General features: G+C 43.1%; 1 protein-coding gene across 1 annotated transcript; it reads right to left on the bottom strand.

Moving 5' to 3' along the window:
* Positions 1-14,852: 14,852 nt before the first annotated feature.
* Positions 14,853-70,665, bottom strand: LOC138645093 (uromodulin-like). The gene is made up of 18 exons (XM_069734148.1): positions 70,521-70,665; positions 60,560-60,628; positions 53,072-53,227; positions 50,415-50,653; positions 50,065-50,181; positions 49,460-49,634; positions 45,839-45,973; positions 44,196-44,210; positions 42,980-43,000; positions 26,947-27,759; positions 25,622-25,726; positions 23,370-23,578; positions 21,877-22,034; positions 21,334-21,573; positions 20,069-20,222; positions 17,687-17,771; positions 17,254-17,280; positions 14,853-15,124 (listed from the first exon to the last, which is right to left on the bottom strand). The coding sequence occupies exons 1-18, from the start codon at positions 70,645-70,647 to the stop codon at positions 15,051-15,053; spliced, it is 2,919 nt and encodes a 972-aa protein (XP_069590249.1). The 5' UTR covers positions 70,648-70,665; the 3' UTR covers positions 14,853-15,050.
* Between the last annotated feature and the right edge of the window lie 1,424 nt (positions 70,666-72,089).

Here is a 72,089-nt window from a genome sequence, read left to right as displayed (position 1 = left end):
ACCCTGTGTTAGCGGTGACCGGAGGGGACTATGCGGGCGACAGGCACTGACTCCGGGGAGTAAGGAGCGGCCATTTTCTTCCGGACTGTGCCCATCGCTAATTGGTCGCGGCAGCCATGACAGGCAGCTGCCGAGACCAATCAGCGAATGAATAACCGTGACAGACAGAAGGACAGACAGACGGAAGTGACCCTTAGACAATTATATAGTAGATGATGTCCGTTAATACATTTTTTTTTAAATTCACCCCCCATGGGGAAATGTTTCACAGCCCATGCACGTAGTCTATGGGCATTACAAGTGTAGGAGACCCGCTCCTTTACATTGGGAATAGGTTTTAATGAGGCCTTCCTCCACCTCTCATCATTCTCCACGACTACATCACCAACTCTGTCTCCTGCAATGTGTCCTTTAAGTGGCACTAGATCACCAGGGTGAACGTGCTCAGTACTGTTATAGGCCGGTGAATTTTGGGTAAGGGGTCTTGATAGCACTAGCATATTTTTTAAAAAAAGGTTCCCCACATTGGGGAAAACACATCCTTGTTGGCAGAGACTTTATAACCTTTGTGTACCTTAAATAGCTCCCTTTAAAAGCTCCTTTTTGTCTTGCCTGGTTGCTAACATTGGACACAATACACCATATAAATTTGATAAAGCAATGCTGTTAGTTTGGCTCAGTAGTTCATTAAAAAAATTTCTTTGTCGACTACATTAGTTTATCTCCTTGAGAGCCATAATTTTGGCTGCCTCAAATGTACAAATGGCAAATATACAAATGGCGATTTGTAACCAAGATGTCAAGACTCTATACCAAATGCATTCAGACAATCACATAGCTGCATTTCTTGTAAAACCTTTACAGATGTGACATACAATGCTTATAGTGACACAATCTTGATAAATGTTTGTTTATTCTCTTCACAAACAGTTCTAAGCCTCTATATCTTTGCTGTTTGTCATTGTAAAACATTAAGGTTTACTGAAACTATGCCTGTGGTGGTTTGATCTATATCCTTATGGCTTTTATTTTCTACGGGTTTATGACCCCTCATCTGATGACTCCATGATACCTCAGTTTAATTCAACCTTGAAAAGTGGCCACTTGAAGGTTTGGGTGAAACTAGAGTTACTACATAGTGTAAATCACTATATAAGACCAGAGAAACCTGACTAAGACAGATGCCAAAACTGTCATGATCCCAATGGCAGGGGATCACAAAAGGACAAGCACAAAAAACAAAACAAGCTCTAGGGTGATGGAAACTGAGCTGACGGCGATCCTGAACCTAAACACACAACTAGCTGTAGCCGGGGAACGTGCCTACGATGATCCTAGACGTCTCGCTCCAGCCGAAGGACTAACTTCCCCTATTAGAAGAAACACAGACCTCTCTTGCCTCCAGAGAACCCCCCACAGAAATAGCAGCCCCCCACATGTAATGATGGTGAAATTAGAGGAAAGCACATACGTAGTTATGAAAACAGATTCAGCAAAATGAGGCCCGCTAAAGCTAGATAGCAGAGGATACAAAAGTGAACTGCGCGGTCAGCGAAAAACCCTACAAAAAACCATCCTGAAATTACTTGAACTCATGTGCCAACTCATGGAACATGAGGAGTAATATCAGCTCACTAGAGCAACCAGCAAAATGGAATCACATATCTGCAAGCTGGACTAAGACAAAAATTAAGCAAAACGTGTGTTAGAGGTCGAGTTCCCGCTTCTGCACCGGGGGAATCTCGAGCCATCTCCACTGCGGTCTCCCATTCTGTTCCAGCCGCAGTGGAGTCTGCTCAGCAAAGACGTCGGTCCCAGCATCTTGCTCAATCTCACTCTGTTCTAAGAGTTACTGCTGCTTCTCCAGCTCCTGCCATTAAAGCCAGTACTGGTCAGCAGCAAGCGGACTTCTCTGGGACTAAGTCCTTGTCTGCACATACTGAGCATGCCCAGGGCAAGATCTCCCGTTGGAGATCGAGGGTCAGGTGCTCAGGCTCTGCGGCACATTCCATTGGTCCTCTTGGCAGGTCTTGGAAGGGCAAAAGTTCTGTAGCCACTTCCTGTGCTGCAACTATATAAACTGCGCATGACCGCACGGCCATGCGCTAGTATTGTCTCATAATGATATATGTGTGTGTGTAGATGGATGTATGTCGATGGATGAAAGCTCCTAAATATCCCTCCCTAGAGTTGTTGTCTGCTCGCGGATGTTGGTAGCTATCTAGCGCCCGACTAACCATCTGCACGATACACACATTACAGCGTCCTCTTGCTGTGTTCGCCTGTACGGCGCCGTGCGCTTGCCTTGCGCTTTCCATACACAAGCCTGTGTGGTTGATGGCGTCCGACAGTGCGGCATTGCTCGCACTCCTGTGCATTTATATATTTCTAATTAGTTTCCTTACACACCCAGTTGTGGTGTAGTGCCAGCAAGGGTCTAATCGGACTTCAATCCCTGTTGGGGTTAAGTACGCTGACTGCTTGCTCGCACTTTAGGTGCGGTACCGCGGTCCTGTGACACAACAGGATTGCTTCCTTCACGCTGGGTGAGGTTGAACCCACGTGTGTTTACTTTAGTGTACCGCCAGATAGTCTGCAATTTACTAGCAGCGGGTTTTCACCTGCACGGTGGACCTCGGACTGCGAACGCATCTAAATCATCTTTCTGGGTGCGTTCCGCCAGTCCTAACAACGTGGAACAGGAAAATCAAAAACTTAGCTTGTCCTGAAGATTTACAGAAGCGGGAAGCAGAGGTAACAAGACACACTGATTACATTGATAGCCGGCGAGGAAATGACAAGAAAGCCAGGTTAAATAGGAAACTCCCATATCCTGATAGAACAGGTGGACACCAGAGACCGCAGAAAACACAAGTCACCCAGTACCATCAGTAACCACCAGAGGGAGCCCAAAAACAGAATCCACAACAGTACCCCCCCCTTGAGGAGGGGTCACCGAACCCTCACGAGAACCACCAGGGCGACCAGGATGAGCCCTATGAAATGCACGAACCAAATCAGCAGCATGAACATCAGAGGCAACCACCCAAGAATTATCCTCCTGACCATAACCCTTCCACTTGACCAAATATTGGAGTTTCTGTCTGGAAACACGAGAATCCAAGATCTTCTCCACAACATACTCCAATTCTCCCTCCACCAGCACCGGAGCAGGAGGTTCAAGTGAAGGAACAACAGGTACCTCATACCTCCGCAACAACGACCGATGGAACACATTATGAATAGCAAACGATGCCGGGAGATCCAAACGAAACGACACAGGGTTAAGAATTTCCAAGATCCTATAGGGACCGATGAACCGAGGCTTGAACTTAGGAGAAGAGACCTTCATAGGAACAAAACGAGAAGACAACCACACCAAGTCCCCAACACGAAGTCGAGGACCCACGCGGCGACGGCGATTAGCAAACTGCTGAGCCCTCTCCTGGGACAACTTCAAATTGTCCACCACATGACTCCAAATCTGATGCAACCTATCCACCACCATGTCCACTCCAGGACAATCAGAAGGCTCCACCTGACCAGAGGAAAAACGAGGATGAAACCCCGAATTACAAAAGAAAGGAGAAACCAAGGTAGCAGAACTAGCCCGATTATTAAGGGCAAATTCGGCAAGCGGCAAAAAGGTAACCCAGTCATCCTGATCAGCAGAAACAAAACACCTTAAATAAGTTTCCAAGGTCTGATTAGTTCGTTCCGTCTGGCCATTCGTCTGAGGATGGAATGCAGATGAAAAGGACAAATCAATGCCCATCTTAGCACAGAACGTACGCCAAAATCTAGACACAAACTGGGATCCCCTGTCAGAAACGATGTTCTCCGGAATCCCATGCAAACGAACCACGTTCTGAAAAAACAGAGGGACCAACTCAGAGGAGGAAGGCAACTTAGGCAAGGGTACCAGATGAACCATCTTAGAAAAGCGGTCACACACAACCCAGATGACGGACATTTTTTGAGAGACAGGGAGATCCGAAATAAAGTCCATGGAAATGTGCGTCCAAGGCCTCTTCGGGATAGGCAAAGGTGACAACAATCCACTGGCCCGAGAACAGCAAGGCTTAGCCCGAGCGCAAACTTCACAAGACTGCACAAAAGAACGCACATCCCTCGACAAGGAAGGCCACCAAAAAGACCTGGCCACCAAGTCTCTAGTACCAAATATTCCAGGATGACCTGCCAACGCAGAAGAATGGACCTCGGAGATGACTCTACTGGTCCAATTATCCGGAACAAACAGTCTTTCAGGCGGACAACGATCAGGTTTATCCGCCTGAAACTCCTGCAAAGCACGTCGCAAGTCTGGGGAGACAGCCGACAAAATCACCCCATCCCTAAGGATACCAGTGGGCTCAGAATTTCCAGGGGAGTCAGGCACCAAACTCCTAGAAAGAGCATCCGCCTTCACATTCTTTGAACCTGGGAGGTATGAAACCACAAAATCGAAACGGGAGAAAAACAGTGACCAACGAGCCTGTCTAGGATTCAGACGCTTGGCAGACTCAAGGTAAATCAGATTTTTGTGATCAGTCAAGACCACCACACGATGTCTAGCACCCTCAAGCCAATGACGCCACTCCTCAAATGCCCACTTCATGGCCAAAAGCTCCCGATTACCAACATCATAATTCCGCTCAGTGGGCGAAAACTTTCTAGAAAAGAACGCACATGGCTTCATCACTGAGCAATCGGAGCTTCTCTGCGACAAAACCGCCCCCGCTCCAATCTCGGAAGCATCAACCTCAACCTGAAAAGGAAGCGAAACATCTGGCTGACGCAACACAGGAGCAGAAGAAAACCGGCGCTTAAGTTCCTGAAAGGCCTCCACAGCCGCAGGAGACCAATCAGCAACATCAGCACCCTTCTTAGTCAAATCCGTCAAAGGCTTAACAACACTAGAAAAATTAGTTATGAAACGACGATAAAAATTAGCAAAGCCCAAGAACTTCTGTAGACTCTTAAGAGATGTAGGCTGCGTCCAGTCACAAATAGCCTGAACCTTGACGGGATCCATCTCAATAGTAGAAGGGGAAAAAATATACCCCAAAAAAGAGATCTTCTGGACTCCAAAGAGACACTTTGAACCTTTTACAAACAAAGAATTGGCCCGCAGGACCTGAAACACCTTCCTGACCTGCTGAACATGGGACTCCCAGTCATCAGAAAAAACCAAAACATCATCCAAATACACAATCATAAATTTATCCAGATATTCACGGAAAATATCGTGCATAAAGGACTGGAAGACAGAAGGAGCATTAGAAAGTCCAAAAGGCATAACCAAATACTCAAAATGGCCCTCAGGCGTATTAAATGCGGTTTTCCACTCATCACCCTGCTTTATCCGCACAAGATTATACGCACCCCGAAGATCAATCTTAGTGAACCATTTAGCCCCCTTAATGCGAGCGAACAAATCAGTCAACAATGGCAAAGGATACTGATATTTGACTGTAATCTTATTCAAAAGACGGTAATCTATACAAGGCCTCAAGGAACCATCTTTTTTGGCCACGAAAAAAAAACCTGCTCCCAAAGGGGACGAAGATGGACGGATATGTCCCTTTTCCAAGGACTCCTTAACATAATCCCGCATAGCAGTATACTCTGGCACTGACAGATTGAACAAACGTCCTTTAGGAAATTTACTGCCAGGAATCAAATCTATAGCACAATCGCAATCCCTGTGAGGAGGAAGCGAATTGAGCTTAGACTCCTCAAAAACATCCCGATAATCAGACAAAAATACAGGAACCTCAGAAGGAGTAGATGAAGCGATAGAAATCGGAGGTGCATCATCATGAACCCCCTGACATCCCCAGCTTAACACAGACATCGTTTTCCAGTCCAAGACTTATAACCATGAGTTTGTAACCATGGCAGACCAAGCACTAAGACATCATGTAAATTATACAGTACCAGGAAGCGAATCACCTCCTGATGAACGGGAGTCATACGCATGGTCACTTGTGTCCAGTACTGAGGTTTGTTCATAGCCAAAGGTGTAGAGTCAATTCCTTTCAAAGGAATAGGGACTTCCAGAGGCTCCAGACTAAACCCACAGCGGTTGGCAAATGACCAATCCATAAGACTCAGGGCAGCGCCTGAATCCACATAGGCATCGACGGAAATAGCTGATAATGAACAAATCAGAGTCACAGACAGAATGAACTTAGACTGTAAAGTACTAATGGCAACAGACTTATCAACCTTTTTTGTGCTTTTAGAGCATGCTGATATAACATGAGCTGAATCACCACAATAAAAACACAACCCATTTTTCCGCCTATAGTTTTGCCGTTCACTTCTGGACTGAATTCTATCACATTGCATTGTCTCAGGTGCCTGTTCAGAAGACACCGCCAAATGGTGCACAGGTTTGCGCTCCCGTAAACGCCGATCAGTCTGAATAGCCATAGTCATAGACTCATTCAGACCTGTAGGCGCAGGGAACCCCACCATAACATCTTTAATGGCCTCAGAAAGGCCATCTCTGAATCTTGCAGCCAGGGCGCACTCATTCCACTGAGTAAGCACCGACCATTTCCGAAATTTCTGACAATATATTTCTGCTTCATCTTGCCCCTGAGAGAGAGCCAATAAAGCTTTTTCAGCCTGAATCTCTAGGTTAGGTTCCTCATAGAGCAAACCCAATGCCAGAAAAAACGCATCCACATTGAGCAACGCAGGATCCCCTGGTGCCAATGCAAATGCCCAATTCTGAGGGTCACCCCGCAGGAAAGATATAACAATTTTGACTTGCTGAGCAGGGTCTCCAGAGGAGCGAGATTTCAAAGAAATAAGTAACTTGCAATTGTTCCTAAAATTCAGAAAACTAGATCTATCTCCAGAAAAAAACTCTGGGATAGGAATTCTAGGTTCAGACATAGGAGCATGTACAACAAAATCTTGTATATTTTGAACCTTAGCAGCAAGATTATTCAGGCTGGAAGCCAAACTCTGGATGTCCATGATAAACAGCTGAGGTCAGAGCCATTCAAGGATTAAGAGGAGGTAAGACGCAGCCAGGCTGCAATTAATGCTAGGCAGCAAACTCTGAGGGAAAAAAAAAAAAAAAAAACGTCCTCAGACTACTTTTCCTCCTACTTCAGCCAATACGATACACTTTTTGGCTGGCTATACTGTCTTGATCCCAATGGCAGGGGATCACAAAAGGACAAGCACAAAAAACAAAACAAGCTCAAGGGTGATGGAAACTGAGCTGACCGCGATCCTGAACCTAAACACACAACTAGCTGTAGCCGGGGAACGTGCCTACGATGATCCTAGACGTCTCGCTCCAGCCGAAGGACTAACTTCCCCTATTAGAAGAAACACAGACCTCTCTTGCCTCCAGAGAACCCCCCACAGAAATAGCAGCCCCCCACATGTAATGACGGTGAAATGAGAGGAAAGCACATACGTAGTTATGAAAACAGATTCAGCAAAATGAGGCCCGCTAAAGCTAGATAGCAGAGGATACAAAAGTGAACTGCGCGGTCAGCGAAAAACCCTACAAAAAACCATCCTGAAATTACTTGAACTCATGTGCCAACTCATGGAACATGAGGAGTAATATCAGCCCACTAGAGCAACCAGCAAAAAGGAATCACATATCTGCAAGCTGGACTAAGACAAAAATTAAGCAAAACGTGGAACAGGAAAATCAAAAACTTAGCTTGTCCTGAAGATTTACAGAAGCGGGAAGCAGAGGTAACAAGACACACTGATTACATTGATAGCCGGCGAGGAAATGACAAGAAAGCCAGGTTAAATAGGAAACTCCCATATCCTGATAGAACAGGTGGACACCAGAGACCGCAGAAAACACAAGTCACCCAGTACCATCAGTAACCACCAGAGGGAGCCCAAAAACAGAATCCACAACACAAAACTGGGGTACCTGTACATGTACAGTGTGCTGATACCTGTATAATTGGGGATGCCCATGCAGTGTAGGTAATCTCCAAGGGGCTCTCTGTCTTGGTGATGCTTCTCTAATATTCTAGACGATTTTAAAAGCCTCTTGATGATGATCTAACTATACTGTATGTAGTTAATCTTCATATATATACGTAATCACTATATTTATTTAATCCTTTTATGTACTTATTAACCTTTGTATATTAATATATTCAAAAGTGTACATACTCACACTATTCAATCATACTGTTCCTTGAACTTTGTTGTTAGCAATAAAATTGAGTTATATTGCAAGTATTAGCCTTTTTTAAAGCCGTATCTGAAACTTAGTGTTAACAACATAGCAAATAAAATTGCCAAATTCTCCTGTAAATAATTGTGCAAAGACGGAACCATCATACCATTACAAAATACGAGTGGATTTTCATGGGCCCATCCACTATGTGGATTCCAAGGCCTAATGGGTGCATATGACTATGCAGCAGGGCTGGCCTTGCCACCAATGTGTAAAACCAAGGAGTACGGGAGTACAAAATGCATATTGTGAAGTGGATTTTCATGGGCCCATCCAGTATGTGGGTTCCAAGGCCTAATGGGGTTCATATGACTATGCAGCAGGGCTGACCTTGCTGCCAATGTCCAAAACCAAGGAGTACGGGAGTACAAAATGCATATTGTGAAGTGGATTTTCATGGGCATATCTACTATGTGGGTTCCAAGGGCTAATGGGTGCATATGACTATGCAGCAGGGCTGGCTTTGTCGCCAATGTGTAAAACCAATGAGTAAGTGAGTATAAAATGCCTATTGTGAAGTGGATTTTCATGGGCCCATCCAGTATGTGGGTTCCAAAGCCTAATGGGTGCATATAACTGACTATGCAGCAGGGAGTGCCTTCCTGCCAATGTGTAAAACAAAGGAGTACGGAGTACAAAATGTATATTGTGAAGATGATTTTCATGGGCCCATCCACTATGTGGGTTCAAAGGCTTATTGGGGTGCATATGAATTGGTAGCAGGGCAGGCCTTTAATTCAATGCAACACTTTTTCAGGAGTCCCCCCTGGACATCTTATGACAGGGATATTGTGGTACTTCGTAATTCTTGGCAGCCCATCCTCTCACAGCATAGGCTACAACAGCTTAGGAGACCCACAGTTTCATTATGGCCGTTTAAGAAGATTAATGCAACCAGATGCATCAGTAAAAATAGGCTCTGTGACTTTAAGAGTCCCTCCTTCGTACATAAAACAAGATGGGTCTGCTTATGTGTCACACACCACATGGCCAGCTAGGGGTGTTAAATGTTACAATGACATTTCCCAGTGAATGCATTTGTAGTGGTTGAAAGCAATGCTAATGCGGCACCTCAGGGTCCTGGTCGTCGCAGTGGTATTGCTTTCCTCTCGGGGAGAGTGATGCTACGTCTGGAGGCAAAGAAGGATAACTGCATCCAGGTATCACAAACATGAAACACATTCACACTCAAGGCCACCAGGGGGAGCTCTTGCTCCTATTTATTAGGTCACTCCCCACATTGGTAAAACTGTTTGCCTGTAGGGAATGTGAGTCAGTTGCTGGCTGAGCTCTGCTCAGTTAGTTGGTCCCTTACAGGTGTGGGATCCTGTCAGAGAGCAAAGGAGAAGGACACAGAGCTGAGTATGTCCTCAGAGCTGCAGCTCCTGGAAAGAGACATCGAAGGCAGAATTGTATTGCAGCGAGAGTGCAAAATAAGTCGTAGCAAAGGAGTGGATAGCAGAAGGGTATCAGCCCTACACAGGCTGCCTCCTTCTGAGGTGCAGAATCCCGGTAGCCGGAACAACGAGGGAGTAATGTTCTTTATGCCTTGCTCCAGAGACCGGCAGGACAGCTAATTTCACGTAACCTGTCCGCCCTACACCCAGGAGGCACGGTGGCACCCCTTAGAGGCTATGGCATGATAGAGTCCCTATAAACCGCATCAAGCCTCCAGTCATACGGATTTGTCCTATCCGGGGGACAGAGAGAGAGACATAACATCTACAACAGTTGTGAGGACCTTATGAGAAACTTAGCAGTAAGGGACTACAACATTGCAGCGCTAGAGGAAGGCTACTGATTTCCACCTGGACAACGGAACTCTGGACTTGCCTCCAAACCGGCCGGACTTTGCCAGCCCTGTGATCAGGTACCCTGGACTATGGATGCTGAAGTCTACAGTAAAGGTAACGGACTGCAAACTTGTGTCCTCGTTCTTCTCTGCTCCTCTCACCATCCACCATCTACACACTGGGTAGCCCTGGGGATACACTTCACCTGTGGGAAGGTATACCATCTAGCTGCCATAACATCACCCCAACGGACCCCAGAAAGAAGCACCGGTCACCCTGACCGAATACCACAGGTGGCGTCATGAACACTTACCCTTTAAAGACTTTTCCCTTTTACATGGATGTCCCAGGGCCACGGACCGGGTCAGCCACGTGACATCCCACCTGTGAACAGAAGGACCCGGTACCGAGTACCCCGCTGCCCTGACGGGGCGACCCATTAAAGTTGAAAAACGCTTCAAAATTGCTGCGTCTGAACTAAGCCTAAGTGGGAGAGGAAATTTTCAGTCTGGGGTTAAATATTTGGCCTTACAGGCAATTCAATAACCTGCAAATTATGTACCTTGACATATTTCCAGGCAAAACCCGTTTTGGTTTCGTTTTAATGTGTTTTTTGAGGCATTGGGAAAAATGGCATGAATATCAGAAAAGAATGAATAAAGCTGTCAACTAGGAGTCAGGAATGCTTCCAGGGGCGATCCCCATGAGGTTCCAGTCTCATTTGAGCAGTGTTTCCATCATTGTCAGACGTTTTTATACCTTAAAAGGACCCCGGGGGGGGGGGGGGGGGGGGGAGATCGCAGTAAAAATACTCGGGTCTCCCATAGACTTACATTAGTGGGGCCCACTAAGTAGCTACATAGAAATAAATACAAGACCACCAATTATGTGGTAAAACATGCTAATATCAGGTTATAATATAAGGTATTATGCACACGTGTTAATTATGTAGCAGGGTTTGGGGTTGCCCCCTCATAGAATATAATGTAGCCCCCTCATAGAATATAATGCAGCTTCCCTCATGGAATATAATGTAGACCCCATCATAGAATATAATGCAGCCCCCCTCATAAAATAATGTAGCCCCTTCATATAATATAATGCAGTCCACTCTCATAGAATATAATGCAGCCTCCCTCATAGAATATAATGCAGCCTACTCTCAGCTTTATAGAAATATATGCAGTTGTCAAGCTCTGGTCTGGAGAGCCGATGCATAGAATCATAGAATATTAGAGTTGGAAGGGACCTCCAGGGTCATCGTGTCCAACCCCCTACTCAATGGAGGATTCACTAAACCATCTCAGGCAGATGTCTGTCCAGCCTCTGTTTGAAGACTTCCATTGAAGGAGAACTCACCACCTCTCGTGGCAGCCTGTTCCACTCACTGATCACCCTCACTGTCAAAAAGATTTTTCTAATATCTAATCTGTATCTTCTCCCTTTCAGTTACATCCCATTGCTTCTCGTGTTTCCATCTGCAAATGAGAATAATGATGACCCCTCTACACTGTGACATCCCATCATATATTTGTAGACAGCTATTAGGTCTCCTCTCAGTCTTCTCTTTTGCAAGCTAAATATTCCCAAATACTCTACCCGTTCCTCATGGGACACTGTTGGCAGGTCACCATTCTGGTCGCCCTTCTCTGAACTTGCTCCAGTTTGGTCATGCCTTTTTTCGGTCTGAGATCGTATCGAATTTGCACAACATCTGCCCTTATAGTTGAACTATGTGTGCATAAATGTTCTGCATCTTTTTCTTTTCTTCCATCTAATGTGGGATATACTTTACTATACTGTGGCCTAATCTGTAAAATGTGCTATATTATTTTCTCTGCTGTACATGTTGTGACTAACATTCTTTTCTTCCATAAGTAGACGAGAGACATACACAGCCATATGCCTATCCCTCCTGTCACTAGACAGTAATATGACCTTATGGTAATCCCAGACCTGTAACCATATCTGTGTAATTATAGGATAATTCCACTATGTATTTATCGTAAGACAAACAATCACAGAGCTTTTGCTTGTTGTTTTGAGAGAACTCAGTATAGAAAACATAAAATGTGATATTTCGTGTTTTTCACGCTTAGAGATTGTTTAGGAATATAATAAAAAGGCTCGGCTTTTTTTCTCCCCAGGAACAACACTACTAATATCGGTGGACTTTACCTGATATTACTTCTCATCCTTATTCAAGTAATGACGTTAGGCTGCAATACCAGGTACAGCCAATTGTCAAGAGTGGTGCTATTTTTGAAACAAAAAGAATGTCTTTGTAAATAGTAGACGACATCTTGAAAAGCTTTATCTGGCATTGCAGCTGAATTCAAATGAAGACTTAGAAATCCAATAAGTGAGATTTTCTCCATAAGAGAAATTATTCCCCTATTCATGGGATATGAGATGACTTGCTAATAGATGGGGATACGAATGATGAGACACTTAGAGGTCTCGAATATGTGACTCCTGTGTTCTGTCTCGAATTGAGGTGCACACACTTGATCTCCATTCCTATTTTCGGCATTTCCATTGACAATGAATGGAGTGGAAGAAGCGCAAGTTCACCTATGCACCTTTTCATGGTTCCCCTTCTCCTTCCATGCAGGGGCACCAACATACTCACTTCCCTTGGCCATTAAGCGTGGTCGCCGGCCTGCTCTCTGCCCCCTGTCTCCTGCCTCTGTGTACTTTCGGTGGAGCCCACCAAGTGCACGAGCGCACTCCCTTGCTGTTAAAGGGGCAGCGTGCACACCTGCAAGATGGCCCCCAGCCAATAGCTGGGAGGCATCTTGTATAAAATGCACTCTCCCCAATAGGGAGGTGCCTAATCAACATTGATTTATTAGTGAGTTAGAGTGGAACTAGTAATTTGTTGGGTCCCCTAATCCTTGTGTGACAAGGTTTGAACCTTCTCCATTGGTCCTTGTCTGGCCAGTGCCTGAACATTCTTCCCTGGTCATTTTGTGGCCAGTGGCCGAGCCTGTTTCCTTTGTCCATGTGTGACCAGTGCCTGAACCTGCCTCCCCTGGTCCTTGTGCGTCCAGATCCTGAACTGGAACCTCTGGTCCTTGTATGGCAAGAGCTTGAACCAGAACTCCTGGTCCTTGCATGACCAGAGCCTGAACCCAAACCCCCAGTCCTTGTACTCCCAGGCCCTGAACTCTGTGAAGCTGCACAAGCAGTTCCCAAACCCCGATCAGCACCTGCGATATCTGAATTTAAAACCATTCTGTCAGTACTAGAACCTGCATCTGTGTTATCCCTGGTTAGTGTTCGAGAGTCTGTACTGTCAGAGTCTGTTCCAGGATCTGAATCCAGCCCTATCTGTGACTCCTTGTCATTATCCATTCTGCCCAAGAATCCAGAACCTGTGGAGTCTGAACTGAATCCATATCCTGTCCTGCCAAGTGACTCAGATCCCAGTTCGTGTCAGCGTACCTGACCCTTGGGGTCCACAGCTGCAGTACAAGGAACTGCCTAGAAGTGGTACCTGGTGGCTACTTGCAACCCAAGCCTGACTCCATCATCAGGAGCTCCAGTGAACACCAGGTAGCCACTTAGCTACGCTCCTTCCTAGGTAAGAACAGCCCTGTGGCATAGTGGGTCCAAGAACCACATGCACCACCTGCAAGTGTTACAGGTTCTACAAAGCCCAAATCTCAGATACAGAGCCCTGTTCTTGGGATCAATGGGGATCCCATAGCATCCGGTAGAATAACAGATCCCTCAATACTCATGAAGGGCTCAGGTGATGATCCAGAGCACCAGTCAGTGAAGAGGAACCTTGTTTGTAGGATGCTGAGCAGGATGGCACCGCATGGCACCACAGACGCGGAGGGCTCAATTCAGGGCTAATTCTAGCTTTTCTACTGCTTAAAGCAAAAATGTAAATGGCGGTCCTCCACACAGTGTAATATGCACCTGCAGTGTATAAACACAATTCCGCCATCGTTTTCTGTGATTTGATCCTTACAATGTTCTTTATATTGTAAAAAATAAACTGTCAACATAAAATAAGATCTTGGGGGGTTTAAAAAGAGATATAAAATTCTGTGATCAGAATGTGATATTACCCTTCTCTAAATCACGTGAAAGGCCACATCTGGAATATGGGATCCAGTTTGGAGCTACAGATTTTAGTGATGCAGGTCAGTCCCCTTACGGGATCTTTAGCTCTGTTTTCCTGATCATATGGATAATGATTATTATGACCCCCTCACATTGTGTCACACTCTATTAGAAGAGAGGGTTAATGTTACACAACTTCTATCAGAATATGATCATTATTTTGGCTGTGAAGTAATGAATGCCTATGAGAACAATGGATGAAGTTAGAGCCGGAAACATGTAGAGAAAGGCCTCATTCACATGTCAGAGATTTTTCTCATATGCAAAAAGAAGAGTATTTTTTTAATCAAAGTTTCATCAGAATTCGCTCAGTGTGTCAGTTTTTATTACCATTATTTCATCAAGAATTTTTGAAAAAAGATAAAAGATTTAGATTTCTCATGTTTTCCTTATCAAACAGTCCGGGAAAAGCGGAGATCACACAGACAACATTTTTGTGCTGTCCAATTTTTTTCACGGATCCATGGACTTGCATTAGTGAATGCGGGTAGAATAAGGAGTCAGAAAAAAACAAAAAGGCACAAAACTAGACTTCAACAAAAAAAACAGAGGCACAGACAAAGACGAATTGGGGAAATCGTGGCCAAACATAATTGTGACAAAACCTTTGCAATCATAATGTTGCCACAAACATTATAAGACCTGTGGCGTGTCAACTACGGAAAAAAAGCTGATCAAAGGCAGAACTTTTTCTATCATTTATTTTGTTTTTATCTGTAATCAGGGTATAGGTTTTATACACAGTTATAGAATTTTAGTGTTTTGTTTTATTAATAATTGCAAGATGACATTGAATGTTTCATACGTAAGTAGTCTAGTTACATCTTACATCAAACAGTACAGTATAACAATACACTCCTGCTCGGAGGTAAGTGAGCAACTTAAAAGGTAAAAAGCAATGTTCCAGATAGGAATAAAAGAACAGTTGCCAAGCTTGCCACCATGGGGTATGCGCCTGAAAAAGAACACATAATGCTATAAGGCACTGAGAAGATTATAAAAATACTTCACAAAATAAATAAATATATACATCACTATATCTGAGTAGATTTTCACATGGAAATCTTAATAGGCTACACCAATTAAGTGTGAATAGGCCACCGTGTGTCAATAACTGCCTTCTGGACATCTGTCAAATCAGCAGTCTTCCCCATGATTGTGGAGCCTACTGAAACAGACTAAGGGACCTTTATAAATGCTTAGGAAGCCTTTGCATCACAAACACCTAGCGACAGATTCCCTTTAATATATTTGTGTTCAATAAATTCATTTATCTATGCTGTTACCATATTATTATATAGCAGTGCTCAAGCTGAAGTGTCTGTACTATAGGAACATGGGAAGTAACAATAGTACAATGTTGCTGTGTTACATAGTTATAGCTACTGCATCTCACATTAGGTGATGTCTCTGCACTGAAACTATACATTCTTTGACACTGCAAAGACACGGTGTTGCTGATTGAATTGTCTATACATTAGTGGACAATTTGCAAAAATGGCAAATTTTCTTCAGCTGAAGACTTTGAAATTTCCAAAGAGCATGCAAACTACAGGATCATGTGCAGTCCAGGTGATGTGTTGCAGTACAGTGCTGAATGCAGAGAATAGGAAGAATCTGCTGGAAGCACCAGAACACAATACATATGAGGACCTTTGTTGCATCACAAGGATTCTCATGACAAAATCAAGAAAGGATTACCGTAATTCCCCACGTCCTTTTAATGTTGCGATCAATATTGATCATGGTGTTCAAAAGGCCAAATGGCTGAGATCAGAGATTTCTCTGATCTTCACCATTGGAGCAGGCCTAAGACTGTGTATTACAGTCATTGGTCGTGGTTGTGATGGCATAGGCAGACTACTGGAGTCCATGTGATCAACATGATGAGTATGCATCTCATGGCGTGGCAACTGCCTCCTATTTCTGATGAGTACTAGGCTAGGTTCACACTTATACTGTGCTCTTTGCTGAGCACTATGTTGGGGTTTCTTTTGGTGTTCCCAAAAAACAGGATTCTGATGGTAACCATGACCACTGTTCCCTTTTATGAAGCCTCCGAAGTCACTATCGACACCATTTCATCTTGGCAGTATTTGTCTTTTTCAGACGTGCACAAAAATGTGGCCTGACACTTTTTTGTTCATGTCTGAAAAAGAAGAATACTGCCAGGACGGAGTCCAGTGTCCAAAGTGACTTTAATGGCTTCATTTAAATTAATAGCTCGGTCGGTGTTCCCATAGGAATCCTATTTTTTGGGAATTCGAACAGAAACCATGACATAGTGCTCAGCAGGGTGCGCTGCGGGAATGTGAATAGATAAAGAAGTGGGCTGTCAAAATATGATTCACAACCCATTGATGAGTCCTTGTGTCAAATGTCAGTCCAAGTCACACAAAGGAGCTACAGGTGATCACCCAGGGAAAATTTGAAAAGAGGTAATGTAGCAGAATGGAAAGAAAAGGGTCGTACTCACCGGTCCATGAAATTCTTCTTTATTTCATTGACTTAACAGGATAGAACACATCCAGGACGATGGCTATTTCTCGCCAAACGGAGCTTCAACGAGTCCTTACAAGTGAATGTGACCCATTCCTTTCTATTCTGCTGCATTATCGGTAGGAATGTGAACCCTGCCTTGCAGTAGGACAGTGTTCCCCAACTCCGGTCCCCAAGAGCCACCAAATGGTTATGTTTTCAGGATTTCCTTAGTATTGCGGAAGTGATTGAGTTCTTGCCTTTCCAGGTAATGCAATTATCACCTGGGCAATACTAAGGAGAGCCTGAAGACATGACCTGTTGGTGGCTCTTGAGGACCTGAATTGGGCAGCACTGCCTTAGGACATATTGGAACCATAAATATCGAACCATGGTAAATTTTTAGTATCAATGTTCTAATATGATTGTTGATCTTTATCTTTGTGGTTAGTAAAAAAAGTGATGTTAATGTTGATAGCGCTGCCTAGAACGTCACTTTTTATGAAGGATACCAGCAGTACCACCACCATTGTTTATTGCTATATGCCTTTCGAGGGTGAGTATTTTCCCAATAGACAAGTTGACAAATTAATGCTCAATGCTTACCTGCCCCACTGTTGGGAGTGGTAACATCTGCCAAAGCAAGGAAACATTTGTTATAGAAAATAAAATGGGGTCACCGTCAATCTAGAACAGACATCTGAGACCACCGGACTGATTTTAGGAACATTTTCCGTGTAAGCCCCACTAGTCCTTAAGCACTTGTATCGGCCCACCAATGAAAAGAAAAGGCAGACCCCAGTAATGCGTGTAACATTCAAGGTGTCGTGGAAAACAGGTCCTACTAAGACCAAAGCGTAAGGAGTCTCCCACTTCGAAGGAAATTAGAGATGACTGTATGCAACAGGAGAGGAGAGTTGAAACAATGGAAACGGAATTGATGATGTTTGATATTGCCCAAGTCAAGTTTTGAATGTTGCTAATAACTTTTGTCTGTCACCTAAATTAAAAATACTATCTGCTAATGAAATATACAAACCTTGTCTAATTATAGGGCCCACAACCAAACGGGCATCAGAGGTAACGCTTTCAGAGGTGCTCACAGCTTTCGCACCAGCGCAAACCTAAAAAACAAAAACATTTGATGCAAGTGTAAAAGCTGCAACAATCACTCATTTTATTCACAGATCAAGTTGTTTTTTTAGTATTCCATCAGTATTTGTTTGCCAAAGCAATGAAGAACCCCAATAGAGAAGAAAAAAAGAAAAAAATATAATCAACTTGTGCCACTACTAGTTTTGGCTTAGAAATAATTTTAAAATATTCACAAAAATAATGATGTGTGTATATGGCCTAACTTAAAGGGATGATCTCATTAAAGGGTTTCTCCAGGCAGTATTCCACCTAATCTTACATTGGGCATGGAGTAAAGTTAGTGCACCCTGGGCTATATGGTTTCGAGGACAAAAGTTTGACCACTGTCGGACTTGTGCATTTTTCCATAAAATTTGAATAAGGTCCAAGTGCAATACTCATTGAGCAGTGCATGGTTGGATAAGCAACAATACTGCCATGCATGTATTTGCATCTCCCAAGTATGAAATTAGGTTGAGTGAGAGAGTATGACTGGGCAACCCTGTTTTTTTTCTCTCAGGGCCAGTTTAAGACTAAGTGGGGCCCTATGCAAAAGTTTAAAGTGGGGACCCAAATGCCCACATTTTGCACCATCACACAGAAACATTTCTGTTGTATTAACATGCGCTGAGTTCAGGCCATTAAACGAGCGTGATCGACAATATTGAAGTCATTCGACGCTTGTTCCCAAGTTCCTTTACAGCAGCTGAGGAAGAATGATGGGGACAAGTAGTCCTTAATACAGTATAATGCAGTCCCATATAGTACATATAGTATATAATCCACTGACCAAAGTCCTTGATAGAATAAACTGCAGCACCTCTGATAGAGTATACTGCAGCCCCCTCATAGAGTATACTGCAGCCCCATCATAGAGTGTACTGCAGCCTCCCTCATAGTGTATACTGCAGCCCCCTCATATAGTATAATGTAGTGCCCTCATTAAGCATAATGCAGACCCCCAGAGTATAATGCAGCCCCCCAGAGTATAATGCAGCCACACACAAAGTATAATGCAGCCCTGTCAGAGTATACTGCAGCCCCCTCATAAAGTATACTGCAGCCCCCTCATAGAGTATACTGCAGTCCCCTCAGAGTATACTGCAGCCCCCTCATATAGTATAATGTAGTGCCCTCATAGAGCATAATGCAGACCCCCAGAGTATAATGCAGCCCCCCCAGAGTATAGTGCAGCCACACACAGTATAATGCAGCCCCCATCAGAGTATAATGCAGCCCCTCCAGAGTATAAATCAGCCCCCCCACACACAGTATAATGATGCCCCCTCAGAGTATAATGCAGCCCCCCCACAGAATATTATGCAGCCCCCTCAGAGTATAATGCAGCCCCCTTAAAGTATAATGCAGCCCCCTTAGAGTATAATGTTCACACACCATATCATTTAACCCCCCCAAAATGCACACAGTATAATGTATCCCCACCAACATACACACAGTATAATGCAGCTCCCCCACATATATATACAGTATAATGCAGCCTCCCCCACACACAGTATAATGCTGCCTTCCAACGCACAGACACAAACTTTAATGCAGACACAAACACTTACTACTTACCTCTCCATATTCCCAATGTTGCTCCAGGCTCTGCTCCAGTCTCATCGGCTCCACTGCTGGCACAATGTGGCACACGAAGTGACAACATCACGTGCCCGCTGAATCACAAGCAGAGGTGGAGTGATGGGAGAGGATAGTAATGTGACAATCTCTCCTCCAACTGTGCTTTCAACTGTATTGGTGCCTATGATGCCGAACATTGAATGCGGGGCAGAGGCAGCGCAGGGCCCCATAGAGGCCACATGGTGTGCCGCTATTAGCGGCATGACACTGGCTGGGTCCCTTTAGGGAGCGGGGGCCCTAGGCAGCTGCATGGTCTGCCTGCCCCTAACGCCGGCCCTGTTTTCTCTAAATACAGACCCTGCAGGGGATTTGGTATTGTATGTAAGCCATTCATATTAATTAGTGTCCATGTAATATATGATCAGGCATAGGGTAGAATAGTACTAGAATAGTGTAATTAAAAAAAAAGCCCTCATAAGGCTATATCAATGGAAAAATTACAAAAAAAATATGGCTCTGGAAAATAAAAAAAAAGCGCAAAAAAAAATTTGCCTAATGGGTTATAGAGTCCCAAACTGGTACAAATCTATTCTTATGTCCCCTCAAATGTGAAAGTCGCCTGAGAGATCTTCTAGCACATTTTTTTGTTGTTTCATGTAGTTGATACATAAACTAAAGTAGCAAGTAATAGCAATACTAAACTTACCGGTGCGCAGGTCTTATCACAGATATGGATATCACAATACAGATACACAACATTTGAATCCTTTAGATATCCAAAAAGCTGAACAGAAAATTGTGCATTCACAGATTCTCCATTTTTGATCACATTAATAGTTGAATCTTGCTTGCTGGGACAGCTGGAAGAAAACAACACAACACAATCTGAAGTCATCCAGGTATCAGTATGAAGGCACAAATTCAGAGAGTATAAGGGGTAACGTTTCTCCATGTGGAGAGCACCAAGTTGGTGTATGGAGATTCATAGGCCATGCAATGTTCCTCTGGGAATTTAAGTATGCAACTAACCTCTCCTGAGAGGAAGAGGAACACTGGCACCACTTATTGGATGATGCAATCCTAAAAGTCAATATTGAACCTCGTCACATGACTTAGGACTTAAAGCCAAATCAGAAGCTCTATTTACAGGCACTTTTTTCGGAGTGTTTTCCCCTCATTAGTGCAAAGCAGGAGAGCTGATTTCACTGGGTGAGAAGTTTCTGATAGGGGATCTAAGGAGTGTCTCCTCATAGAGAGTGCCAAGCAGTGTCAGGCAGGTCCATAAGAGCACCAGCCTACCCACTGACACACAAATGGGTCCCAATGGGTGAATATACCCGATAATTATCTAATTTTGGAGCTAATCACATTCCACTAGGATCTCTTTTCCATGAGATGACTCACGATTATCGCAATAGATCTTATTGACAATACTTCCATACTTACCAGCTAAAGTGTTTGTAGAATTTTTAAGATTAGCCCACAAGTAACGCCTCTAAGAATCCCAAAGTAGATAGAAGCACGACTTTCTGGGTGAGATTTATGTAAACAAAATTTACCTGGGTGTCTCTAAAGTTTTGGGACGGTTCATGGATCTAAGGGGTAAGGTTTCTCCTTGTGGAGAGTGACAGCACACCAGTATGAGGAGACTTAAAGGCCTTCTGGGAAATTAAATGTGCAAAATATCTCTTCAGAGAGGAAGAGGACTAGAACTCTTGTGCCAAGCATTGGAAGTACCTAGAAGGGACAATTTGTGCAATTTCGGAAGTGTTGTGTCTATGTACGTCCTATATGTACAATGATGACAACTATAGGTAAAAGTGGATCGCTATGGGTGACGGAGAGTCCTCAAAATCATATCTTCTTATTGGTCCTTAAAATCCCAGTCTGGCATATATATTCTATGGAAACCATTGTGACCCATCAACAGAGAAGCCTCCTGTATACTAATGAAATAAATGAAATACCTACCTCTCCTTAATTATGTCGTATTTAGATGTGGCGTTTGCTGAGGCTGCGGCATAGCAATTTGTTATCTGCACTGCATATTGAGAAATGTCTCCGATTTTCATCATAATTCCTATAAACAGATTGGTCTTAGATGTCAGCAGAACCTCAGATCCTTCATAGGGTGTTGTGTATGTTGAGTCTCTATAAAGAGCCATAGTCACCTCCAGCTTTCCTGTACCTACCATTTCCACAATGACTGAGCTGTAACGATAAGTAAAGTCTGAGTTAGGGCACTAGAGTATTTGTTGGGTGACAGAGATACAACTTGAAATTCCTAGCCCAAATGCAAAAAAGCTGTAACAAGTCCCTCATCTACCATTTATAAAACTGTCTTCTTGTGTGATAAAAGGGCCATTGGTCACCTTCACGCACCATGTTCTGGGTGTCACCGCTATCTATACACCTGATTTCATTGTGGTAGCTGACAGAAACAGCTACCACAATGAAAAAGATAAAGATTTGTGTACATACTGTATATACTGTATATTGTATATACATATTTACCTTGCAAATGGATTCAGCGCTGTTTCGAGGGACAGCCGCATGTCTAGTGGATATACACAGGAGTAGCTAATTTCAAGCACATCTTCTCCTCCAAGTGATGAGTTTGTTTCCATGGACAGGAAAATGGTATTTTTATAAGTTACATATGTGCTGTTTTTCTGTAAAAAAAACAACAAAAAACAATATTGGTATTTGATTTTATTGGCCATTGGTTGCATGGTCCTCACAAATAGAAATTCATTTGAGCTTACCTGTGAATTCAGCAAATTACAACATTCACCAGTAACCCAAATCCCATACCCATACCCATCTGATAAAAAAGTCAATTCGGTTTATTCACTATTCACGCATAAAAACTAACGCCGTACGTATACAAAAAACAGATTGCATATGGATGACAATACAGATGGAAAAATTGCCTGATTTTCCGAATGAAAATTGGACTAATTTTTTTTAGACGGTTGTGTGTATGTAGCTTTACAGATGTGTGTTCTCATGCAAATAAGTAGGGTTTAGTCTACATCTAGTTACATTTCCCAAAGTGAAAAGCCATTGAACGACAATGAGAGTTAAAGGGTTTTTTCTCAAGGTCTTGAATCGGTAAAATTGTTAAGTGATTGTAAAAAACAAACAACTTTGCAATTTATTTTGTAAAAATCTTCTCTGTTCTCAATTTTTTTGCATACCGTATACTGCTTAGGTTACCAGCCACAGCTGCAGTTGATCAGTGGTGGCCACGCTCCTAGGCAAGAAGCACAGTGCTTACGAGCTCAGCAGAGTTTGATCAGAGTGTGAGAATAGTGCGTTCTGATTCTCTAGGATGAGGAGAAGATGGAGAAAAAGATTTCTCCATCTTCTCCATTCTGTGAGGCCGTCAAAATTGGACTTCACTCCCATGTCATCCGAGTGTGTCCGATGCTTCCCACCCACTCAATGACTTGCTTGGCCAAGTGTGATGTGAATATTGGGATCGAAATCAGTCATTTTCTTCCTTGGACAAACACTGTCCAAGGAACAAAAATTGAACATGTGCATGGCCCCGTAGACTAACATTGGTCTGGGCACAATTCCATATTTTGCCGGATCACACTCAGATCAAAAATACGATTGTCTGCACCTGCTCTTAGATTTCATTCATGGAGATAGACTTCAGATTTTAATGCTAATTTGTGAATAGAGCCTTAGACTCCATTGACTTGTGTTTTTTTCCAGATCTTTTTAGACTCCATTGACCTATGGGAGAGAGTCCATTCTGGAGACAGCCTGCACAGGTATCAAGAGAAAATAGTCATCTAGGCACCAAGGTGAATATTGTGAAGGTGTCAAGCAACCCCTGACAGGGGCCTATTTTCTATTTTTACTATGGACCCCTGTTTTGTGCCTTCGTAACTATAGGGAAATTACGTAAATCCCAAATGTTGTAATTGTTCATCTAGCAAAGGAGAAATATGCTGTTCATGCTAACATTTTATGCTTCATTCATCTCGACTTACCAACAGCTCATTTCCACAGACATCCTTCTTCAAGATTGAAACTACAGTTATGATGTTTGTCAGGTTGAAATCATTGAATCCTCTGCAGGAGCTATCTTTTAGATGGATGTTATTGGTGTCAAGTTTGAATTTTTTCAGATGACATTTCTGGAAGGAAGCTTTTATTTCCTGATTACCACACGTAAGCACTGGACGGATTTTATCTATAGCTGCAAGAGAGGACGCAACATAGGGTAAGTTCATGTGCCAAATGATCCTCGCGCAAATCTGACACAGATATCATAGCAGAAGTCTGAGGTCCACACTTGGAGTAAAGGTACCGTCACATTTAGCGACGCTGCAGCGATCTAGACAACGATGCTGATCGCTGCAGCGTCGCTGTGTGGTCACTGGAGAGCTGTCACACAGACAGCTCTCCAGCGACCAACGATGCCGGTCCCCGGGTAACCAGGGTAAACATCGGGTTACTAAGCACAGGGCCGTGCTTAGTAACCCGATGTTTACCCTGGTTACCAGCGTAAATGTAAAAAAAAGCAAACACTACATACTTACCTTCCGGTGTCTGTCCCCCGGCGCTCTGCTTCTCTGCACTGTGTAAGCGCCGGCTATAAAGCAGAACGGTGACGTCACCGCTGTGCTCTGCTTTACGGCCAGCCGGCGCTGACAGTGCAGGGAAGCAGAACGCCGGGGGACAGACACCGAAATGTAAGTATGTAGTGTTTGTTTTTTTACGTTTATGCTGGTAACCAGGGTAAACATCGGGTTACTAAGCACGGCCCTGCGCTTAGTAACCCGATGTTTACCCTGGTTACCAGTGAAGACATCGCTGAATCGGCGTCACACACGCCGATTCAGTGATGTCTGCGGGGGAACCAGCGACGAAATAAAGTTCTGGCCTTTCTGCTCCGACCAACGATGTCACAGCAGGATCCAGATCGCTGCTGCGTGTCAAACACAACGATATCGCGATCCAGGACGCTGCAACGTCACGGATCGATAGCGATATAGTTGGTAAGTTGTTCAGTGTGAAGGTACCTTTAGATCTCAGATGGGCAGTTTTGAGGTGCCACGGATCCACTCTAGCAGTGCTATGAGTGTTGGGCTAATCTACTGGCTCTACCATAAGGAATCTGCAAGAGTAAGTGGCGTTTTATTCTCATCAATTTTGTGGTGTGGACAAGAATTAACTCAAAGGAACCAATACATCAAAGTGTTTACAACACAAATCGTCTCAACATATTTTTGAAATGTAAAGTTGCACAAAAATTTAGCAACTTATGTCATTGTCATGCCGTTTCAAGCAGCTTTGCCAAAACGAGTCAGCTTGCAAGAAGCCAAGTTGCAGTGTGACTACACCTGCTCATCAGAATCATGGAAGGTTAGGGTCTTTCTAATGCCAAAAATGTTCCTGTAGTCTCTGACTGGAGTAACACTGCTGGTAAGCGAGACACACTTCACTGATAAGAAGCTTCAAATTAATTAATGAATTCGGTGCATCTTATTCTTGCACCGCCTCATCAAGACTGGCATACAAAATGCTAGTCTTAATCAATCGTGCCAAGTTATTTTCCTCTGCCTGAAAATGGTGCAATGAAAATGGTTGTTATTCATTTAAATAGCTAATTTTCCTACTTACTACATTTTATAATGACCTTATACAGAAACATTTGAAAAAGATCACAATTACTCCAAAAAGTTAAGTTAAATATCTTGTAAAAATCTCCTACCTCCATTTCTACTGTCACTGCGTTGCTCTACTACTGAGATAGTAACATTTATTGCTTTTTGAACACAGTATTTGAAATCTCAGCTTGCAGTTAAACTGGCTGTTTCTTTAGTCTTCTCTCGGGGGTATGCATTGTCACCCCTCCCAAACACTGCCAATTACAGCTGAGAAGCTGATCTAGAGGTCTAGCAGTCTCTTAGGTGCTGTCGAAGTGCAATTGACAACATTTGGTAGGGAGGGGTGAACGCACACACCCCTAGAGAAGACTCTGAAGAAACACCTAATTGGTCTTTAAATAGAGATTTCACATACTGCGCTCCAAATTCAACAAATGTTAATATCTCTGTACTGGAGCAACACAATTGAAAATGGAAAAGAGCTGCAAAATCAGTGAAACGCAAGGATTTTTATAAGGTACGGTATATAATTTTTTTGAGCAAGTGAACAGGTCTTCATTAAAGTGTTTTCAGTAGGACTATAATATCTAAAGATCTAATTTTTATTCATATAGCTTCTTTGAACATACCTGAAACTAAAACATCATTTTTGCAGTAGCAGCTGTAACGTCCGCCAACTGCTTTACATTCTTCATCATCAGCGCAGGAACAAGATTCGGGGACCGTGGTTGGATCTAAAAAAAATGCAAAAAATGTTTATGCTGTAAGCAGGCATTAGCTACTGGTAATATTTCACTGTGCTTTAGTGTGTGATCAAAAAAGTGTACCCAATTCAAGTTCATTTATTCCATATATTTCACCTATTTGTGCCATTTTGTGTAAATTGATTTTATTTTATCTATCATGTATAAACCAAATGTTACTGCTCATTCTATCTATGATATGAGAGACAACTTGGATACAACTACTCTGACCTTTGCCTACCCTGACTGATGTAAGTCAGCCATATTTCTTTATACAGTCTTATATATGTAAAGGATTTGATGATTTTGCAAATATATGTAATTCTTTTCTTTTTGTTATCACATGATGCTAATGGAAGTCCATCATGGAAGCTGTGAACAGCCACACATCTTTTTGCTATGGCCACTGGAGGGGTGTTAAATGGCACTCATTTGAAGGGAATCTGTCAGCAGTTTTTGCGAACTCTTCTCAGAGCAGCATAATGTAGGAAAAGAGACTCTGATTCCAGTGATGTATCACTTAGTCTACTTGGTGCAGCGGTTCTGACACAATCAGAGTTTTTAGATGTAGCATGCAGCAGAGCTCAGAGATCTAACCACCCCCACACCACAGCACTCTGTGTACATTCTCTATAGACAGTGAGCTGCTTATCAGAGGAAGGGGCGCGGTTGGACCAGAGATTCTTTGTATGGAAACAACGGCACACAGCCTAATAAGTGAAACATCCCTGAATTCAGTGTCTCAGCTGCTACCTCGTGCTGTCCTCAGATTACATAGCAACAATCTGCTGACGGATTCCCTTTAAATAAAATATATTGTCCAGTTAAGTGCTCCAGAGCAGTAGCTGCTCCTTGAAGCAGCTCTCAACTCTATCAAAAGGAACATTTCAAGAATAGGGCATATGACAAAAAGCAACCCCTTTATGTTTATTTATGTAAGAAAACAATCCCACTTGTTACACATTTAGGTGCTATCCCAAGTACATTGTAAGGGCTCATACTCACTTGCGAGAAACTCGGATGGGTCTCGCATGTTAATACCCGGCGCTGCTGCCGGCACTCAGATCGGAGCGTGCGGCCGCTTAGGAATACATGCAGCCACACGCTCCGCTCCTGCCGGGTGCAGTGCCGGGTATTAACATGCAAGACTCATCCGAGTTTCTCGCAAGTGAGTATGAGCCCTAAATGTTATAGTAGATTTACTTTCTTACCTGTACAATATCCTGAATAGTACATAGGAGGCCAACTGAATTTATATACATGGAATCCTCCAGGACATGCCTTAACCATCACATTTGAGCTCCACTGGCAGCAAATGCCACTATCAGAAGTGCAAACTGTACGATTCACAATTCCATCGGCGGGTTCTGGATGGATCCCGTTCAACCACATGGGGTACCTAGTGTAACAACTTCCATAGGAAGGACAAAATTCTGCCATGCGGATTCCGCCACTGCCCATAAAACGATACCATCCATTTAGGTAGTAGTCAGAACGTCCGTAATAGTAGTAGTAGTAGTAATAGTAATAGTAATCATAGTATGATGTGCTCCTGGAAGGTTCATTCAAGGTGGTATAACTGAAGCATGGATCAGAACAGTTATGGGACCCACCCGAATTAACACATTCTCTACCAAACCCACAAACATCTCTTGAACATTCATCTAATTCACATTTATATCCATCTCCATAATATCCTGCTGCACAATAGCACGAATAAGACCCATAGGTATTGTTACATGTTGCATGTGGGTGGCAGTTATTCAGCTCCCGTGCAGAACATTCATCTACATCAGCACAAGTTTTATGTTCCCATGTGTAGCCACTTGGACAGCTACAGTAGTATGAGCCATATGTGTTGATGCAGGCACCAAGGGAACATGGATTTGGCCATCGGTAATAGTCACATTCATCAGTATCATAACATGAAAACCCGTCTCCACCGAATCCTTCTTTACAGATACAAGTGTAGTCAAGTAAATCCTTTTGACAAATAGCGTTGCTGTCACATCTGGAGCAAAATGCTGAAATAAAAACGTATGTTCACATTCACAAATTAGAAGTTACATTTGTTTTATATTCTATACAGATCAATAATTTACTTAATAGAAATCTAAAAAAAATTAAGATAATGTTTTATTCAAAATAACTTTAGCTTTTTTCTTGGATTATAAAAACAGTTTTTGACGCTTACACTCATTCAGCAGAATGGAGATGAAATGCAATACCAAATACAACCTGTGGACTAGAGTGGCGCAGTTCATAGAAAAAAACAAAAGCATACCTTTTTATTTTTATCTATAAAAAAAACACTGTAGGATAAAACCCAATAAATATAAATGCCAATTTTCACCGTGCCTACCACAGGTAAAACGTAATTTGAAGTTTATTTCCTTAGACTTTTCCAGTCACTATTACCATATGACACCATAGATAAGTATATCGAGGTATAGGAAAACTGTAATTTACCCAGTTGTACAAGACTACCGTCTAGAGCTAGCAGCAATTAATTTGGTGCCAAGAATTGGACCTCCACAGATCTGATAAGATGACCTAACATGAAGATAAACCATCAGTTACAAAAAATATTGGAATCCCTTTAATGCATGCTAGTTTATATATTAACTTTAGTGTGTAAGATCCTAGACTCTTTACAAAGGCACATTAGTACACAGCATTCCCTTTAGCACAGTGAGATGGAGGATGGGAGGGTGTTTGCTGAGGGAGATGATCCCTGTGGCACAATTCCTTCCAGTACTTATCTTCCTGCTCCTGATAGACTTAATTTCCTAGCAGTTCAGGGGTTAGCACAGCTTCACTCTTTAATGGAATCCTGTGTCCCTATGGGTCACTTGCCTGAACTTTTGTGAGAGACAGATCACACACCACTCATCCCTTTGGCCGCTGCCAGAATTGTAGACAAGATCCTCACAACCACCCTGGGGCTCTGCTAACCACTCCATGTCTCCTGTGACTGTATTAGCCCCTCTAGTTGCTGGATGCTTTTGAAGCAACAGCACTCAGCAATACTTCTGCATGACACAAAAAATCTTTGGTAATGTCAAAGTGGTTCAAAAATGATCATTTTTTTAAGGAGTAGCAATAGGTATGGTGTTTGGTAAATGAAGCAGCAATAGCTTTCTTACAAGCTTTCAAAAATTATCCCTTTTTTAGGAGCACCAATAGGTTTGTTATTTGGAATGTGAAGAATCAATGGATTTTCAACAAGTCCGCCATATAATCCTTTTTGGAAATTAGAAACAGTTTTGCTGTTTGAAAATTTAACAAACAAGTGGCTTTTCTTTTTTCTTAAAGCTGTGCAAAAATTGTTTTTTTAGGAGTAGTTTCCTAGCAGCAGTATGGCTATAGAACATGAGGAACAGGCAATAGATACCTGTCTGCTGCTCAAAACATTGACCCAATAGGCCATAAAAGACATATACTGCCCCTATCCATAACTGCTGTTACGTAGGACCATACACTTTGAGCTCAAAGTCAAGTTTAGAGAGCTGCTCATGTTCTCCTGCATGTGATAGTAGTGCAGGCACCCGACCAAAATCGAATTGTCACATGAGGATGACAAGAGTGTATGGACGTTTTCATATAATCAGTTATAGATATTTCAAAGTGTGACAAAGATGGAAGAGGAGCTGGAGGAAGAGTATGACAAGCAGTGGATGATAACATGACTCTGACCAGGTACTACTTGAGGATTCTGTCTGGCTACCAGAAACTACACTAGGGGGTACTTCCACTTAACCCCTTGAAGGAATCTCCCCAGCACTATACCTCTAGTTGTCCACCACATAGCAATGCTTCAAAAAGACTCAGGATTGGGTGGAAATGTTGCTTGCAGCTATATTCCAAACCATCGATCTCTATTATATTACTACTGTGGTGACTATTGTAAATACAACTTTTCACTTTTGCAGTCACCTATGAGTGCGACTGTTCTTCCTATTTCCACAATGTCTACCAGAAAGACAAGCATGAAGAGAAGGGGTAGGAGAACAGTTTGCTGACAGTTGACCATATACACATATTGCAGGTCTGATAATTTTCACCACCTGAGCAGGTGATACGGCTTTATGTGCTGATGGAAAAGCTGTAGTTACTATTCTATTTGTGTCGGCATGTCCACTGCTCCTTTTCCTGCTGCAGACTCTGCCCACTGCAAATCTTTGTCAGTCGAAAATGTGAAAAAAAATTCCCTCATCTGAGATACCTGCAAGAATGACCATCACAATGAGGACTTGCAGGTGCATTCTGCATTATCAGCAGTTATTGGATCACCAGCTCACAAGCTGTTCTCAGAAGAAGCAGATCTGCCCATTTGTCAGTTCCTCTTTATATTGCCTATATCACCACCCACATCCTATAATGACATCACTTCCTCATCACCCTGATCTTGTTCAAAGTACCACACAATCATCAGTATCATATGTGACTTGGTTGACAGTTGACTCAATGTGGGTAATGAGCTCCTTGCTTCCCATGCCTGATTCCCACCTCTAAATGTGCCCTGTTTCACAGTAGTAATACTATCAGAACTGCCCCTGCAAGTGCCTTTACCACCACGGCTGACAAAGCCACCAACTCAACGAGGCATTTAAATTGTGTCCTCCATTTCCTCCACTCCATCTTATCAGAATACATAGACTGACTATTCATCTCGTCCAATTAATTAATCGACTGTAAGAAGTTGTTCTTGTGAGATATTTTACTTAGCCCTTTGAGTGATGTTGAGCTATGGGACTAAAGGCTATAAAAGATAAAAGTGTCATTGATATAATTAACATTTTGGAATGCAAAAAATTAACTGTTATGGTAACAGAAAAGGTGGACTGTACAGAGCACTGATTCAAACTGATGATGTCACTGTCAGAAGTAATATTTTCCATCAGTAAGTGACAGAAGTGATGTGCCATATGTCCCATAATTTTCTCCACTTCCCCAACCTCACTCTAATATGTTTGTTGAAGGCAAAATACTACAATTGTGATTTGCATTTGGCAGTACTATTGCCCGGATGGCTGGTGCTAGTGGTAGTGCACTGTTATGTTTGCTAATGACAGGTGTTATGAAGGCAATCCAGAAACACAGTGTGCTTAGCGATCAGAGCGCACACAGTGATCTGACAAATACCCAAAAATACAAGAACGAGCTCTGAGACGTGGAAACTCTGTAGACTGCACACCTGATCCTATCCTAAACACAACTAAAAGCGGCTGTGGATTGCGCCTAACAACTACCTAGGCAACTCGGCACAGCCTAAGAAGCTAGCTAGCCTGAAGATAGAAAAATAGGCCTGACTTGCCCCAGAGAAATTCCCCAAAGGAAAAGGCAGCCCCCCACATATAATGACTGTGAGTAAGATGAAAAGACAAAACGTAGGGATGAAATAGATTCAGCAAAGTGGGGCCCGATATTCTAGGACAGAGCGAGGACAGTAAAGCGAACTTTGCAGTCTACAAAAAACCCTAAAGCAAAACCACGCAAAGGGGGCAAAAAAAACCCACCGTGCCGAACTAACGGCACGGCGGTACACCCTTTGCGTCTCAGAGCTTCCAGCAAAACAAAAGACAAGCTGGACAGAAAAAAAGCAACAAAAAAAACAAAAAGCACTTAGCTATAAAGAGCAGCAGGTCACAGGAACAATCAGGAGAAGCTCAGATCCAACACTGAAACATTGACAAGGAGCAAGGATAGCAGCATCAGGCGGAGTTAAGTAATGAAGCAGTTAACGAGCTCACCAGAACACCTGAGGGAGGACGCTCAGAAGCTGCAGTACCACTTGTGACCACAGGAGTGAATTCAGCCACAGAATTCACAACAGTACCCCCCCCTTGAGGAGGGGTCACCGAACCCTCACCAGAGCCCCCAGGCCGACCAGGATGAGCCGCATGAAAGGCACGAACAAGATCGGAAGCATGAACATCAGAGGCAAAAACCCAGGAATTATCTTCCTGAGCATAACCCTTCCATTTAACCAGATACTGGAGTTTCCGTCTAGAAACACGAGAATCCAAAATCTTCTCCACAATATACTCCAATTCCCCCTCCACCAAAACCGGGGCAGGAGGCTCAACAGATGGAACCATAGGTGCCACGTATCTCCGCAACAACGACCTATGGAATACATTATGTATGGAAAAGGAGTCTGGGAGGGTCAAACGAAAAGACACAGGATTGAGAACCTCAGAAATCCTATACGGACCAATAAAACGAGGTTTAAATTTAGGAGAGGAAACCTTCATAGGAACATGACGAGAAGATAACCAAACCAGATCCCCAACACGAAGTCGGGGACCCACACGGCGTCTGCGATTAGCGAAAAGTTGAGCTTTCTCCTGGGACAAGATCAAATTGTCCACTACCTGAGTCCAGATCTGCTGCAACCTGTCCACCACAGAATCCACACCAGGACAGTCCGAAGACTCAACCTGTCCTGAAGAGAAACGAGGATGGAACCCAGAATTGCAAAAAAATGGAGAAACCAAGGTAGCCGAGCTGGCCCGATTATTAAGGGCGAACTCAGCCAACGGCAAAAAGGACACCCAATCATCCTGGTCTGCAGAAACAAAACATCTCAGATATGTTTCCAAGGTCTGATTGGTTCGTTCGGTCTGGCCATTAGTCTGAGGATGGAAAGCCGAGGAAAAGGATAGGTCAATGCCCATCCTACCACAAAAGGCTCGCCAAAACCTTGAAACAAACTGGGAACCTCTGTCAGAAACAATATTCTCAGGAATGCCATGCAACCGAACCACATGCTGAAAGAACAAAGGTACCAAATCAGAGGAGGAAGGCAATTTAGCCAAGGGCACCAGATGGACCATTTTAGAAAAGCGATCACAGACCACCCAAATGACTGACATCTTTTGAGAAACGGGAAGGTCAGAAATGAAATCCATCGAAATATGTGTCCAAGGCCTCTTTGGGACCGGCAAGGGCAAAAGCAACCCACTGGCACGAGAACAGCAGGGCTTAGCCCGAGCACAAATCCCACAGGACTGCACAAAAGTACGTACATTCCGTGACAGAGATGGCCACCAGAAGGATCTAGCCACTAACTCTCTGGTACCAAAGATTCCAGGATGACCAGCCAACACCGAACAATGAAGTTCAGAGATAAGTTTATTAGTCCACCTATCAGGGACGAACAGTTTCTCTGCTGGACAACGATCAGGTTTATTCGCCTGAAATTTTTGCAGCACCCGCCGCAAATCAGGGGAGATGGCAGACACAATGACTCCTTCCTTGAGGATACCCGCTGGCTCAGATAAACCCGGAGAGTCGGGCACAAAACTCCTAGACAGAGCATCCGCCTTCACATTTTTAGAGCCCGGAAGGTACGAAATCACAAAGTCGAAGCGGGCAAAAAATAACGACCAACGGGCCTGTTTAGGATTCAAGCGCTTGGCAGACTCGAGATAAGTCAAGTTCTTATGATCAGTCAATACCACCACGCGATGCCTAGCTCCTTCAAGCCAATGACGCCACTCCTCGAATGCCCACTTCATGGCCAGCAACTCTCGATTGCCCACATCATAATTACGCTCAGCGGGCGAAAACTTCCTGGAAAAGAAAGCACATGGTTTCATCACTGAGCAATCAGAACCTCTCTGTGACAAAACCGCCCCTGCTCCAATCTCAGAAGCATCAACCTCGACCTGGAACGGAAGAGAAACATCTGGCTGACACAACACAGGGGCAGAACAAAAACGACGCTTCAACTCCTGAAAAGCTTCCACAGCAGCAGAAGACCAATTAACCAAATCAGCACCCTTCTTGGTCAAATCGGTCAATGGTTTGGCAATGCTAGAAAAATTACAGATGAAGCGACGATAAAAATTAGCAAAGCCCAGGAACTTTTGCAGACTTTTCAGAGATGTCGGCTGAATCCAATCCTGGATGGCTTGGACCTTAACTGGATCCATCTCGATAGTAGAAGGGGTAAAGATGAACCCCAAAAATGAAACTTTCTGCACACCGAAGAGACACTTTGATCCCTTCACAAACAAAGAGTTAGCACGCAGGACCTGAAAAACCATTCTGACCTGCTTCACATGAGACTCCCAATCATCTGAGAAGATCAAAATGTCATCCAAGTAAACAATCAGGAATTTATCCAGATACTCACGGAAGATGTCATGCATAAAAGACTGAAACACAGATGGAGCATTGGCAAGTCCGAACGGCATCACTAGATACTCAAAATGACCCTCGGGCGTATTGAATGCAGTTTTCCATTCATCTCCTTGCCTGATTCTCACCAGATTATACGCACCACGAAGATCTATCTTAGTGAACCAACTAGCCCCTTTAATCCGAGCAAACAAGTCAGATAACAATGGCAAGGGATACTGAAATTTAACAGTGATCTTATTAAGAAGGCGGTAATCAATACACGGTCTCAGCGAACCATCCTTCTTGGCTACAAAGAAGAACCCTGCTCCCAGTGGTGATGACGATGGGCGAATATGTCCCTTCTCCAGGGATTCCTTCACATAACTGCGCATAGCGGCGTGTTCGGGCACGGATAAATTAAATAATCGACCTTTAGGGAATTTACTACCAGGAATCAAATTGATAGCACAATCACAATCCCTATGCGGAGGTAGAGCATCGGACTTGGGCTCTTCAAATACATCCTGATAATCAGACAAGAACTCTGGGACCTCAGAAGGGGTGGATGACGAAATCGACAAAAATGGAACATCACCATGTACCCCCTGACAACCCCAGCTGGATACCGACATGGAATTCCAATCCAATACTGGATTATGGGTTTGTAGCCATGGCAACCCCAAGACGACCACATCATGCAGATTATGCAACACCAGAAAGCGAATAACTTCCTGATGTGCAGGAGCCATGCACATGGTCAGCTGGGCCCAGTATTGAGGTTTATTCTTGGCCAAAGGTGTAGCATCAATTCCTCTCAATGGAATAGGACACCGCAAAGGCTCCAAGAAAAACCCACAACGTTTAGCATAATCCAAATCCATCAGATTCAGGGCAGCGCCCGAATCCACAAACGCCATGACAGAAAACGACGACAAAGAGCATATCAAGGTAATGGACAGAAGGAATTTGGACTGTACAGTACCAATGACGGCAGACCTAGCGGACCGCTTAGTGCGCTTAGGACAATCAGAAATAGCATGAGTGGAATCACCACAGTAGAAACACAGACCATTCAGACGTCTGTATTCCTGCCGTTCAACTCTAGTCATAGTCCTATCGCACTGCATAGGCTCAGGTTTATCCTCAGGCAGTACCGCCAAATGGTGCACAGATTTACGCTCGCGCAAGCGTCGACCGATCTGAATGGCCAAAGACAAAGACTCATTCAAACCAGCAGGCATAGGAAATCCCACCATGACATCCTTAAGAGCCTCAGAGAGACCCTTTCTGAACAAAGCTGCCAGCGCAGATTCATTCCACTGAGTGAGTACTGACCATTTCCTAAATTTCTGACAATATACTTCTATATCATCCTGACCCTGGCACAAAGCCAGCAAATTTTTCTCAGCCTGATCCACTGAATTAGGCTCATCGTACAGCAATCCGAGCGCCAGGAAAAACGCATCGACACTACTTAATGCAGGGTCTCCTGGCGCAAGAGAAAATGCCCAGTCTTGAGGGTCGCCGCGCAAAAAAGAAATAATAATCAAAACCTGTTGAATAGGTTTTTGAAACTTAGAAACTTAGTTCTATCTCCAAAAAACAAATCAGGAATAGGAATTCTTGGTTCTAACATAGATTTCTGATCAATAGTATCTTGAATTTTTTGTACATTTATAACGAGATTATAAAAAAAGCAACAAAAAAAACAAAAAGCACTTAGCTATAAAGAGCAGCAGGTCACAGGAACAATCAGGAGAAGCTCAGATCCAACACTGAAACATTGACAAGGAGCAAGGATAGCAGCATCAGGCGGAGTTAAGTAATGAAGCAGTTAACGAGCTCACCAGAACACCTGAGGGAGGAAGTTCAGAAGCTGCAGTACCACTTGTGACCACAGGAGTGAATTCAGCCACAGAATTCACAACAGTGCACCTACTGATTGGGGCGCCTACGTTCATATTGATAGATGCAGATACCTTACATTTTTTACTGCACTGTTATGGTTTTCAACTATAATTTCCCACTTCCAAAAAAGGACTGAAAAAGAAATGCTAGGTACACGTCTAAAAAGTCAGAAGCCGAAGCAGTCTGCTGTGTTGATGTGGCACATACAGATGTCAAGTTTAACTACTAAAACAGATATGCAGAAAAAACAGTGACATACACTTTGTTAGGCAGAGAGTCATAGTTAACCCCTTCATGACCCAGCCTATTTTGACCTTAAAGACCTTGCCGTTTTTTGCAATTCTGACCAGTGTCCCTTTATGAGGTAATAACTCAGGAACGCTTCAACGGATCCTAGCGGTTCTGAGACTGTTTTTTCGTGACATATTGGGCTTCATGTTAGTGGTAAATTTAGGTCAATAAATTCTGCGTTTATTTGTGATAAAAACGGAAATTTGGCGAAAATTTTGAAAATTTCGCAATTTTCACATTTTGAATTTTTATTCTGTTAAACCAGAGACATATGTGACACAAAATAGTTAATAAATAACATTTCCCACATGTTTACTTTACATCAGCACAATTTTGGAAACAAAATTTTTTTTTGTTAGGAAGTTATAAGGGTTAAAATTTGACCAGCGATTTGTCATTTTTACAACGAAATTTACAAAACCATTTTTTTTAGGGACCACCTCACATTTGAAGTCAGTTTGAGGGGTCTATATGGCTGAAAATACCCAAAAGTGACACCATTCCAAAAACTGCACCCCTCAAGGTACTCAAAACCACATTCAAGAAGTTTATTAACCCTTCAGGTGCTTCACAGCAGCAGAAGCAACATGGAAGGAAAAAATGAACATTTAACTTTTTAGTCACAAAAATTATCTTTTAGCAACAATTTTTTTATTTTCCCAATGGTAAAAGGAGAAACTGAACCACGAAAGTTGTTGTGCAATTTGTCCTGAGTACGCTGATACCTCATATGTGGGGGTAAACCACTGTTTGGGCGCACGGCAGGGCTTGGAAGGGAAGGAGCGCCATTTGACTTTTTGAATCAAAAATTGGCTCCACTCTTTAGCGGACACCATGTCACGTTTGGAGAGCCCCCGTGTGCCTAAAAATTGGAGCTCCCCCACAAGTGACCCCATTTTGGAAACTAGACGCCCCAAGGAACTTATCTAGATGCATAGTGAGCACTTTGAACTCCCAGGTGCTTCACAAATTGATCCGTAAAAATGAAAAAGTACTTTTTTTTCACAAAAAAATTCTTTTAGCCTCAATTTTTTCATTTTCACATGGGCAACAGGATAAAATGGATCCTAAAATGTGTTGGGCAATTTCTCCTGAGTACGCCAATACCTCATATGTGGGGGTAAACCACTGTTTGGGCACATGGTAAGGCTCGGAAGGGAAGGAGCGCCATTTGACTTTTTGAATGAAAAATTATTTCCATCGTTAGCGGACACCATGTCGCGTTTGGAGAGCTCCTGTGTGCCTAAACATTGGCGCTCCCCCACAAGTGACCCCATTTTGGAAACTAGACCCCCCAAGGAACTTATTTAGATGCCTAGTGAGCACTTTAAACCCTCAGGTGCTTCACAAATTGATCTGTAAAAATGAAAAAGTACTTTTTTTTCACAAAAAAATTCTTTTCGCCTCAATTTTTTCATTTTCACATGGGCAGTAGGATAAAATGGATCATAAAATTTGTTGGGCAATTTCTCCCGAGTACGCCGATACCTCATATGTGGGGGTAAACCACTGTTTGGGCACACGGCAGGGCTCGGAAGGGAAGGCGCGCCATTTGACTTTTTGAATGGAAAATTAGCTCCAATTGTTAGCGGACACCATGTCGCGTTTGGAGAGCCCCTGTGTGCCTATGCATTGGAGCTCCCCCACAAGTGACCCCATTTTGGAAACTAGACCCCCCAAGGAACTTATCTAGATGCATATTGAGCACTTTAAACCCCAAGGTGCTTTACAGAAGTTTATAACGCAGAGCCATGAAAATAAAAAATAATTTTTCTTTCCTCAAAAATGATTTTTTAGCCTGGAATTTCCTATTTTGCCAAGGATAATAGGAGAAATTGGACCACAAATATTGTTGTCCAGTTTGTCCTGAGTACGTTGATACCCCATATGTGGGGGTAAACCACTGTTTGGGCGCACGGCAGGGCTCGGAAGGGATGGCACGCCATTTGGCTTTTTAAATGGAAAATTAGCTCCAATCATTAGCGGACACCATGTCACGTTTGGAGAGCCCCTGTGTGCCTAAACATTGGAGATACCCCAGAAATGACCCCATTTTGGAAACTAGACCCCCAAAGGAACTAATCTAGATGTGTGGTGAGGACTTTGAACCCCCAAGTGCTTCACAGAAGTTTATAACGCAGAGCCATGAAAATAAAAAAAAAAAAATATTTTCTCAAAAATGATCTTTTAGCCTGCAATTTTTTATTTTACAAAGGGTAACAGGAGAAATTTGACCCCAAAAGTTGTTGTCCAGTTTCTCCTGAGTACAATGATACCCCATATGTGGGGTTAAACCACTGTTTGGGCACATGCCGGGGCTCGGAAGTGAAGTAGTGACATTTTGAAATGCAGACTTTGATGGAATGCTCTGTGGGCGTCACGTTGCGTTTGCAGAGCCCCTGATATGGCTTAACAGTAGAAACCCCCCACAAGTGACCCCATTTTGGAAACTAGACCCCGAAAGGAACTTATCTAGATGTGTGGTGAGCACTTTGAACCCCCAAGTGCTTCATAGAAGTTTATAATGCAGAGCCGTGAAAATAATAAATACGTTTTCTTTCCTCAAAAATAATTATTTAGCCCAGAATTTTTTAATTTTCCCAAGGGTAACAGGAGAAATTTGACCCCAATATTTGTTGTCCAGTTTCTCCTGAGTACGGTGATACCCCATATGTGGGGGTAAACCACTGTTTGGGCACATGCCGGGGCTCGGAATTGAAGTAGTGACGTTTTGAAATGCAGACTTTGATGGAATGCTCTGCGGGCGTCACGTTGCGTTTGCAGAGCCCCTGATGTGCCTAAACAGTAGAAACCCCCCACAAGTGACCCCATTTTGGAAACTAGACCCCGAAAGGAACTTATCTAGATGTGTGGTGAGCACTTTGAACCCCCAAGTGCTTCATAGAAGTTTATAATGCAGAGCCGTGAAAATAATAAATACGTTTTCTTTCCTCAAAAATAATTATTTAGCCCAGAATTTTTTATTTTCCCAAGGGTTACAGGAGAAATTGGACCCCAAAAGATGTTGTCCAGTTTCTCCTGAGTACGCTGATACCCCATGTGTGGGGGTAAACCACTGTTTGGGCACACGTCGGGGCTCAGAAGGGAAGTAGTGACTTTTGAAATGCAGACTTTGATGGAATGGTCTGCGGGCGTCACATTGCGTTTGCAGAGCCCCTGGTGTGCCTAAACAGTAGAAACCCCCCACAAGTGACCCCATTTTAGAAACTAGACCCCCCAAGGAACTTATCTAGATATGTGGTGAGCACTTTGAACCCCCAAGTGCTTCACAGACGTTTACAACGCAGAGCCGTGAAAATAAAAAATCATTTTTCTTTCCTCAAAAATGATGTTTTAGCAAGCATTTTTTTAGATTCACAAGGGTAACAGGAGAAATTGGACCCCAGTAATTGTTGCACAGTTTATCCTGAGTACACTGATACCCCATATGTGGGGGTAAACCACTGTTTGGGCACACTTCAGGGCTCGGAAGTGAGGGAGCACCATTTGACTTTTTGAATACGAGATTGGCTGGAATCAATGGTGGCGCCATGTTGCGTTTGGAGACCCCCTGATGTGCCTAAACAGTGGTAACCCCTCAATTCTACCTCCAACACTAACCCCCCCACACCCCTAACCCTAATCCCAACTGTAGCCATAACCCTAATCACAACCCTAACCACAACCCTAATTCCAACCCTAACCCTAAGGCTATGTGCCCACGTTGCGGATTCGTGTGAGATATTTCCGCACCATTTTTGAAAAATCTGCGGGTAAAAGGCACTGCGTTTTACCTGCGGATTTTCCGCGGATTTCCAGTGTTTTTTGTGCGGATTTCACCTGCGGATTCCTATTGAGGAACAGGTGTAAAAAGCCGCGGAATCCGCACAAAGAATTGACATGCTGCGGAAAATACAACGCAGCGTTTCCGCACGGTATTTTCTGCACCATGGGCACAGCGGATTTGGTTTTTCATATGTTTACATGGTACTATAAACCTGATGGAATACTGCTGCGAATCCGCAGCGGCCAATCCGCAGCCAAATCCGCACCGTGTGAACATAGCCTAATTCTAAAGGTATGTGCACACGCTGCGGAAAACGCTGCAGATCCGCAGCAGTTTCCCATGAGTTTACAGTTCAATGTAAACCTACGGGAAACAAAAATCGCTGTACACATGCTGCGGAAAAACTGCACGGAAACGCAGCGGTTTACATTCCGCAGCATGTCACTTCTTTGTGCGGATTCCGCAGCGGTTTTACAACTGCTCAAATAGAAAATCGCAATTGTAAAACCGCAGTGAAATGCGCAGAAAAAAACGCGGTAAATCCGCAGCGGTTTAGCACTGCGGATTTATCAAATCCGCAGCGGAAAAATCCGCAGAGGACCAGAATACGTGTGCACATACCGAAACCCTAACCCTAGCCCTAACCCTACCCCTAACCCTAGCCCTACCCCTAACCCTAACCCTAGCCCTAACCCTAGCCCTAACCCTAGCCCTAACCCTAACCCTACCCCTAACCCTACCCCTAGCCCTAACCCTAGCCCTAACCCTACCCCTAACCCTAGCCCTAACCCTAACCCTACCCCTAACCTTAACCCTATTCTAACATTAGTGGAAAAAAAAAATTTCTTTATTTTTTTATTGTCCCTACCTTTGGGGGTGACAAAGGGGGGGTCATGTATTATTTTTTTTATTTTGATCACTGAGATATAATCTATCTCAGTGATCAAAATGCACTTTGGAACGAATCTGCCGGCCGGCAGATTCGGCGGGCGCACTGCGCATGCGCCCGCCATTTTGGAAGATGGCGGCGCCCAGGGAGAAGACGGACGGGACCCCGGCTGGATCGGTAAGTATGATGTATGATGGGGTGGGGGGGGACCACGGGGGGGGGATCGGAGCACGGGGGGGGGGGGATCGGAGCACGGGGGGGGGATCGGAGCACGGGGGGGGGGAATCGGAGCGCGGCAGGCGTGGAACGGAGCACGGGGGGCGTGGAACGGAGCACAGGGGGGGCTGGAACGGAGCACGGGGGGGTGGAACGGAGCACGGGGGGGTGGATCTGAATGCAGGGGGGGTGATTGGAGCACGGGGGGGTGATTGGAGCACGGGGGGAGCGGACAAGAGCACGGGGGGGAGCGGAGCACTGGATGGAGGGGAGCCGGAGCAGTGTACCGGCCAGATCGGGGGGCTGGGGGGGCGATCGGTGGGGTGGGGTGGGGGCACACTAGTATTTCCAGCCATGGCCGATGATATTGCAGCATCGGCCATGGCTGGATTGTAATATTTCACCCGTTATAATGGGTGAAATATTACAAATCGCTCTGATTGGCAGTTTCACTTTCAACAGCCAATCAGAGCGATCGTAGCCACGAGGGGGTGAAGCCACCCCCCCTGGGCTAAACTACCACTCCCCCTGTCCCTGCAGATCGGGTGAAATGGGAGTTAACCCTTTCACCCGATCTGCAGGGACGCGATCTTTCTGTGACACAGCATATGCGTCACAGGTCGGATTGGCACCGACTTTCATGACGCATACGCTGTGTCACAGGTCGGGAAGGGGTTAAAGGATTTGTCGGGACTTAGGGTTTTTTCATATTTGGCTAAGAACTTACAGGCAGGTAGTCACTAAATATCTGTGTTTTCTGCCTGATAACCATCTCGGCGGGCTCAGAACAGGTTATTGAGCACTCCTGCCGGTGATTCTCCTTCTTCCGCTGTCGTCACTTTGATTAAGCAGTATTCTCTTTTGCGCTTCTTTGTTGATGGGGTGTCATTGCCAATGTCATGCCGATTGACAGTCACCTCCCCGCTGCCTTACTGCGGGGAACCAACTGTCAATAAGCATGAAGTCAGTGTTGACACCTCGTCAACAGACCAGACTTGAAGAAATAGCGCAGCTCTGTTGATGTGAGTTTAAAAGAATTGTGGGAATCTTCGCCTGAGCTGACAGAGATCATTGCTGGTCGGCGCACTTAGTAACTACAAGACCATAAGTTCTTAGAGCTATTCAAAAAAGTCTCAAGTCCCAGATAACACTTTTGAATGTGTGGATTTTTGGTTTGTATGTTTTAATACAATTGTCCCCATACAAAAAAGGCTTAAAAAGAAATACAAAATCTTAGTACAGTAGTTTGTGACACACATTATTTGCCCGGCAAACACTGTGTTTGGATTTTTAGTTATTTTTTTCTATTAATTATAATTATTATCTCGAGTTAATGTTCAGTTCTTTATGACTGTCTTTCCCTATTTTGCTCTAGAACAGGACTTCTGGTGACATCCAGGCATCAGAGATCACGGCATGATGTAAAGTCGCTAGGCCCCATTATGCCACGACATGTGCCGCATCGGCATAGCACGCAGGGATGCCGGAGGCCTGGTTTTGGTTGGAAGTCACATTCTATAGTGAAAAGACCTGAAATGCAGTGCCTGTCGACGGAAAGAAGAGGCGTGGAGGTCTGGACGGCAGCACCAAGCAGCAGGGATGGCTTTACAGGTCAATGGAGAGGTGAGTATTATTTTTAGGGCTGTTTTTTACATCTTATATTGATCATGGTTTGGAGTCTAAAGAAACCGCAGAACATAATAAGGAGCAATAAATTTGCGGGGAATAACTTTAAATTGAGTTACCGGGTAGATTCCGCACATTCAAATGTTGACAATCCATTAGTTTCTATGGATGATGTCTACCAGTATGGTCACTTATTTTAGTTAAGAAGGGATGGTTGTGTGTTCTGCTGATGTACCACCCACCACTGCTTCATTTCCCTGCTTTTTATAGGACAAGATAGTTGCAATAAAAGGATCCATTGGCCATAAAGCTTCTTCAAATTAGCTATACAGGGGTTAAATAACAAATACCATTTTGGGTGGTTATAGCCTATAAATGTAAAACAAAGTATACTTACATGATTCATTGAACTTGTTACCTTTAAATAAAGCGAAAATAAAACGTCAAAATAGCAAATAGCAGAAATGACCTGAAAAAATTTACAATTGAGCTAATGAAGTGAGAAAATCGATGTATTAGTATTAAGAAATAAATCGTCAATTTATAGTTGAGAAGATATTTATAAAGGTCTTTGCAGAAAATTATTTATTTTGCCGAATAAGGCTACTTTCACACTAGCGTCGGTACGGGGCGGTCGCGCTGCGTCGGCCCGACGTACCGACGCATACTGTGCAAGCGCCGCACAATGGGGGCAGCGGATGCATTTTTCCAGCGCATCCGCTGCCCCATTGTGAGTTGCGGGGAGGAGGGGAGTTGCGGGGAGGTCGGAAATGGCGGACACAACGCAGCAAAAAACGTTACATGTAATGTTTTTTGCTGCCGACGGTCTGCCACAACACGACGCAACTGTCGCACGACGGTTGTGACGTGTGGCAAAGCATCGCAATGCGTCTCTACTGTTAGTCAATGGAGAAAAAACGCATCCTGCAAGATAGAATTAGGATCGCATAAAAAAAGCACTCATTGTCGTGTCTGATGGGCATACACCATTTGGCCAATTTGAGCGCTAAGTAGCTTCATTTTGTAAATACAGTCTATATGGTAGTAATCCAGTTTAAAATAATAAATTCTTTGTACACCATATATCTTGGTGTACACAGTGTATAGTACTGCTGTAATAATAATAATAATCTTTATTTTTTATATAGTGCTAACATATTCCGCAGCGCTTTATTCTTCGGTATGTATGTTTTGGAGCCACAGAAGCTTGCACCTGTTCTTATTTGCTTCATTCTATCAGGGGGTGTTGGTCAATTTTTGTTTCTTTGCAGCACATATTAAAAGGTGGTGACTACCTGCAAAGTTGATGGAGGACTCCTCCCATAAATCTAAATCTGTTTTGATTTATCATTGGATCCTACCTGCTCTTTACATTTAGAGTCTTTGAAACAGGAGAAGTAATTCAAAGTTAAGCTCCCATCAAAGAAAAGAATGCTGCTGTCGCCGATAGGCAAACAAAATTGGCCAACTTGTGCTCTAACTACCCCTTATAAACTTAGTCTATATGGTAGTAATATATCCTAGGGCACTTAGTGTGCTGAACTCTTTGGTAAGATAGACAGATAGATAATAGATAGATAGATAGACAGATTCAATTTTTACATCTTACTTACCCAAACTACTATTAGCTGAAAAAAAAAAAATAGAAAATCATTAGAATTACTAATCATTTGTACTTTTTGAACAGTTTTTACTACTACTCATACTTAGGGGATCTGTCACCAGGTTTTCCCCGTATAAAGTATGGTCACCACCATTAGGGTATTTTTTACAGCATACTGGAATACTGTAGAATAGTCCTCAGTATAGTCTGCAGATCCCCAAAAAAAGAGCTTTTATTATACTGTACTTACAGACTGAGCTGTTCGATGGACGTTTATGGTCTTGCTCTGGTGCCTCCTCTCTTCTTGTCATCACCACTGTCCTTTCCTGCTTTGCATGGATGATGCTGCATCCTACATCATCCACATGGTCTTGCTCTGGTGCCTCCTCTCTTCTTGCCATCACCGCCATCCTTTCCTGCTTCGTATGGATGATGCTGCGTCCTACATCATCCACACAGTGTCTCCATTGTGCTTTCGCACAGTCTTAGCCTTCTCTGGAATACCGAGGGCAGAGCAAAGAACTGTAATGCGCATTGGCCAGCTTTACTTCTGAGCCATTGGCGCTCTTTGGCCTTTCCCGGCGTATGCACATTACAGTACTGTGCTTTTCCAACGGCAGGGCAGAGAGAGGTGTGCCTGTGCAAGAGCGCGATGGGGGACACTGCATGGATGACGCAAGACATATCCACACGACGCAGAGAAGGAGGACAGTGAATATATGAATCCCGCCCCGCCATCTGTGAGCATAATACAACTCTTTTTTTGGGATCTGCAGACAGGATAGGGGATTATTTTACTACATTCTAGAATGCTGTAAAAAAAAGGCGATAATATTGGTGGCTGCACATTACATGGGTGCAGGGAAAACCTTGTGACAGGTTCCCTTTAAAGTAAACAGGACAAATCTGTATACCTAGCACTAACGCTATTAAAGGAGTTGTCCACTACTTGGACAATCCCTTCTCAATCACTATATTTTCCCCATTTATACTCAGTACTAGTGCAGACGCCGTTCCAGCGATGGCGAGCCTAGTATAAAGGGCTTGCTTGACATTGTTGTGTCACATGAGCCCTTGTGGCCAATCAGCAGCCACTTCACTCTCACCACTTTTGGACAAAACTGATATTCGGAGGAAGTCAGAGCAGGTGTGAGTATCATTAGAGAGAAGTGAGAATGAAGCTGCCGCTGATTGACTGCAGGGTTCACTTGACATAACAACATCACGTGAGCCTTGGAGACATGGCGCTGTCATTGGAGGTGAGTACAGGCTTTTTATTTTATTTTACATGGGGAAATATAGGGATTGAGGAGGGGTTGTCTGGGTAGTGGGCAACCCCTTTATATGTACAGAGGCTACAGAACTCCGCAGCTGATCGATGGTGGGAGGAGGTTTGCTGAAAGTTGGACTCTAAATCATTGAAATTAAAATCACAAATAATAAATTATAGAATATAGAATTTTTAAATCAGAAGAAAAACATAGATTTGTTTTGATTATGTTGTTCAAAAGTTCTAATTATTAGAAAATGACACCATTGTTTACTTGTCAATATAAGTCCTGGCAAAATGTCATTAATTTTTGGCCCATTATTCCATTCCCCATAATGATTTAAAATGAACATATACTCTACTAAAATCAGATGAAGCTTTACCTTTATACCCTTCAATACGTATGGAAGAACTTTCTGCACTGCCTTCAAATATCCATAGTCCAGGAACAGGACTTTCCAAGTAAAATACTGAGCCCCAAGATTCTGAAAAGTAGGTTGTAAGATTTGCCAAACTGCCTGAAAAAGAAATCGTAAATCTAGATATGATCAACAGCGTGTAACAAATCATATAGGTGTCAGCAGGTGAGTTTCAGTTGTGCAATACATAATTTTTTTTTTTTTACTAAGATTCAGATATTTTTTTCTAGAATACATTAAAAAAGAAGACTTAGTCAATGGGTTAACTATGAAAGGAGTTTTTGAGATTTAACACAATTGTTCAATAGTATGACACATGGTATAAGTGTAAGGGTTGTTCAAAAATAAACAAAATAATTACTGAAGTCTAATCTATGTGCCACAGCTCATTGCTAGGTTTGGTATCATATGCATAGAGTTATTCTTTTTTGGATCCTTATTAAATTACAGGTACATTAAGATGTCATGTTATTCTATGGATCTCCTTTCAGTTCTATAAAAACCTGTTCAGTTTAAATTACATGAAGCTTTATGCAGTGTCACAATAGTTGGTGGCGAACAGAATGTTGTCTGAGTTTTGTGGGTTTGCATTAGTGATGATGGCGCACTAAAATGATCGAGTGCTCGGAACTCAAATCGAGCAGGTTGGACGATCGGACGGGCTTGACGCAAGCACCGAGTAAAATGGAAGTCAATAGGAAACTGGAGCATTTTTCCAGAAAACCCTAACAAGAAAGCTGATGAGGCAGGAAAATCTCTGAGGTGGATGTGAACAGCGCTCAAATGTAAAGGGAACAGCATGGGGAAGACGCATGGATGCATCTCTGACTCTCAGGTCGCTGCTGGGAGCAATTTTGCCAGAGTATTTTGCCAGCTTTACGGACTAACAATAAAATATACAAAACTGAAGTGAAAATGGATTTTACAGGAAAAAATTGTTCATGAAAAATTCCTTCCTGTACAATGACTTGTATGTAAGGCAAAATTAAAAAGAGAGAACCCCCACAACCACCTAAATTCCTTAATAGCTGGGCAATCTCTCATCATACTTTACCCGTCGTCTACAGTAGGTGATATAGTAGAGGGGGAAAAAAATTACACCCACCGGTAAATGTAATTTTAATATTTTATTACCTTATCTGGGCATGTGCTGTGAGTAACATAGTTGGACACATTCTGTTTCATTTATGAAGGAGGGACTCTGAAACTCACAAAGCCTAGGCAGGCAATATAAGAACTGCCAAAAATTAGTAGGAAGAGGGATTCTGATACAACCTGTATTAGACATAAAGGAGTGCCCCCTGCACATTCTGTTAAAATTGTATAAGGCCTATACACTAAGTTCAAGGACTTCCAAAAATTAGGAGGAGGGACTGCAATGCGCCTTGGAAGACATGTAGAGGAAGAGGAATAAAGATTAAAAAATAAAGATTAAAAATTAAAAAAATGGCCTCAGAAAACATTTTTTCCCACCATTTTTAAGAAGTTGGACTCTTAGAATGATAAATCCTATGCACTATGTGCAAGGCCTGTAAAACATTAACTGCCGGGGGGCATATATATAGCAAAGCAGTCATCAAAGCAAAATGTGGCTACTTTGAAGAGCCTAGAATATAAGACATATTTTCAGTTGTTTCACACTTTTTTCTTAAGTATATAATTCCACATGTGTTAATTCATAGTTTTGATGCCTTCAGTGTGAATATACAATTTTCATAGTTATGAAAATACAGAAAAATCTTTTAATGAGAAGGGGTGTCCAAACTTTTGGTCTGTACTGTATATATATATTGTAGAAGTAGGCCTCATACACATCCTGTAAAAAATTATGAAGGAGGACATCATATACTTACTGGAAAAAGAGTGAGGGTCTTATAGTGACCCTATAAAAACTTTAATTGAGGGCTGCCAAATGACCCTATATTTGAATTGGCATTATCTTCTTCTGCTGTTATTTGATGGGGATAAGAAGTCTGGGTCAATCTAGGCCTTGTTTATTTTGATAAGAGTCAGCCTGCCAGCATTTTTCAGTTGACAGATGTGCCTATTAGTTATTTTGCCCCCAGTGGCACTGAAAACTCCCTCTGACAAAACTCTAGCGGCAGGGCAGGCCAGCTCCTTCAAGTGATAGAGGAATAGTTCATTTAACATGTCCAGCTTGGATACCCAATAGTTGTAAAGCACAGAGGAATCACCAAAGATGGTGGTATGATTGGCTAGGTACTCCTTCACCATGTTCAAACACTTTTCCCTGCTTGTCAGACTACCTTGCACATCAGGGACTGAGAGGGTCTAATGAAACTGTCCCAGACCTATGATAATGTTCTCATGCCTCTTTTGGACTCAGATTTGAATTTTTTACTAATAGTTCGACTAGGGCCTTCAGGTATTGCACCATTTTAGCTGCCCTCTCCGCTGCAGGAAGGAGAGATGAAAAGTTCTCCTTGTGGCGTGGGTCAAGAAGGGTGAACAACCAATAATCAGTGTTGATCAAAATGCGTATAATGCAAGGGAAGGGCAGCCAAACACAAAGTCAGCCATGTGTACCAGACAAGACTTCCCTGTCCTCATCAGGAGGAGACTTTCCATCTCATCATCTTCAGCCCATCCACTCTGAACAGACAGTTTGAAGCTGGTGTGGGTAGTACCCTTCTGTAGGAGCTGCAATGGGAAGAGGCGTTCAGTGCTCAGTGACCTAATCCCACCCACCTCCATTCATTGTTTTTTGCAGTTTCCCTGCTCCTATTTATTGGCTGAGTGTGGTAGAGACTGGGAGCTCTGCTGGAGATCTGGATCTGGTGAGTTTATGTCAGTGATATATGCAAATTAGCCATGTTGGCCTGGAAAAAATGTCCCCCTGCTCAGCCACCAGTGACACAGAGCTGACTCCTATGACAGGGATGCCAGTACTGATACAGCTGATTGAACTGAGCTGTCCAATTAGATGATGGGAGAAATTTCTCTTTACAGTCACAGAGCATGCTGTGAATACACTTGAAATATACCTTGAACCATCCCTATTCCTCACAGCTGATTGAACAGCCCAGTCCAATTAGCATTCTCACAGGCCTGCCCTGTACTACCTATAAAACGCTGCTTGGGTAGCAGAATATAGGGAAGAGGGCCTGCTGGAATCTGGGCGTAACTTCAGTTGTGATGTTACGTCTTGTCTCTGAACAGAAAAACTGTACATGGGGGGGTGGCCAAGTCCTCCAGAATTCGGAGTGAGGCTGATCACATGCCAAGTTTGGTATCTAGGCAATGATACAGGATGCTGACAATGAGTTTATTACAAACTGTAAGAATTATGCTGCCTAGGTCCAAACAGAAATGATACATAAAGTCCGGATAATCATTTTAATGTTGGGTTTATGATTCATTTTGCCTTATCCATGTGACTTGTGTACCTTCTTTGGTACATCAAAGATGACAATCCTATGCTAAGACAAGAACTCCTAATTATCTATGTGAGTAAGCAATGCAAAGGTTTGATATTCATTTCTGATGAGATGACCTATGTGATACAGTCGGAGCATAACATTTTAAAATTACAATTATTTTATATGATATCAAAAAAATCCTTACCAGATGGGTTATAAAGATTCACTGAGTAGTTGGAACCAGATGCTGATATAATGAGTGATGTTAATTCACTTGGTACTGAGAAACTATAACGATAGTATCCCGAATTCTCCACAGAAAACAGACGTGATGTACTGTTTACTGGAATTTTCAGAAAGAAGTTGAGCAGGTCCGCAATCTAGTGAAAAAGATGAGAATGGGGTTCAAAGTCTAAATTTCCTATCAGTCTTTGAAGTGTGGGAGGTAAATTGAAGAACCTCGAGTAAACCCACAGAAACATGGCGAGAACATAGAAACTGCTTGCAGATGTTGTCTTTGGAGAGAATTGAGCGTGGGATATCGATGCTGTAAAGTAACAGTGCTCACATAACTACTGCCTATGTTTTTTATGCATTCATACCCCAATTTGTGCCCACTCTTAGGCAGAAGCTGTGTGCTACACATTATTCAAGACATTTTTTTTACCAATTAGTGGGAGTCCCAAAGCTTGCCCCCCACCAAACTGCTTGCAATTAAAAGAACATACAAAAATTAATAAACATTGACTTGCTCTTAATGGAAAGTTCATACCAATAATCTGATTTACCTTTTCCTATTTTGGTACTTACATTAGTGGTTGGATAGTAAACTTGAAAAACATGGCCATAGCTGCGAGAAGCAATTTCTTTATAAACTTGGAATTCATACAAACTTGTATCGCCACAAGAGCTAGCGAAAAGAAAGACCTGAGTGAGGAAAATAAAGCAGTAGAAATAGGTTAAGTGAAAACTGTACGTAAGAAAGTCACCTACAATCACAATTTGTGTTCCCAATTTTGTGTAAAGGACACATGAAAAAACATAAGAGAAAGTTTATGAAGAAGTATAACAAAAATGCATCACATAAATGACATTGGTGATATCATAACACATGGTACCATAGGTATGATATTCTTATAGTACTTTTCGGAATCTCTTACCTTAACTCGCAAAGAATCTAATAGAGAGAAAATTTTGTTGACTACATATAAGTCACCACTATCCTTGGCCGACGCATCTGTCACCAACACAACAAATGAACCAAACGGGCTGGCTTGTAGGGCCGTCAGTAAGCCCAACATTGCAAATTCTGGACAATCACCCCCTTCATGGGCATAAAGGTAATAAAGGGCATTGAAGAACTCTGTAGAGGAGCAGGTAACATGAAGGGGTCCAACACCTGAAGAAAGGGATCATAATTAGAATTGAGAAGATTTTGCAAAATTCGGTTCTGATTACGATCGGGGGTGAATATTAATTTTGCAATATTCGACATACACAGCCTAATGTCATTGGCATCAATGGGAGTAGAAATAAACAAATGTGTTTGGAATCAATAGTCAAACATAAATTTGTCACGATTAAGGTACCAATATGGCTAGAAAATGGCAAATTCAGATTTGGGGACAGATTCCGAACATATTCGCTCAACTCTAATCATAATGTGGCATTCTTATAACTAGATTGTGGGAAAATTAATTTCACCCTATCTGATCACTGTTACCTATAGTTAATAATGGAAAATGACCAACTTGTTTCCACCATATCGCACAGTTAAAGCATCGCAACCCTTTGAGGACCAGGGAATTTTTCAGCTTCTACTTACAAGAACCATAACTATCTTATTTTAACATCAACATAGACACATGAGGTCTTTTTCTGTGTGTAGTTTTGATGGCACCATTCAATTTACCATATAATGTACTGAAAATCGGGAAATAAATTCCAAGTGTGATGAAATGGTGAAAAAAAAAATTCTTCATTGTTTTTTGGTTTTTGATTTTATAACATTCATTGCGTAATAATAAGGACCTGGAAAAATTATTGTCCCTTTTCAAAAAATGCAAAAAACACATATTTTGGAGGATCTTTGAATCCTGTTTTTGTGCTAGCATTGGTTAGAGTAGGACTCGTAAGTGTGGGGACCCGTGACGTTGGGTTACAAGCTTACATATTTTGGCCAGAATATAAACTAATACCTTACATATTTTTCTAGATATGTGTTTTTTGCATTTTTTCGGGGTGCAGTTGGGCCCATTCTGTCTTGTAAACTGTGGTATCTATTCACATGGGATGCATCTTAATAGCGCTGGGCAGGCCCGCCTGAGCTAACAGAACGGTGTCACTAATAGGCTGTTAATCTGGATGCTGTGCATTCCCATTGTGTGAACAGTGCCACATAGAAGTCTCTAATGTGAAGTCATATGCCAAGCAGCCACCCCCTCCATTAATTTGGTAGGTTGTGAGTGGCTGCCTCATCGGTATTTCTGCACCTGCGTTGCCGCCATCTTAGCCATATGGGTCCACTGCATCCTGAGTGCATTTGTTTGGAGGCCTAAGCAGGTAAGCATCTCCTGACCTTTTTGCTATTCCTCATATAAAACCCAGGCTGTTCTTCATTTGAGCACCACTATGAAAGTCACAGAGCCTTCAGCAGGCTCATGGCTGTCATACCAATGCATCAAATCTTGCAAGTTTGTCATGGGGGACATGATGAGTTCTTGCAGAATGCAGCAACTCCTGGACTGCACACTTTAAATTCAGCAATGAGAGATTGATTAACCTGCTGCTCTTAGAGGCCGATGCCAGCGTCTGTTCTGTTAGCTGTAGGCTCAGCTGCTGAGCCCGCATCATACATGGGGACCTGACATGGGACATACCAGCACATTCAATATTGGAAGGGGATGAGCAATACTAGAGAACGTTTCATTTAAAATGTTCTCACTCTTTGCATTTAGAAACCTCTAGAGGTGAGGAAGAAGATTTACAGGACCCTGCTTCAACGGCCACGTCAGTGGTCAACTAAAGCCCTGTGAACCTTCTACTAGTCGTGGACCTCTTTTGATTAAGTTGGCCACAGCAACATCATGCATGTGTCAACACACAACATAATGATGTCATGGGGATTACTAATCAGAAGAAGCAACGGGGTTGTCACAAGTAGTAGGCAGTTTGTACTATTTTGTTAACTACCGATGTGGCCACTGCCCAAGTGTCCTCCAAATGTTTTGGTTCCACTCTAGTAAGATATAATTGATTTTTAAGATTGAAGCTACAGTCCAGCCAATCAATGGATATATGATTTTTGTTTCCGTATTTAAGCTCTGTTCAAATCCCATTTTAGGGCTACTCAGTTGCATATGCAGAAGAAATCTAACAATATACTGTATGCGCTAATCAAGCATGTATCCAGTGAAAAAAAAACTTATAGGCTTTGCTTGCCTAAACATTAAAGAAAAACATATAACATTGCCTGCCTGATGGATGCCAAAAACAAATTGGCATTTGTTGGATCTATAGAGATCTAGGAAATGATCTCCAAGCACATATATAAGAATTACCAAACATGGTGTCAACAGAGACATACGTTACTCTCACTGTCATGAAATTAACAACACCACATAAACTGTAGGGTATTAAAAAGAATCTGAGTTATCTTCCAGGCACGACCCTCCCCAAAGCCTGGAAGGGGTAATTTACATAAAGTGATAAAAGATGATTTACCAATAACAAGACATCTGATATGAGATGCACAGGTAGGACTTTCTTTAATCGGTCAAATGTGGTAACAGATTCCCTTTAAGGATAAATGACTTACTTGGATCATTAAATTCCATGAGTGTGTACTGTCGTGTCACATTGGCAGATGATGCTGCAAGACGAGTGGAAAGAAACCTGGCAATGTCTTGAAACTGATATAGATAGGAAGACATTGAACCAGTTGTGTCCATAACTACAGTAAATGATGGGAAAACTAGAAATAGAGAATTAAGAATGTTATCTGAAGGCAATGTAGACCATTCTTTCTTTCAATGTTCTTTTTATTGAAAAGCACGTTATACAATCATTTTCAGTGAGTTAACGATAACATAAATCAATTTTAGAAAATAGAGTATAATACAAGAGTATCACTTGTTTCTAAATCTTAAAGTTTCATTTGTTAGGCATATATATATATTCATACATAGTATCTGTTGGTCAAATAAAGTAAACTCTATTCTTGGCCTAGATTTGATAGAAATCTGATAAAGAAAAGGATATCAACATGTACATTTGAGATAAAGAAGAGATAGAAAAGAAAAGAAATGAAGGTTAGGGTCAGAAGAGTAGGGATGAGGAGGGGGGGGGAGGGGTACCTTGATACCTGGGATGATAGTATTATGGCTTAAGGTGCTGTTTCTGCTACTCTTGAAAGGAAAGCTTGTTGTGTTCTGTAAAGTGTCCATGATTTCCAGACACGATTGAAATTTTCTATATTATGGTTGACTCTGGCAGCCAATTCTTCGATGTGATATAGTTGTTCTATTTTAAGATGAAGTTGGGTGGTTGTGGGTATTGTCTTGGTGTTCCAGTGCAGTGGGATTAAAGATTTCCCCGCTGCTATGATGAATTGAGCTAATTTGTCAGCTGCTTTGTCGTTTGTCCAAATTGGAATGTGCAGGAATATATTTTCGGGTCTACATGTAGTGCGCTTATTTAGTAGTTTATATATCATTGAGTTAACCTCTTTCCATAGGGGGGCTAAGGTCGGGCAAGACCACCATATGTGTAGGTAGTTACCTTCTGCAATGCCACATCTCCAGCAGTCAGCAGACGCCGCATGGTGCCATCTTTGGATCTGTTTGGGCATGATATACCATCTAGTGACTAGTTTCAAAGAATTTTCTTGGATTCTTACACACTTTGAGTAACCGTGTGAGGTCCTATAAATGTGTTTGATTTGTGAGTCTGTGAAGGTATGACCTAAATCTTTTTCCCATCTGGTTAGATAGGCGCGCTTCAATGTAGTGTCTATTTTGATTAATGATTGATATATAGTTGACAGGACCTTGGTAGGAGGTCTCAGCTCCGCACATAGTCTTTCATAGGCGGTTAATGTTCTATTAAAAGTTGCCTGGCAGCTATATTGATTTATTATATAAGATAGTTTTCTGTGTTGCAGGAAAGTTAGGCCTGAAAGACCTGGGATTTTATGTAGTTCTTCTAATGATATAAGGACACCATCTTCAATTATGCGCTCCAATGGAATTTGTGTAACTTGTTTTGGGAGGGAATCTAACAGGTCTGAGATTTTTGCTAAGGGTGATAAAGGTGGAGCCAAATTATGGCAATATTTTTCCCATATTTTAATTGTGGCTAAGGTGTGTATGTTTTTTATTTTTGTTGGGGTAAGGTCAACGTTTGGTCCGAGTAGTATAGATCTCAAGGGGATAGGCGACATTTCTTCTTCTATACTTAGCCATTGTTTGCTTTCAGTATTTCTGATCCAATTAGTTGTTCTTGAAATGTGTGCTGCATGATAATATTTTATTATGTCTGGAGCGCTCATTCCTCCCATCTCTTTTGGTAATGTTAGGGTTTTTGAATTAATCCGCGGTTTACTTTTCCGCCAGATATAACTAAAAAAAGGGAATGCACTTTAGAGAGGTAGGATGAAGGGATTTGGATTGGGAGCATGTTAAATACGTATAGAAACTTTGGCAGGATTATGCTTTTTAATATATTTTTTCTGCCTATCCACGACAGATGTGTGTCCTTCCAAGAATGGAGGGTTTCGGTTGTGTTTCTGAGTAGCTGATTGAAATTTAGTTCAAATAAGTCTTTGTCTGACGCGCACAACTGTATACCCAAGTATTTAAGGCTTTTTGGTTGCCAAGGGAATGAATATGTTAGTTTAAGCTTATTTACTACATGTATTGGCAGGCCTAAGTTTAAGAATTCGGATTTTGTTTCATTTATTTTGAAGTTTGATAACTCGCTAAACCTTTCTAGGATAGTTAGTATGGCTGGGATACTCCTCAGTGGTCTAGAGATTACCAACAATAGGTCATCCGCAAAAGCTGCAGTTTTGTAGTGGGCTCCCTGCATTTGTAGGCCTGTTATTTCATTACATTGTTGGATGGCTTGTAAGAGTGGTTCGAGTGATAGTACAAATAATAACGGGGATAGGGGGCAGCCTTGCCTCGTGCCGTTGTGAATCTGAAATGAGTCTGTCAATGATCCATTAAGTTTAATTTTAGCTGAGGGGCATGAATACATTCCCATAATGGCGGATATTGCTGATGGGGGAAAGCCAAATTGTGATAATGTTTCCTGTAGGAAAGTCCAGTCGACCCTATCAAATGCCTTCTCGGCATCAATACCCATTAGAGCAATTGGTAGCTTTCTTAGTTTAGCATATTGCATTAAATGTAGAATTTTGTAAGTATTGTCTTTCCCCTCTCTTCCTTTGACGAATCCAGATTGGTTCAAGGAGATTAATTGAGGGAGCACCGCCGCAACCCTGTCTGCCATCATTCTCGCATATATCTTCAGATCCGTATTTAACAATGATATGGGTCTATAACTGCCACATTGTTCCGGATCTTTCCCTTCCTTATAGATCAGTGAGATTCTGGCTTCAAGTAGCTGCCGCGGTGCCACCCCCCCCCTCCCAAAGACCATTACACATGTTAAGTAAATGGGGGAGCAAGATCTCAGAATTGGTGCTGTAGTAGTGAGTCGAGAAGCCGTCTGGGCCCGGTGCTCTCCCTTTAGGACACTTCGACAGGGCCGACCGGAGTTCCACAAGAGTAAATGGCTTGATTAGTTGTGCTTGTTGTGGTTTAGATAGGGTTGGGAGCTTTAAGTGTTTTAAAAAGGATTGGATATCTTGTTTCTTTTGGTTTTTTTCTTTTTCTCCTTCTTCCGGGCGTAGTTGATATAGAGATTTATAGTAGGACAAGAATTCTTTCTCTATCTCGGAGTAATTTTGGGTCTTTGAACCTGACTTTGTTTTAATAAGATGAATAAATGTGCGGGCCTGTCTTTTTTTTATTAGCGACATGGTTAGTTTTGAGGCCTTATCACCGTGTACGAATATGCGGTTTTTCCAAGAAGCAAAGAACTTAGCTGATTGCTCCCTTAGAATGTCTTTTAATCTTTGCCTCTTGGTTGTGAGTTCTATCAGGGTTTGTGGCAGTAAGGTTTTCTTATGTTGGGATTCTAAGCGTTTTATCTCTTCGTAAAGAGAATCAATCTCCCTGCCTTTCATTTTATTCAGGTAGGATACTATTGATATAAATTCTCCTCTAATCACTGACTTATGTGCCTCCCAAATTATTAGCGGTGATGTTTCCACATTATTATTTATCTCAAAATATGTTGTTATGGCTTTTTGGATACGTATTTTGTTTGCAGCATTATCAAGTAAGGAATCGTTTAGTTGCCAAGTTCTGCAGGGGGAGAATTGCTTGGACAGTACCAGTTCAGTCGTAACATAAGAGTGGTCAGAAAATAGGGAAGGGACTATCTCCACATGTTTAATTTTGGGTAGTAAGGATCTTGGTGTGAAAAGATAATCAATTCGGTGGTATGAGCCGTGCGGGTGAGAGTAAAAGGTATAGTCTCGTATTGATGGGTGCATGTAGCGCCAAATGTCTATTAGATTTAAAGAGTGCAAGGACTGCTTCAATCTGGTTAAGTCTCTTAATGAGATCGCACTTTTTTTTTTTGTAGTATCTATACTTGGTTCTAGGGCTAGATTAAAGTCCCCGCACAGTATGAGGATGCCTTCTCTAAAGTCTCTTATTTTTTTGATTATGGCTAACAGCCATTTCAGTTGTTTCTTGTTTGGGGCATAAACATTGCATATGGTTACAACCACTCCCGCCAGAATCCCCTTCACTAGCAAGTAGCGACCATTTGTGTCTATCATCTGATCTTGGAGTTGAAAAGGAATATCCTTGGCAATGGCCACCGATACCCCTCTTGACTTTTTTTGTGGCGAGGTGGCATGGTACCACCTGTCGTAGTGTGCTTTACTAAATGAAGGGACTTTATTGTCAGTAAAGTGAGTTTCCTGTAGAAGAAGTAAATCTATACCATCCTTCTTGAAGTGCGAGAGGGTTTGGCCTCTGGATATCGGAGAGTTGAACCCTTTGGTGTTGAACGTGAGCAGTTTGAAAATCTTCTGACTATCAGCCATCTGGGTATTTCATTACTCGAAGGAGATCATCCCAAGGCACCTGGGGAGATGAATAGGGGAAAGGGACCAGAGGGGGGAAGGAGGGAGAAAGTATAGAAAAAAGGAAAAGTTGAGACATCATAAAGGAATTTAAGATAACCATGCACTCGTTTGAGTGCAACATTCTAGATTACTTGTTTGAAAGTAGCGACATACTGTCAGCTAGTTTGGAGGTAAGCTAAAAAAACATAACTGTGTTTAATAACCATAACTAAAACATTGTTTCAAGACAACGTCTTAAACTAGTGCGCAATAGGTGCACAATTGGTAGGGAAACAGGAATCTAATCTCAGGAAAAATCATTAAGACTCAGGACTGTTAAAGTTATCCAAATAACTTGAAGTCCTCCTCAAGTGTCCTGGTCTTTAGTAGGAGTCATTCTGGGTCCTTTACGCCTTGTCGTCTGAGATTTGGGTGTGGAAACAGATTGCCATGGTGCCTGAGTAGGAAGGGGTTGCATTGAGGAGGCTGCATGGAAGGACTCAATGTCCGGGTACTGGTCCAGGGTGATGTTCAGCTCTTTGCAAATTTTCCTGATGTCTACTGACGATCTGGCTTGGAGCCTTTTGTCCTCCGTAGTGACTTGTATCCCAAATGGATAAAGCCAGCGGTACTGTAATTTTTTCTGGATGAGAGCCTCTGTAAGTGGCTTAAGTAAGTATCGTTTCCGTAGGGTTATTGCTGATAAGTCCTGGAATAACTTTAGCAATGAGCCTTCAAACTTGACTTCTCGTGTCTCCCTCGCGCGTCTTAGTATTAAGTCTTTAGTACGAAAATCCAGAAACCTACACAAGACATCCCGGGGAGGTTCTCCTTGTTTTGGCTTGGGACGAAGTGCTCTATGGATCCTAACGATTTCCATATCTTGTGGATCTTGATCTATCAGAAGAGAGCGGAATATCTCTGTAGCAGCCTTAGTTAGGGCTTCAGCGGCCACTGATTCCGGCAGGCCTTTAATCCTGATGTTGTTCCTGCGCTCCCTATTTTCATGGTCCTCTAATGTAGCGTGTACACTTTGTATCTGCTCCTCTTGTGCTTTAATACAGGTTAAGATGGCATTGGAGTATTCCACATGGTTGCTTTGGGCATTCTCTAAGGACTCCAGTCTGTGGCCTTGTTGGGATATCTCTTGCTTAATGTCAATTAGCTCTTTCCCAATGGGTTCCAATACTTTGGACAAGATTCGCTTAATAAAGGAACGCGTTACCGGCTGTTCTTTGCCTCCTGAACCGATATTAGAGTCACTTTCTATATCTGTATCTGTCTCTCCATCTGGAGCTGGGTCCGAAGGGTAGTTTGTTTTGGCAATACTGGCGGCGGTTAGACGTTTTTTTAGATACTTGTCCATGTCTGATTGCGAAGTAATAGTATTGGCTTTAGTTGATTTTGGTGTTTTAGTACTGGATTTAACCATTGTGCACTGTTTTGGGTTATAAATGGGTGCTTCTAATACCTCCTCTAGCTGTCTGCGGAGTTAATTATAGTTTCATCTTATTTGGGTCAATAGTCTCGCAGTTTGTCAGCGTTATCTCTTCAATCTAGGGCAGTAGTGCACAGAAATTTCTGCTGTTCTGAGGAAATACTCAATCTGGAAATTTCTTTATATGACCAGTAGGTGTCAGTACAGGTCTGCTTAAGCTCAGATAAGCGATCTAGTGTCTATTGTAGTGGTTTTCACTATGTTACAAGATCTCAGGAGAAGGCAGTGAACATTTGCCTTCGGATTATTACTGCCCCAGCTTCACTTTATCTTCTGTGTACTAATGAAAGCTGGTAATCCCTGACAGTTCAGCTTGTGCCTCTTTTTGCACTAGGGGGTTTGCTGTGTTTAGTCCCGGTATCTGGTGCTCCTCTCTAGAGGGGTCAGCTGTGTTTTATGGGGATTAATATGGGACCGGCCCGGAAACCCCCGACACCCCCAAGTTCAGGCCCGATCACCTCAGTCTCCGCTCTCAGAGCTCCAGCCGTCGGCTCAATACGGTCACCGCACACCCTCGGCAGTCGGTTATCCCCCCGTACCTCGCTCTCCACCGGTGAGCGCAGCGGGGATCAGATTTTATGGGTTGCCGCTGGATGGTGGTTGCTTCTCAGGAGGTGGCTCCGAAGTATCTAGCCCAAAGGTAAGCGCCGCTGGTCTCTCTTACTCCAGGCGCGCCGCCGCCGCCAGCCGAGTCTCGCCGCAAAGACAGAGGGCCAGGAGAGCGGGGAGCGTCGCCGGCACTCGCTCAGCCCGCCTGATCTCGTCGGTCCTCTCACCCTCCGCCACAAGCGGCTCCGCTCCCTCAAACGCGCCCGTCAGTCAGCGCCGCGCCTCAGTTGCTCCGGTTGGTGCTGCAGCGGGGAGGCAACTCCTCTTCGGTCCGGCTGGAGGATTCTATCAGGCGCTCTGTATGCAGGCAGGCGTTCACTCCCAAGTTGGTGCGAGCACGGGCTCAGCGCCGCAGCAGAGGCGGCGGGAGGGGAGGGCGGGAACTCCCCGGCCGATTAGCGGGGTCTCCTTCACCTCCTGTAAGCTCCAGGAATTCCTGGGCTCGCTGAAGCCTCTCAAACAGAAGTGTGGCTTTTATCTCAGCGCTGTCCGCTCTTATGTCCCACTGTTGGTAGGGCGAGCCCTCCAATGGGGTCTAGTTCTCTGCTGTTAGGCCTCAGGCCTGCCCGTCCTAGGCCTCAAGCCTCTTCCAAGGGCCGGAGTGAATTTAAGCAGGTCAGATCACCAGTAATTGACTCTGGTGGTCCCAGATAGACATATGGGGCTTTCAGATGTTGAAATAGGGCTTCAAGACCCTTGGATTGGCCTGATTAAGAGTCTCAGCAGGGGAGCTCATGAGATGTGCGTCCTGCTGCTTCAGCTGCTAGCCACGCCCCCGGCAATGTAGACCATTCAATCTAGCAAAAAGACTTTCAAGATAATCCCTTTATGTTAATAAAAATAGGTGGAATACGTTATATTGCGATTTCTTACTTTATCATGTAAAATATGAAAACCTTTGTATAGTATTCATTCATGATACGGTATGTTGAGTAATCTTTTTCAATATCTTTTACCTATCTTATCTTAACATATGTCTTATAATTCTGTACCTGTTTCTCCATTATCGCAAGATATATTAGAAGTGCTGCTACTGATGACCGTATAATAATAATAATAACCTGAAAAGAAAAAGAATCACTTAGTGGAAGACCAAGAAGATAACTGTGGGTCATTGCAAAAGTCAAACTAGGGCCTCTATTATGGAAGTGGATTTTGCCATTTGGACAAAGGGGCCTATTGTTTGCCTCCTGCACCATAAAACTTGCATGATCCATGAATGAATACTTAACCCTTTCATATCTATCAAAGCAGTTACTCTTAAGCCAGGTTCAGACGGGTTGAAAAAAATCATCCCATCTTCATACAGAAAATTTGGTTGACTTTCACCCATATTGTCATCCAGGTGCCATTAATGTGCCGATATATTATGCCGGTGTGGCATTCATATTTATACATTAAGATTTTAAATTGTACACAATAAAGCACAGTTTCCTAGGTTAACAATGGCAATGTAATGAGGATCTAAAGAAAAGAATAGTGCATGCTACAATTTTTTCCGTATGGACACTTTGACAGCAAATGAGATGGAACCTGTATGGGCGAACTCCATCTTTCCAGGGTCCAAGGAACAACTGCAAAAGTTGCCTCTATGGCACCCAAAGCTACCTATTAGAATAGTCCTGGCATACTTTAATAATTTTTGCATTGTTGCTAATAAATTAATGCTATTTTTGTCTTAATTGTAACTTATTTATGTGCCTGTCATTTATTTATTCATAATATAGTATAGCATGGAGAATAAAAGTGTGGAGAGAAGGAGGACAAATGAAAGTGAAAAAAATATTTCACAATAACCTTGTAGCTATGGTATGATATTTGTTATCACCTAGTAGTTGATATACAGTGTGTCCGTAAAGTCATGGTGCACTTTTGACCAGTCACAGGATCTATTGATAGTTTACATGTTGGCGCCCTTTCTCTGGCCCAATCATAACAGACCTGTTCATGAGGAGAGCTAACATGAGCCAATCAAACAACACAAACTCATTTAAGCTGTTGCTGAGCTCCCAGTCCGATTAACCCCTGATAAACTGAACTCTAATTTAATACACTGCCAGGTCTGTGACATCATGCAACCACAAGCTTATGCCAGCTGTGTGGTTTTCCATGCCAGTCAAGAGGTGGACACAACAGTGGAAAGTTCAGTGTGTTCTGTGGCTCGCTAAATGCAAATCCATGACCAAAGTGCTACGTGAATATTGTCGTGTTTATAATGAAGTGCCACCACATAGGAATAACATTACTCGGTGGGATAAGCAGTTGAAGGAAACCGGCAGTTTGGTGGAGAAACCCTGTTCTGGTAGGCCATCAGTCAGTGACAAGTTTGTAGAGGCTATATGGGATAGCTACCTAAGGAGCCCTAAAAAATCTTTGCGTGTGTATGCTTGACAATTACACCTAAGCAAGACTACAGTTCATAAGGTGTTAAAGAAACATCTCTGTTTTGCGGGGTACAAATTTCGGCTGTTGCACACTATCAAACCGGCAGATAGACCTAAACTATGCGTGTTTTCTACAGATATGCTTCATGAGATCGACATTGATGCAAGATTTTAGCAGGAGATTGTGTTTAGCAATGAGGCGACTTTACATATCTGTGGACATGTTCATCGCCATAACGTTCGAATATGGGCTGCTGAGCATCCTCATGCCTACGTTGAGCATGAACGTAACAGCCCTAAAGTGAACGAGTGGTGTGGCCTGATGCATGATAAGGTGATAGGCCCATTTTTTTCACTGAGAGGTCTGTGACGGCGAACACGTATCTGACATGTTGGAACTCTATGCAGTGCCACAATTTCCAGAAGGTGACATCTTTCAACAGGATGGCTGTTATGCTGTGCTATCAGGCAACACAGTGTGCAGTAATCAGCGCACATACAGTGATATGGCAATAACCCAAAAACAATAGAACAAGCTCTGAGACGTGGAATCTCTGCAGACTGCAATACCTGAAACTATCCTCACACAACTAAAAGCAGCAGTGGATTGCGCCTAACACTACCTATGCAACTCGGCACTGCCTGAGGAGCTGACTAGCCTGAAGATAGAAATACAAGCCTGACTTGCCTCAGAGAAATACCCCAAAGGAATAGGCAGCCCCCCACATATAATGACTTAGCAAGATGAAAAGACAAAACGTAGGAATGAAATAGATTCAGCAAAGTGAGGCCCGATATTCTAGACAGAGCGAGGATAGCAAAGAGAACTATGCAGTCTACAAAAAACCCTAAAGCAAAACCACGCAAAGGGGGGCAAAAAGACCCACCGTGCCGAACTAACGGCACGGCGGTGCACCCTTTGCGTCTCAGAGCTTCCAGCAAAAGAGAATAGCACAGCTGGACAGAAAAAACGGAAACAAAAACAAAGTAACACTTATCTAGCAGAGCAGCAGGCCACAGGAAAGATGCAGTAGCTCAGATCCAACACTGGAACATTGACAAGGAGCAAGGAAGACAGACTCAGGTGGAGTTAAATAGCAAGGCAGCCAACGAGCTCACCAAAACACCTGAGGGAGGAAGCCCAGAGGCTGCAATACCACTTGTGACCACAGGAGTGAATTCAGCCCCAGAATTCACAACAGTACCCCCCCCTTGAGGAGGGGTCACCGAACCCTCACCAGAACCCCCAGGCCGACCAGGATGAGCCACATGAAAGGCACGAACAAGATCTGGGGCATGGACATCAGAGGCAAAAACCCAGGAATTATCCTCCTGAGCATAACCCTTCCATTTGACCAGATACTGGAGTTTCCGTCTAGAGACACGAGAATCCAAAATTTTCTCCACAATATACTCCAATTCCCCCTCCACCAAAACAGGGGCAGGAGGCTCCACAGATGGAACCATAGGTGCCACGTATCTTCTCAACAACGACCTATGGAATACATTATGTATGGAAAAGGAGTCTGGGAGGGTCAGACGAAAAGACACCGGATTGAGAATCTCAGAAATCCTATACGGACCAATAAAACGAGGTTTAAATTTAGGAGAGGAAACCTTCATAGGAATATGACGAGAAGATAACCAAACCAGATCCCCAACACGAAGTCGGGGACCCACACGGCGTTTACGATTAGCGAAAAGCTGAGCCCTCTCCTGGGACAAGGTCAAATTGTCCACTACCTGAGTCCAGATCTGCTGCAACCTGTCCACCACAGAATCCACACCAGGACAGTCCGAAGACTCAACCTGTCCTGAAGAGAAACGAGGATGGAACCCAGAATTGCAGAAAAATGGAGAGACCAAGGTAGCCGAGCTGGCCCGATTATTAAGGGCGAACTCAGCCAACGGCAAAAAGGACACCCAATCATCCTGGTCAGCAGAAACAAAACATCTCAGATATGTTTCCAAGGTCTGATTGGTTCGTTCGGTCTGGCCATTAGTCTGAGGATGGAAGGCCGAGGAAAAAGATAGGTCAATGCCCATCCTACCACAAAAGGCTCGCCAGAACCTCGAGACAAACTGGGAACCTCTGTCAGAAACAATATTCTCAGGAATGCCATGCAAACGAACCACATGCTGGAAGAACAAAGGCACCAAATCAGAGGAGGAAGGCAATTTAGCCAAGGGCACCAGATGGACCATTTTAGAAAAGCGATCACAGACCACCCAAATGACCGACATCTTTTGAGAAACGGGAAGGTCAGAAATGAAATCCATCGAAATATGTGTCCAAGGCCTCTTTGGGACCGGCAAGGGCAAAAGCAACCCACTGGCACGTGAACAGCAGGGCTTAGCCCTAGCACAAATCCCACAGGACTGCACAAAAGCACGCACATCCCGTGACAGAGATGGCCACCAGAAGGATCTAGCCACTAACTCTCTGGTACCAAAGATTCCTGGATGACCAGCCAGCACCGAACAATGAAGTTCAGAGATAACTTTACTAGTCCACCTATCAGGGACGAACAGTTTCTCGGCCGGACAACGATCAGGTTTATTAGCCTGAAATTTCTGCAACACTCTCCGCAAATCAGGAGAGATGGCAGACACAATGACTCCTTCCTTGAGGATACTCGCCGGCTCAGATAACCCCGGAGAGTCGGCCACAAAACTCCTAGACAGAGCATCCGCCTTCACATTTTTAGAGCCCGGAAGGTACGAAATCACAAAATCAAAACGAGCAAAAAATAACGACCAACGGGCCTGTCTAGGATTCAAGCGCTTGGCAGACTCGAGATAAGTAAGATTCTTATGATCAGTCAATACCACCACGCGATGCTTAGCTCCCTCAAGCCAATGACGCCACTCCTCGAATGCCCACTTCATGGCCAGCAACTCTCGGTTGCCCACATCATAATTACGCTCAGCAGCAGAAAATTTCCTGGAAAAGAAAGCACATGGTTTCAACACTGAGCAACCAGAACCTATCTGTGACAAAACCGCCCCTGCTCCAATCTCAGAAGCATCAACCTCGACCTGGAACGGAAGAGAAACATCTGGTTGACACAACACAGGGGCACAGCAAAAACGACGCTTCAACTCCTGAAAAGCTTCCACGGCAGCAGAAGACCAATTAACCAAATCAGCACCCTTCTTGGTCAAATCGGTCAATGGTCTGGCAATGCTAGAAAAATTACAGATGAAGCGACGATAAAAATTAGCAAAGCCCAGGAATTTCTGCAGACTTTTCAGAGATGTCGGCTGAGTCCAATCCTGGATGGCCTGGACCTTAACCGGATCCATCTCGATAGTAGAAGGGGAAAAGATGAACCCCAAAAATGAAACTTTCTGCACACCGAAGAGGCACTTTGATCCCTTCACGAACAAGGAATTAGCACGCAGTACCTGGAAAACCATTCTGACTTGCTTCACATGAGACTCCCAATCATCAGAGAAGATCAAAATGTCATCCAAGTAAACAATCAGGAATGTATCCAGATACTCACGGAAAATGTCATGCATAAAAGACTGAAAAACAGATGGAGCATTGGCAAGTCCGAACGGCATCACCAGATACTCAAAATGACCCTCGGGCGTATTAAATGCCGTTTTCCATTCATCTCCCTGCCTGATTCTCACCAGATTATACGCACCACGAAGATCAATCTTAGTAAACCAACTAGCCCCCTTAATCCGAGCAAACAAGTCAGATATCAATGGCAAAGGATACTGAAACTTAACAGTGATCTTATTAAGAAGGCGGTAATCAATACACGGTCTTAGCGAACCATCCTTTTTGGCTACAAAAAAGAACCCTGCTCCCAATGGTGATGACGATGGGCGAATATGTCCCTTCTCCAGGGATTCTTTCACATAACTGCGCATAGCGGTGTGTTCAGGCACGGACAAATTAAATAAACGACCCTTAGGGAATTTACTACCAGGAATCAAATTGATAGCACAATCACAATTCCTATGCGGAGGTAGGGCATCAGACTTGGGCTCTTCAAATACATCCTGAAAGTCAGACAAGAACTCTGGGTTGTCAGAAGGAATGGATGACGAAATAGACAAAAATGGAACATCACCATGTACTCCCTGACAACCCCAGCTGGTTACCGACATAGAGTTCCAATCTAATACTGGATTATGGGTTTGTAGCCATGGCAACCCCAACACGACCACATCATGCAGATTATGCAGTACCAGAAAGCGAATAACTTCCTGATGTGCAGGAGCCATGCACATGGTCAGCTGGGCCCAGTACTGAGGCTTATTCTTGGCCAAAGGTGTAGCATCAATTCCTCTCAACGGAATAGGACACCGCAAAGGCTCCAAGAAAAACCCACAACGTTTAGCATAATCCAAATCCATCAGATTCAGGGCAGCGCCTGAATCCACAAACGCCATGACAGAATACGATGACAAAGAGCATATCAAGGTAATGGACAGAAGGAATTTGGACTGTACAGTACCAATGACGGCAGAGCTATCGAACCGCCTAGTGCGCTTAGGACAATTAGAAATAGCATGAGTGGAATCACCACAGTAGAAACACAGCCTGTTCAGACGTCTGTGTTCTTGCCGTTCAACTTTAGTCATAGTCCTGTCGCACTGCATAGGCTCAGGTTTACTCTCAGACAATACCGCCAGATGGTGCACAGATTTACGCTCGCGCAAGCGACGACCGATCTGAATGGCCAAGGACATAGACTCATTCAAACCAGCAGGCATAGGAAATCCCACCATGACATCCTTAAGAGCTTCAGAGAGACCCTTTCTGAACCAAGCCGCCAGTGCAGATTCATTCCACAGAGTGAGTACTGACCACTTCCTAAATTTCTGACAATATACTTCTACATCATCCTGACCCTGGCATAAAGCCAGCAAATTTTTCTCAGCCTGATCCACTGAATTAGGCTCATCGTAAAGCAATCCAAGCGCCTGGAAAAACGCATCAACATTACTCAATGCAGGGTCTCCTGGCGCAAGAGAAAACGCCCAGTCCTGTGGGTCGCCGCGCAAAAAAGAAATAATAATCAAAACCTGTTGAATAGGATTACCAGAAGAATGAGGTTTCAAGGCCAGAAATAGCTTACAATTATTTTTGAAGCTCAGGAACTTAGTTCTGTCACCAAAAAACAAATCAGGAATAGGAATTCTTGGTTCTAGCATAGATTTCTGATCAATAGTATCTTGAATCTTTTGTACATTTATAACGAGATTATCCATTGAGGAGCACAGAGCCTGAATATCCATGTCCACAGCTGTGTCCTGAAGCACTCTAATGTCTAGGGGAAAAAAAAAAAAACTGAAGACAGAGCTGAGGGAAAAAAAAAAAAAAATGATGTCAGGACTTCTTTTTTCCCTCTATTGAGAATCATTGGTAAGGCTCCTTGTACTGTTATGCTGTGCTATCAGGCAACACAGTGTGCAGTAATCAGCGCACATACAGTGATATGGCAATAACCCAAAAACAATAGAACAAGCTCTGAGACGTGGAATCTCTGCAGACTGCAATACCTGAACCTATCCTCACACAACTAAAAGCAGCAGTGGATTGCGCCTAACACTACCTATGCAACTCGGCACTGCCTGAGGAGCTGACTAGCCTGAAGATAGAAATACAAGCCTGACTTGCCTCAGAGAAATACCCCAAAGAAATAGGCAGCCCCCCACATATAATGACTGTTAGCAAGATGAAAAGACAAAACGTAGGAATGAAATAGATTCAGCAAAGTGAGGCCCGATATTCTAGACAGAGCGAGGATAGCAAAGAGAACTATGCAGTCTACAAAAAACCCTAAAGCAAAACCACGCAAAGGGGGGCAAAAAGACCCACCGTGCCGAACTAACGGCACGGCGGTGCACCCTTTGCGTCTCAGAGCTTCCAGCAAAAGAGAATAGCACAGCTGGACAGAAAAAACGGAAACAAAAACAAAGTAACACTTATCTAGCAGAGCAGCAGGCCACAGGAAAGATGCAGTAGCTCAGATCCAACACTGGAACATTGACAAGGAGCAAGGAAGACAGACTCAGGTGGAGCTAAATAGCAAGGCAGCCAACGAGCTCACCAAAACACCTGAGGGAGGAAGCCCAGAGGCTGCAATACCACTTGTGACCACAGGAGTGAATTCAGCCACAGAATTCACAACAGATGGCGTTCCTCCACACTACACCACCATTGTTCATGAGTTTCTGGATAGAACATTCCCCCTGCTGTGGATAGGCAGAGGTTCTGTCAAGCCATGGCCACCACGATCCCTGGATCTGACGCCCTTAGACTTTTACTTTTGGGGTTATGTGAAGCAACATGTGTACATTGAACGTATCAACGACATTAATCACTTAAAACAGAGAATTACAGACGTTATTCACTATGTTACACCAGACGCCTTTACCCGTGTGTGGCAAGAACTTCACTATTGTTTGGATGTGTGTAGGGCAACAAATGGAGCCCACTTCGAACTGCACTGAATAGGTATGAAACTGGGTGAGTTTTTCTTTTATTTGGAGCAGATTTCACATTTCTATAATTTTTTGTTGCTTTCCAGTGACTGGTCAAAAGTGCACCATGACTTTATGGACACACTGTATATAGGAATAATCAATCCATAATATTTAATATAGGGAACAACAAGGAAGACCCAGATGGGCAGCAATACCATCTTAAAGTGAACCTGTCACTACCAGGTTTGGCCGATTAGAGATACAGCCATCACCTTTCAGGGCTGATATACAGCATTCTATAATGCTGAATATCTGCCCCCAACCCGACCTTCAAGAGAAAAAAAATAAGTTTTATTATACTCACCTGCGGGGCAAGAAGAGTGACACCCATCGGACCGGACCACCCCGCAGGTGAGTATAATAAAAGTTATTTTTCTTCTCTTACAGGTCAGCTTGGGTGCAGATATACAGCATTATGGAATGGTGAATATCTGCCCTGAAACGTGATGGCTGTATCTCTTATCGGCAGGTTCCCTTTAACTGCTAACTTAAACTGTGACATCTAGGTATTTAACATAAGGAGACGAATCCCTCTGTCACCCAATAACCCCACACAATGCAATTTAGGGGAGCCAAAACGTAACAATGGCAGTCTGGTGCCTTACAATACCCCCCCACCCTCTACTGTTAATAGCCTGTCATTGCCTGATATAATGCTACTGCCATTAAGAAATAATGTTTTGACAAATACATATCAGTACTTTATATTGCGAAGTCTCTCGGGCAGCTTAAAAAAAATAAACTAATTTATTTTAAAAAAGTATCCACAGTAAAAAAATAAAATAAAATTCCTTGCAAAATTGTAAAAAAAAAATACACTGTTAAAATAACGGTGGCGCAGTGGATAGCACAGCAGCCTTGCAGCGCTGGAGTCCTGGGTTCAATCCCCACTAAGGACAACATCTGCAAAGAGTTTGTATGTTCTCTCCGTGTTTGCGTGGGTTCTCCGGTTTCCTCCCACATTCCAAAGACATACTGATAGGGAATTTAGATTTTGAGCCCCATCGGGGACAGCAACGAATGTGTGCAACCTGTAAAGCGCTGCGGAATATGTTAGCGCTATATAAAAATAAAGATTATTATTATTAAAAGAAAAAACACTTTACAGATTGTAACGACCTGTATAAGGGTATGTGCACACGTAGAATGGTCCACTGCGGATTTTTCCACAGCGGATTTGATAAATCCGCAGGTCAAAAATACTGCGTTTTTCCTGCGGATTTATCACGGATTTACTGCAGATTTACCGCGGTTTTTGTGCAGATTCTACTGCGGTTTTACACCTGCGGATTTCTATTATGGAGCAGGTGTAAAACCGCTGCGGATCCCACACAAAGAATTGACATGCTGCGGAATGTAAACCGCTGCGTTTCCGCGTGTTTTTTTCTGCAGCATGGGCACAGAGTTTTCGGTTTCCCATAAGTTTACATTGTACTGTAAACTCATGGGAAACTGCTGTGGACCCGCAACTGCGGATCCGCGGCGGATTCGCAGCAAAATCCGCATCGTGTGCACAGAGCCTAACAAGTCTCCACGTTGACTGAAAAGAAAAAAAGTTATGGCTTTTGGAATTGATAGGCATTAATATTATGTTTTATTCTTATTTTTTTTAGTTATAAGATCCAGGCACTACATGAAGGCAGATAAAGGTTCAGACATTTGCAGTTTTTATTTCCCTGGTCTATAAATTTAGATTTTTCCTATATTTAAATAATGGTTCTGAAAAGTCCATCATGAACATTTTCCAGCTTCTCTACAAAGCATATAAAATTTCCTTTCTATTTACTTAATTGGATTTACTACCTTCTTTTGAATTTATTTTTACCTTTGGTAATATTACCATACATAGTTTTTTATTTCATTTATATTCTACATTAATCTATATTCATTTATATCGATTTGTCTAGATTACTATAAAACAGTAGCTGTAAAATCAAAGACCTTACATAGTTGATATTTAGTGCACTATTACTGTCATACAAAAGGTAAAAACGCAGATGAAAAAATAATATTTAATTAACAGATTTAATCAGTTTGGCCATTTTGGCATACTTACTACTGGTGGTTCTTGTATATGGAGGAGATGTTGTGTTTTCTTCATTTACCGTTGTAAGTGGCCATGCTGTCCAGCCTGATGCACATGTGCATAACATCAGAAGTAGACCTACGATGTGATACTTCATGATCACGTTTAGCCAACTCTAGACGTCTTGTGTGAAAGAGGTAGCGATATTTATATGTTTGGCTGCACCTACCGATCCACTCAGAACTTGCAAAACCACATAATTAGTTATAGGAAGTAGTTCTAAGAAAATCTTCTACATACTGTGTATGGTATGTCAGCTATCAGTGCACACAATATAGAGGAAATTCTGGTTTATTTGTCTACACTACTGAAAGAACTACAGCAAAAAAAAACGAAACCTACTTCATTTTCTTCAGATCTATGATCACACTATCGCTGACTCAATCATCAAAATTTTCTTGAAGTATATGGCTTTTAATATGACTGCAGGAGAGCAGTATCAATCATACAGTTCATAAATTATAGCATTACACAGTACATAAATATCATTATTATACAGAGAAATCCACATTTTTCTTATATGTAATTGAGGTGTTAAGATCTATGGGCCGGATACAGATCTCCCTGAGAATCTGCCTCCAGAGCTTATTTTAGATGGGAAGGAGCGTGGCCAGTGTGATGTGTAATAGCCACTCTCTGCTCTCCTGAACTCACTGCAGAGCTGTGTGTGATTATAACTGACACATCTGCAAGTTCCTCTCAGTGCTTCACCTTCCATCTCACAGGCAGACATGGTTCCAATACAGCAAAGCTGTGAAAGCTACAGCAACTGTGTTTGTTATAAGACAAGGTTCAGTTCTACTGGTCTGTGAAGGTTGGATGTCTCACACTGGTAACACCTCCTGTCTTAAGGGGCAGAGTTGATAGCAATAATGGGTATGGGACTGGACAATGTATGGGGTACGAGGTCTTGGTCCAGTGCGAACCTAGCTTCAACCAAATTTAAACCCGCCCTACTTTCCAGAAAGGCAGAAACATCCACCTTATTTCCACCCACGTATAATGTTGCTTGTAAGAAAAATTGTGTCCTACCCACTGAGGTAATAAGTACACCTGGGTTGCCAACCTACCCGCAACCCAGGTCCATACGTTTTCCGCAGTTTGTTTAACTGGAGGTCAGGAAGGACATGTGCTGACAAAATGGCCTTTTTTAGCACAACAAAAACACACACCCCTTTCGCCAGACTACAGACAATTTGCTAGAATGAGACACCGCACCCACCTGCATGGCTTCCTCAGTTGGCTCAATACTGACCACTCTCGACCACAGACCTCCCGCCACCAGAGATGACTCCCTACGTCTCTGGCGAAGACGGCAAGCAACTCAGATCACCAGAGACATAGCTGCCTCAAGTGAGTCAGAAGTCTCATAGAGAGCTAAAGCATCTTTTACTCTCACTGTAAGCCCCTCACAGAATGACTTTGGAGTGCAGGGTTATTCCACCTAGTGTCCGTGGCCCACCTCCGGAACTCGGAGCAAGATTGCTCAAGCTAGGCACTCTCCTTGCTGAAGTTGGCGTAGAGAGGATTTAGTCATGG

Source organism: Ranitomeya imitator, chromosome 7 (genome assembly GCF_032444005.1).
Source record: "Ranitomeya imitator isolate aRanImi1 chromosome 7, aRanImi1.pri, whole genome shotgun sequence".
In the NCBI taxonomy this organism is placed as follows: domain Eukaryota; kingdom Metazoa; phylum Chordata; class Amphibia; order Anura; family Dendrobatidae; genus Ranitomeya; species Ranitomeya imitator.
The sequence above is the reverse complement of the archived record's forward strand: the minus strand, read 5'-3'. Positions and strand labels throughout refer to the sequence as shown.

Excerpts from the sequence above, each read along its gene's own strand:
- LOC138645093 (XM_069734148.1), bottom strand. The coding sequence starts at position 70,647 with ATGAAGTATCACATCGTAGGTCTACTTCTGATGTTATGCACATGTGCA. Across the intron at positions 27,760-42,979 it reads TAACAAGTTCAATGAATCAT|CATTTTGCTCCAGATGTGAC; the intron begins GTAAGTATACTT and ends TTTTTATTTCAG. Across the intron at positions 17,772-20,068 it reads GTGATAAGACCTGCGCACCG|GTTTGCGCTGGTGCGAAAGC; the intron begins GTAAGTTTAGTA and ends TTTGTTTTTTAG.